This window comes from Aegilops tauschii, chromosome 5, assembly GCF_002575655.3.
Source record: "Aegilops tauschii subsp. strangulata cultivar AL8/78 chromosome 5, Aet v6.0, whole genome shotgun sequence".
NCBI classification, from domain to species: domain Eukaryota; kingdom Viridiplantae; phylum Streptophyta; class Magnoliopsida; order Poales; family Poaceae; genus Aegilops; species Aegilops tauschii.
The window spans coordinates 344,952,460-345,024,548 of NC_053039.3; the positions used below are offsets into that span (position 1 = coordinate 344,952,460).

The window sequence follows — 72,089 nt, forward strand, 5'->3', positions numbered from 1 at the left end:
TGGTCAGATTAGTACAATAGAACAACATTATCATCTTACAATTTCTACAATTAGATCGGCTAAAATCTTCTGGCTTACCACCCGGCCAACAGGCGACGCATCTAAAGATTAGTTCCTCCTCGAGCTAGTAAGTAGTGTGCCGCCTGCCGGCTAGCCGTGGCTCATCAACGGTGATTTCAACGCAACCTATGAGGCTCGGGACAAAGACAACCTTAACCTCAACCGCCGCATCAGGGGTAAGGTTTAGGACCGCGGTCGACACAGCTACACATCGAGAGATGAAATTCAAGAACCGTAGATTCACTTGGAGTAACAAGCGTGAGGTTCCCACACTCGTCACTATCAACAAGTTTTTCTGCAACATTGCCTGGGAAACCATCTTCCCCTCCTTCCTCCTCATGGCTACGTCGACATCCTGCTCGGATCACTGCGCGCTCCTGCTCCCTGCGCGGCACGCTAGGTTCAGATTCGAATGCTTCTGGCCTAATGTCAGTGTCATACACCGCATCCATTGCGGAAAAAAAACCTTTTCAGTTGGACGTAATTAAATGCATATGCAATTTACTGCCTACCTAATTAATTGTATTAATGGCTTGATTTACAATTGATTCGACGCTCAGTTTTCATATTATTTTTGCAATAATAGTTGCGTCCCAATGATGACTATGTACGCATTCCCCTTTTTTCCTTGAATACGCACGAGTGTGCGTACTATATATTAAAGAAGAAGAGCCAAGACGGCAGATACAACGCCTTTCGGCAACGTGCTACCCCGCAAGGATAGCACACACATCCACCATGACAACACCGACAACTAACCCGCCTTGCACATACTCAAGCCAAACAATGGCGAAGAGGACGGACACAGAACACACAGGCCGCGTCCCCCTGTATCAAACACCTCAACATACGACAAGACACCTAACCAAACTAGATCAATGCACTCTCCACCCATGGTGCCTAGAGGATCGGCAAGCGGACATCGGTAGCTAGCCTGACTCGAAGTAGACGTCGTCGAAGAGGTGTCGATGATGGAGTACATAGCGCCCCGAATGCTCCTGCCCACAGCAACAACCCACAGATGACAACTTGGCACCCCAAGACTCGCCGCCGAGGCGAGCGAGGCAACCCACCAGCTGCTCCTCCGGACGCACCCGAGCACCTAGGCAACGCCTCCAAGAAGGGGACGGCGCCGAGACATCGCCGATGACTGGCCCGGCAAACCGAGCCTAGGGTTTCCCCTGGTGTTAGAACAGGGGATGGACATGGCCATGACAACGCCCCGAAGGAGGAGACGGTGCCCACAAGCATCGTCGTTGCCCGCAACCGTAGCCGCGCCGGATTTCTCCTTGGTCGTGTCCATCAATTTCCGGAGCGGAACAAACTGGAAGGGGGGGCAAAGCTGCCACCTTGAGCCATCGCTGTGAAGAGGGGGGAGCCGGATGCCACCGCGCCGCCAACCGGCATGTCCACCACAGCCCCTAGTCAAGGAAGACCAGGGCCTGCATCCACCCGCCACAACCCTGCCGCCCGCACGGCCAGGGAGTGCAGCGCCTCGGCCCCGGGAAGAAGAGGGCGAGTCCACCATAGCCTGGGGCCGCCGCCCCAGCGTACCAGCACCAGAGCAAAGGCGACTGGAGCCCCGGCGCCACCTGCAGCCTAGGCGTCCAAATCTGGCCGGGTCAGACCAGGCCGACGCAGCGGCCACGCGCCAGCAAGCCGCGCTGGCAGCCCCCGCACGCTCCGCGCCGCTCCCGGCCCCAGACCTCCACCAAGCCGCGCAGCCCATGGCCGCCGCACCAGATCCGAGCCACGCCGCCAGAACCGACTGTCGCGCTGCCCCTACAACCATAGAAGCCGGCTCATCCCACCAAGTCCCGGGGCCACCGCCCCGGCGTCCACCCGCTGCCAGCCGGGCGCCACGTCCAGGGCCGCCGCACCGCGCCAGAAGGGGATCCCGTCGCGCGAGAGGGTCCGCCATGCGCGCGAGAGGAGAGGTCCCGCCGCCGCCGGCCGCCGCGCGGGCTTTGCCCGCCGACATAGCCCAGCGGCGGCGAGGGGAGAGGCTAGAATAGGGGATGGCGGCGGCGGCGCTAGGGTTCGCCCGAGCCGCCCCCCTAGGAGCGACCCGGGCGCGAGCAAATGTATACACCTCAATATTATTTTTGCATTAATGGTTGTGTCTCGACGACGACTACGTACGTATTATGCTCCCCATTGTCGTGGATTATGTTATTACGTAACAGCTTGCAAAGCGAAAGATGAACAATTTATTCGTCAGAGTAATGTGTCGCCTGTACTAATTCATTTTAAGCATTGCCTATAGCTTGACAGATTTTGAGCCTGTTTTAGTTGCGCGAGTTTTGTGTTTTATTGTTTTTTCATAGTTTTCCATCGGCTCTCTTCCGGATTTCTTAGTTTTTATTAGGGTTTTTTTATTTTCCTTTTTCATTCTTCAGTTTATGTTTCTTCATTCGATTCTCACCGATTTTCTTCTGATTTTTCTTTTTCTCCATATTTTTATTTTGTTACACAGATTTTTTCATATACATTGTACATTTTTGGTATACGTTAGAAATATTTTGCATACACATTTAATATTTTTAAATACATAATTAACATTTATTTGAATATATGTTTTGACGTTTGCTTGTTTTCATACGCATTGCAAAATTTTCGTATATATAAAAAAAATTATATGCATTTAACATTTTCCAAATATATGATTAACATTGTTTTCAAATATATGTTTTGGAACGGTTTTCCGAATACGTGTTAAAAAAATTTAAAAAATCAAATTTTAATATATATTTTATGTTATGAAAAATATTTAACTATGTGAACATTTTTACATTGTATTAAGATTTTTTAAATAGCACAAACATATTTTTTAAATGCGTTAAATGTTTTTAAATGTAGCGTATAGTTTTTTCATTGTAATTTAAAAAAAATCCCCAGAAATGCTTTTGAAACACATGAACATTCTTGGTATGTCACATGCATATATTTCTAATGGTACAACATTTTCGAAAAGTTGAGTGAACATAATCTTTTACACTGCAAGGATTTTTGTTTTGAAAACTTAACTAAATTTTTCCAAAATACACATATTTAGTATTTTTCAAAATATACAAAAGTAAAAAAGGAGAGTGACATCATCATGGCGCCAGCCTGATGGAATCTACTGGGCCAGGCCATTCCGAGCTCATGTAGGCAAGTCGAGCTACTGTCTCATGTGAAGCGAGACATAGCCGCACCCCACTCTAGCGCAAAGAAAAAAGAAAAGGAAAAGGGTGAGCACTTCTTTATGGCATTGCTGTTCAGTTTCCCACTGGAACAGGTGCAGAGAGGAGAGAAGTTGATCTTCTCGGGTCCATTTGCTGATTTTGTTGCTTTTTTTTAAAGTTCAGCAACCCTTATTAAACTATGATGATGTCTGTTACAATAGAAGGAGTAAGAAAAACAGGAGGTTTATCACGCCACAATTCAGTACATTTCCTTCTGTAAATTGCTCGGGCTAGCGCATGGGCCGCGGCATTGCTCTCCCTTGCACAATGCAAAATTGTTGCCCTGCCAAAAGAAGTCGTCGTCTCTCGACAATCATCAGTGATCACTGCACCCGAAGCTCGCTACCCCGCAGGCTGAAGTATTGCATTAACAATTCCCGTAGAATCACACTCCACCACCAACGAGAATATCACATTTGCTAATTTGCTGGGCCCATTTGCTAATTTTGCTACTCTTCTAGATAGGCCCAGCTACAAGGAAATAAGGCCCTGGCACTCGGGCCTTTCGGGAATACGTACTGAAGCAATACGCCAAGGCGTCGCTCGCTCGGCAAAGGCTTTGCCGGCTCTATGCCGACGGTCTCTCGCCACCGCGCCGTCGGCATACCCCCGGCTGCAATCTGCAATGCCCCCCCAAACCCTACATAGCCCGGCTTACCCCTCCACTTGCGCTTCCATCTTCTCCCACTCGCGCCGCCGCTCGTCTCCGCGTCCGAGCCTGCCGTTTAGGAAGCTCGCGCTCGTCTCCGCGTCCGAGCCTGCCGTTCAGGTCAGTTCGCCGCCATTTGCGCTGCTCGGAGCGGCAGATCTGCTCGTACTGCCGCAATGGTTCGGTTTCTGAGCTTTGACATCATGCATGTGTGTGCGGACTGCGGCGCAGGGAGGGTCGGCTCGGCGACGATGGCGGAAGACCGCAGCTGGATGTACACGGGCCGCCAGAGCAGGAAGAAGTTCACCCCCGAGTGGTTGGAGAATACGACCGAGTTCGTGGAGCGCGCCTTCCGCATCCTCCCGCCGGGGCGCCAGGCCGTGCTGTGCCCCTGCGCTCGCTGCCAGTTCAGGCTGTACAGACCGAAGGACGAGATTCAGCTGCATCTGTTCAAGAACGGGTTCGCGCCAGGGTACACGGTGTGGGTGTACCACGGCGAGAGCCACAACCCCCAGCCTGCTAAGCCTAAGCCGTCCGACGACCACCCCGAAGACAATGGCGGTCTCAACGGGAAGAAGGATGGCGCCGGTGGCGACGAGCCAGCGTCCAAGCCGCAGGTCTGCTTCTGAACATCTAAGGGGTTTCAGAAACTGTGGCTTAGACAGGGGAGGTTTCAGCAGCGGTTACTTACATTTGCAGGGGACCAAGAAGTGGGCGTGTGCAAGAGGCAAGCCACCAAAGAAGGATCAACTGTGGGCGCGGGCTGTGGCGCAGGGAGAGGGAGGCCCGGCGACGACGGCGGAAGACCGCAGCTGGATGTACACGGGCCGGCAGAGCAGGCAGTCCATCACCCCGGAGTGGGCGGAGAAGACGACCGAGTTCGTGGAGCGCGCCTTCCGCGGCGTGCCGCCGGAGTTCGGAATGCTGTGCCCCTGCGCGCGCTGCCGCAACCGCAACAGGCTGCCGAGGACCAAGTTCGACATGACGATGGATCTGGGCAGGAACGGCTTCATGCCAGGGTACACGGTGTGGGTGCACCACGGCGAGGGGCCCAACCCCCAGCCTGCCAAGCCGTCCGACGACCGCGGGAGGAAGGATGGTCGCGCCGGCGGTGGCGAGCAAGTGTCGAAGCCGCAGGTTTCGTTCTGAACATCTGAGAGTGGTTTCAGAGACTGTGGCTTAGGCAGGGGAGAGGTTTCAGAAGCTGTGAACACCCCTTGAGAAACATGTCCAGGTTACTGACATTGTGTACTTGCCGTTGCATTTGCAGGAGACTAAGGAGTGGGAGATTTCCCATCTTGAGGCGTATGCAAGAGGCCGTCTACCAAAGGGGACTAGTCAAATGGAGTGGAGCTACCAGAAATACCTGTGGGAGCAAAAGAAAGCCAAGCTGCAACAGCAACAGCAACAGAGTGAACCAAAGGCAAAGAGGCTGGTGAGTTTACCTGTCTTAGTGCCATTGCAGTGTCAATACTCGGTAGAAATCAACGGTGCTTGTCAGAAACATTATTTGATGTGTGCACCTTAACTAGAGGAGCGCAATGCTAGCCCTAATTTTCCGCAACGGTCGCCCAACTTCATGCTTTGCTCGCGCTGTATGCAATGGGCGGGCGGCCTATCTGCTTGAAACCTGAAATGCAACTTTGGGAAGAGCAGGTTGTTGCGTTGTTTCCTGTTAGTGAGACTCTGTTGCTAGCAAATTCAGTACTGCCGAATGCTGATACAAGTAGATGGTTTTAGAATGAGTGTACTAGACAATCTTCTTGAATAATGCTAGAGTAGTACAATATCCTGAAACATACAACACCTTCCCCATTTCATCTTTTCCTGAAACTGTTTTTAGCCTTCAATTCTTGCTGCCCTATTTCATCGTATTTGGATGTTGGTACAGCTATATGAATGTGATAGACCTTGGGATCGAGTAGGCTAGATCATCGGTGGTCCTACCTTCTGTTTCTCCAGACGCACTCGCGCCAGTGGCCATGGTGGAGGGGCAACGGCGTGAGCGCGAGTGTGCGTGGGTGGTGGCGGCGGTGGAGCTTCCCGTCGTATCGCGCTAACCCTAGATCGGTAGGGATGTAGGTGGGGTTCTGGACGCACGGTGAACCACCTATTTTCTGCGGCCGTCTCCCCCACCCCTTTATACAGCGCGGCGACAGGGGCCCACCAATCATGGTTTGGTTGGGCGCCCCCGATCAGGGCGCGGGTCAAGGGCCCGTCGAGCCGTTGGGCTCGATCGGGAGGAGATCAACCTAACATTCTCCCCCTTGATCTCAACTTTACTTTTAACCTTATACTTTCTAGTTTATTTGTTTCATCACATATTGGTACATAGAGCATGTTTCATCGTCACAGCTTAATCGCCGATAGAATCATACAGCTACAACATACGTTTTGTTCAGAAACAAATTCTGTTCCTTTTGGGCCTATCCAGGAATCATAAGACTTTCCCTTAAACCCATGCCGGCTAAGTGTTCCTTGAACACATTGGGTGGTAAGCCTTTCGTTAGCGGATCCGCAAGCATATCTTTTGTCCTCATATGCTCGAGACTTATAGTTTGATCCTGGATTTTATCTTTCACAACATAATACCTTATCTCTATTGTTTTGGCAGCATTACTCGACTTGTTGTTGTGAGCGTAAAATACTGCGGGCTGGTTGTCACAGTACATCTTTAGTGGTTTGTGAATACAATTTACCACTTTCAAGTCGGGTACAAATTTCTTTAGCCATATCGCCTGTCCCGCTTCGAAGCATGCTATGAATTCTGCATACATTATGGAAGATGCAACTATTGACTGTTTGGAGCTTTTCCACGAAATAGCTCCACCAGCGAGAGTGAATATGTATCCTAACGTGGATTTTCTATCATCTCCGTCCCCCGCAAAATCTGCGTCGGAATACCCTTTTATCTCTAGGGAATCATTTCTCATGTATATTAGCATGTAGTCCTTCGTGCCTTGTGCATAACGCAATGCTTTCTTTACCATCTTCCTGTGCTCTATGCCTGGATTCTCTTGATATCTACCGAGTACCCCGGCGATAAAAGCTAAGTCAGGGCGAGTGCACACTTGTGCATACTATAAGCTGCCAACTGCCGAAGCATATGGTACTGCTTTCATTTGATCAATCTCGTACTGGTTCTTGGGACATTGGAATTTCCCAAAACTATCGCCCTTAACTATAAGAGTAGGTGTGGCTTTACTCGCATGCATATTATACTTTTTAAGAACCTTTTCTAAATATGCTTTCTGCGATAGTCCTAAGACTCCATTGTTTCTATCTCGGTGAATTTCTATGCCCAAAACATATGATGCTTCACCAAGATCTGTTATGTCAAAATTCGAGGATAAGAACTTCTTTGTTTCTTGTAGTAGACTAACATCACTGCTAGCAAGCAGAATATCATCCACATACAAGATTAGGAAAATATATTTCCCATTTTTAAACTTTGCATAAATGCAGTTATCCTCAATATTTTCTTTAAATCCAAAACTTTTAATCGTTTGATTAAACTTTAGATACCACTGTCTAGAGGCTTGCTTTAATCCATAAATGGATTTCTTCAGGCGGCATCCCATATTTTCCTTGCCTTCCATGATAAAACCCTTGGGTTGTTTCATGTAGACATTTTCCTTTAAATCACCGTTCAGAAATGCCGTCTTAACATCCATTTGATGTAACTCTAAATCAAAATGTGCAACTAATGCCATTATGATTCTGAAGGAATCCTTACATGAGACTGGGAAAAAAGTCTCATTGTAGTCTATCCCTTCTCTTTGAGTAAATCCTTTTGCCATGAGTCGTGTTTTATACTTTTCTACATTCCCTTTAGAGTCATACTTAATTTTGTAGACCCATTTACAGCCTACTGTTTTGGCTCCTTTAGGAATTTACTCTAAGTCCCAAACATCTTTGGAACTCATCGATTTCATCTCGTCTTCCATTGCCTTCATCCACTTTGATGAATGAGGGCTTCTCATGGCTTCTTCATATGAGGTGGGATCTTTTTCCATATGAACCATTTCTGTGTTATAAACTTTAAAGTCAGTAGAAATAGCTGACTTTCTTGGTCTTGTAGACCTTCTAAGAGCCTCAGTTTCTGGCACATTCTATGCCTCAACTTCTGGCACTTCTTCTAAAATATGTTGCTGCACCTCCCTTTCATGCTCAACAACGGATTCAGTCGGCTCCTGACAGATAGGTTCCGGGTCTACTCCCATAGTTGTCATGGGTGGAGTTGCAACTGGTAGTGAGAAAAATGGCTCCTGAATCATCGGATTAGGTGCATGCACCCTCTTCTCTTCAAGATCAATTTTCCGAGCTACCAAGCCCCCCTCATCATTTCGTCCTCTAAGAAGACTGCATGTCTTGTTTCTACAAACTTTGTATATTTGTCTGGGCAGTAGAAACGAAACCCTTTGATCTGTTTGGATAGCCAATGAAGTGGCAACTCACTGTTTTGGGATCTAACTTTGCAATGTTTGGATTGAGCATTTTGGCCTCAGCAGGGCACCCCCACACCCTGAAGTGTTGTAGGGAGGGCACCCTTCCTGTCCATAGCTCGTACAGTGTTTTGGGCACCAACTTGCTTGGTACTCTATTGAGAATGTGAATGGCAGTTTTAAGCGCCTCCATCCATAATCCCAATGGCAAGTTGGAATAACTCATCATGCTGCGCACCATATCCATAAGTGTATGGTTGCGCCTTTCCATTACACATAAGGTGTATGGTCGATACTAGGAAAGCATAATAGCTACTCCATACTTTTCTCACAGAGTGGGACACATTAAATGCACATGGGTCATCATATCTTTCTCCTGTCATACAGGATAAGTCCTTTCACTACAGGAAACAGCTACTTTGCCGTCTGCCATGGCGGACGGCAAAGGCTCGAAAGGCGGACGGCAAAGACCTTTGCCGTCAGCCGCGGACGGCAAAAGGCTCCGGCAAAGAAGGCTACGGTAAACAGCTGCTTTGCCGTCTGCTTCCTGGCGGCAGACGGCAAAGTCTCTTTGCCGTCTGCGGCGGACGGCAAAAAGGGCGGACGGCAAAAATTGCGCTGTCAGTCCGTTAAGTGGCTAACGGCGGACCTTTGCCGTCCGCCGCAGACGGCAAAGAGCCTTTGGCCTTTTGCCGTCCGCCTTATGATGTCATCTACACGTCACTAGATGGCAGGTTCTTTGCCGTCTGCCACTGATGGCAAAGTACAGGCTCTTTGCCGTCTGCCACGGACGGCAAAGTCTTTGCCGTCTGCCACTGTAGGCAAACTGACCAAATGGGTCAGCTCCCAGGAAGCACAGTTGGCTGCCACGTGGCTTCTTTGCCGTCCGCGGCAGACGGCAAAGGCTCTTTGCCGTCGGTGGCAGACGGCAAAGAGCCTGCATATTGTCTGTTTTTTCTGTTTTTTATTAAATCCCACAATTTGCAGTACATATCACATATATAAGTTTCATATCCAGCACATATCCAACACATATCTAGCACATAAGTTTCATATCACATATCACATCAGTTTCATCCATACACATTGTTCATACATAAGAAAGTTCCATCCATACACATTGTTCCATCCATATATATATTACAATGCAAAGTGTCATGAAGATAGCAAGCTAGATACAATGCAAAGTTTCATCAAAGGAAAAGCAAGCACTCCATCATAGCAAGCTAGCTTCCATCAAGTGAATGAAATCTGCAAAATGGTAAATAAGAAAGTTAGAAATAGGTGACTAGAACAAGAAGAAGACTAGAACAAGAAGTATATGTCATTTATGAGCTAACTTAGGTGAAATGGATCATATATGAGCTAACTAAGTTGAAATGGGTTGTTTATGAGCTAACTTAGTTGAAATGGATCATTTATGAGCTAACTTAGTTGAAATGGGTCGTTTATGAGCTAACTAAGGTGAAGGGCATCGTTTTTGAGCTAAGTAAGGTGAAATGGGTCATTTTGGAGCTAACCTAGTTGAAATGGATCGTTTTTGAGCTAACTTAGTTGAAATGGATCGTTTTTGAGGTAACTAAGGTGAAATGGATCGTTTTTTAGCTCACTTAGGTCAAATGGATCGTTTTTTAGCTAACTTAGTTGAAATGGATCGTTTTTGAGCTAACTTTGTTGAAATGGATCATTTTTTAGCTAATTTAGTTGAAATGGATCGTTTTTTAGCTAACTTAGGTGAAATGGATCATTTAAGAGCTAATTTAGGTGAAATGGATCGTTTTTAGCTCACTTAGGTCAAATGGATCGTTTATGAGCTAAATTAGTTGAAATGGATCGTTTATGAGATAACCTAGGTAAGATGGGTCATTTTGGAGTTAACGTAGGTGAAATGGGCCATTTTAAAGCTAACGTAGGTAAAATGGATCATTTAGGAGCTAATCTAGGTAAAATGGGTCATTTTTTAGCTAACTTGGATGAACTGCATCATTTATAAGCTAACCTAGGTAAAATGGGTCATTTTGGAGGAAAATAAGCTAACTCTAGGTCATTATGGTAAGCATATTGGAGGAAATAAAGCTAAGTCTAGGTCTTTATGCATTTGTTAAGCAAAACACTAGAGAAACTTACCGTGATCAGGGAGGTGTAGGAGCGGGGTGGCTAGTGCCGCTACCTGGAGAAGGATCGTGCGATGCGTTTCTGGAGTTAAGCTGCAACAAAGATCATTTCCAATGTCTCGTTAGCATTACGACACTCAAATGTTGAGACTACCAACTAATGTCCATTCAAACTAAACTCACCGTGCTCCCAGGAGCAATCACTGGCATCGGCGGAGCGGGCTGACCGGACTTCTCGCACACAGACTGCACATTTGGTTTTCAGAACAGAGTCATACTGGTTAGTAATGAGACTCAAATGTTAAGACTAGCAAGTAATCTGCAGAAAAAACTTACCACAAGGAGCTCGTACATGGCCCTTGCCTGCATGTCATTCCGTGCCCTCTCCTCCTCCATCATCTTTCTCGTCCTCTCCTCCATCTCCCGCTGCCTCTCCGCCGCCTCCGCCAGAAGTTTCTCCGTTCTATCTCTCTCAGTCTGTATAGCAGCCTGCAACACCACTCACATGACCATTTGTAATCATTGATGGAAGCGCACACAATGTAATGGAGAAAGATAACTGAGTACGTATCACTAACCTTGATGGCGAGTTGCACTGGCCGTTCACGAGGCCTTATCTCAGGAGCGGAGCTCGACTGGCGCGCCTTGATCTCCGGGAGAGTGCTAGGACAACGGATAAGTCCATCTCCAATGGCTATGGAGCCATGGTACCTCCCGCCACCAGATATCATCACCAGCTCTGGATCAATGGGACCCTGGCTCGGGTTAAAGTCCTCCCCTTTCCTCGCCTTCCCCTCATCTCTATATCTCACGAGCTTGTTGTGGGAGGAGATGTTGGTGAAGTTGTTTGCATCATCGAGGTCAGACTGAGAGAAAGCCTTGACTTTCTTGTAAGAGCCAGTGTGGGCCATGGCATACAGGTCGTACACCTCTGGCACCTTATCCGCCTTATTGTGGCGTGCCTGAAAGAGAGAAACAATGAAAATTAGTAATTAAAGGTCTCAAGCTAGCATGATGAATGAATTGCATGAATCATGAAGCAAACCACATACCCAGTTGCGCCCGAACTGATATAAGTTGGAGCTGCCTTGATGGTGTGGCACACCTTCCATTTGGGCACGTTTGTCCTTGGCCTGGTTGTGGAGGGCTAGCCATTCTTGTGAGCACCACTCATCGACCAACACCTCCCAACAATCCATCCGATCCGCACACCATCTCGGAGGCGCCTAAGTTAGCAAATAGAAACTTGAGCGCTACGGCTAAGAATTACTAAATGAAGGAACTTAAGTAGAAGGCCTTAAGAATTACCTTCATGTACTGCTCCTTACTCAGGAACTTATCGCGGCACGCCGGCTTGGTCTTCTTGATACCACGCAAGGCGTAGTAGTCTCGAACAGCCTGCACCCGAGCCTCGTGCCGTAAATTCTGGAGTAGGCGCTTGCAGACGTTCTGGATAACATTTGCGCAGTCCTCCTCGTATCCCTCCTCACACCTGTAGAATGTCTGCAATCAAATGAGACAATATTGATTAGTACAATTAATAACTAGCTAGTTGAAGATTTTGAAATGTGTAAAGGAGAAATTACCCAGAACATCCTGATCACCATGTCTGCCCTCGTGTCGCACACGACACCGTCGATAATGACATCCGGCGGGGCCGGGGCAGCCACGTAGTGCTCCCAGCTCAACCCAAGCTCTGGAAGCCGACCCTCACCAGGCAACGTGACAAACCCCGGGAAGTTTTGCCGGCAAAGAACTCCAAGGACGGAGTTGGGCCGGCGGACACTATGATGGTGGTCCCAACCCCTGCAGCATGACAAGGCCAACGCATTAGTTATTTGAAGAAACGTGAATGCAGAAGGTACAAAAATATTAAATGCACTTACGTACCTCTCCCCATCAGGGAAGATCAACCACCTCTGCTCGCGGGTCGCCGGCACGGACGGGAGCCGTGTAGCACCACGCTGGTAGACGGTGCCACCCTCCTCCTCAAGATCAGTCGGCTCCCCGCCATCATCAGCATGGCCACTCGGCTCCTCGGGCTGATCCGGCCAGGTACCCCATCCGGACGTGTGCTCCTCCGGGGTCTCGTGGGCCGAACTCTCGTGGGCCGAAGGCCAGTTGATCTACTTTGTCAATTTTATTACGTCCATGCAACCTACACTCTAATAGGTAATGATAGGTCCTAATCCCACCCGAGTATGTTTAGATTGGGTTCATTTTCCCATGCTATGCCCCGGATCCTACGCAAAATTTCGGCAGCACCTCCCCGCTGTTCTCCTGATACACGTCTCTGCAATAAACAGAGAGGATGTGTACCCGGAGAACAACAGGGGAGGCACTGACGAAATTTATGCGTCGGATCCGGAGCAAAGCATATGGGAAAACGAACCCAATCTAAACATACTCGGGCTGTCCATGGATAGCGTTGGACAATTCGAAAGAATCAAGGTTATAAATATGCAAATGCATGCATATTTATAACTATGACGCTTTCGAATGGGAGACACATATTGGTTACGCATACTGATGATTCAAGACACATATATATCTAGCTATCAAGTTTTATCGGAATAGATCAAATAATTAATGGGGGAGGAGGACATGTCATTTGTGCTCACCCACGAACGAAGGGGCAGAGCTCGTCAAACGCACGGCGAGGTCGTCGAACACCAAACCTCGCAGCGATGAAACAACTGCACATTTAAAACTACCCGATCAACACAATTATATATGATGTTTTTCATAACAAAATCGAAAGATATATGACCTAACTAATAATTCACAAATATATGACCCCGTCGGCTTCTGGAAGGCCAAAGAACACCTTTTCGGGGTCGGGGTCTCGGGGTCGGGGTGTCGGGTCGGGGTGCCGTGTCGGTGTCGGGGTGTCGGGTCAGGCTCGGGGTCGGGGTGTCGGGGTCGGGGTCGAGGTCGGGGTCGGGGTCGGGGTCTCGGGGTCGGGGTGTCGGGGTGTCGGGGGTGTCGTGTCGGGGGTCGGGGTGTCGTGTCGGTCTCGGGGTGCCGTGTCGGGGTCGGGGTGTCGTGTCGGTCTCGGGGTGCCGTGTCGGGGTCGGGGTCTCGGGGTCGGGGTGTCGGGTCGGGGTGCCGGGTCGGGGTCGGGGTGCCGTGTCGGTGTCGGGGTCGGGGTGTCGGGTCAGGCTCGGGGTCGGGGTGTCGGGGTCGGGGTCGGGGTCGGGGTCTCGGGGTCGGGGTGTCGGGGGTGTCGTGTCGGGGGTCGGGGTGTCGTGTCGGTGTCGGGGGTCGGGGTGCCGGGTCGGGGTCGGGGTGCCGTGTCGATGTCGGGGTCGGGGTGTCGGGTCAGGCTCGGGGTCGGGGTGTCGGGGTCGGGGTCGGGGTCGGGTTCTCGGGGTCGGGGTGTCGGGGGTGTCGTGTCGGGGGTCGGGGTGTCGTGTAGGTGTCGGGGTGCCGTGTCGGTGTCGGGGTGCCGTGTCGGGGTCGGGGTGCTGTTTCGGGGTCGGGGCTTCGGGGTGTCTCCTCCTCCTCCTCCTCCTCTTCTTCTTCTTCTTCTTCTTCTTCTTCTTCTTCTTCTTCTTTCTCCTCCTCCTCCTCCTCCTCCTCTTCTTCTTCTTCTTCTTCTTCTTCTTCTTCTTCTTCTTCTTCTTCTTCTTCTTTCTCCTCCTCCTCCTCCTCCTCCTCTTCTTCTTCTTCTTCTTCTTCTTCTTCTTCTCCTTCTCCTCCTCCTCCTCCTCCTCCTCCTCCTCTTCTTCTTCTTCTTCTTCTTCTTCCCCCTTCTACTTAACCTAAACCTAAACTAACCTAAACTAAAAACCTAAACTAATTAAAACTAAACTATTTAAACTAATTAAACCTAAACTTAAACAGAAAAAAAACAAAAAAACAGAAAAAAAAAACAAAAAAACAGAAAAAAAGGGAGGAGGGGCTCACTGTGGGGGAGGGCCGGGGCGGGGCCGGCGACGGAGGGCCGGGGCGGGGCCGGCGACGGAGGGCCGGGGCGGGGCGGTGGAGGAGGCGGGGCGGCGGGGGCCCGGCCGGCGGGGGGCCGGGGCGGCGGGGGGGATGGGGGGCGGGGGGCCGGGGCGGGGCAGTGGAGGAGGCGGCGGGGGGCGCGGGGCGGCGGGGGGGCCGTGGCGGCGGTGGGGCGCGGGGCGGCGGTGGGGCGCGGGGCGGCGGCGGCGGCGGGGGGGTGGGAGGAGAAGGGCGAGGCGAGGACGAAGTGAGTAACGGGCGGGGGGTACCTGCCGTTAGGCAAGTGCCCTCTTTGCCGTCCGCCAGCCTTTGCCGTCCGCCTTTCTGCCTCTTTGCCGTCCGCCGTTAGGATTTTTTCAAACGAGCGGGGGGTGGGGGCCACCACACTCGGACGGCAAAGATTCTTTGCCGTCCGCTGGCAGACGGCAAAGAGCTGGCAGATGGCAAAGAGCTTCTTTGCCGTCAGCCTTTTCTTTGCCGTCTGTTTATGTGTAGCTGATGGCAAAGAGCTTCTTTGCCGTCAGCTAGCAGACGGCAAAGAGCTGGCAGATGGCAAATTAGCTGATTCCAATAGTGTTTGCCTACATTTCTCCCGCCATACAGGATTTGTGACATAATACTATGTCAACTTTACCCGGTTACGCAGGTATTTTCTCAGAATTTTCCCGCCATGCGGTTTTTATCATAATCATCTTTTCCCGTTATGCGGGTAATTCCCTGTAAGGGACATAAATGCCGGAATTGGCTCTTTTGACTGCATATTCAATCATCAAATTCAGAAATAAATCCGAATGCTCTTTAACACACATGCTTGATCCGACGTTGGTCAAATTAAACACGCATGTTGCTTGTTTCATTTCAAATCAGGTTGACTAAAAAAATATTTTTCATAGAGAGTACATGAAAGACATTCGTCAACCAAGACTCTCAATGATCTATCTCTTTTTCTTTTGAAGCCATTCTTTAGAGAGAACATACTCCCTCATGTTATGACCTTTCTTGGTCATCTTTCGGGTCACAAGTACCCAGCCATTCGCCTTCACGAATGAAAGCATGGAAAACTTTTAGTCTGAGAAAACATAGACAATAATCAACAATAATGGGCATAAAAATAACCCTACGTTGGTCTGGTTAAAAAAATGCACATTAAACTTTTGAAACTTTCTTTTATATATTCTAAATCACCGTTGTGGCAGAATTAGAATAAACATCATCCTTCTACATTAATTCCATATCACCGTTGGGCGGAAATGGAAATAATGCATACAATTCATAAACAATGTGATGATAGTATTTCTAATAAACAACTTTGCTAAGAATAAATCATCATCATCAACTTTATTGCAGCGGGAACAAGAAATATACATTTCTCTAGTTCAAGAGCATTTCTTGATCTTTATCCGTTCTCTGAAAATTGATCACTTTGATACAAAATTTATCCGAGATTTAAACTTCGAACATAAGACTCATAGAATTATAGCACTGTTATCATCAACGTTGGTCAGAAAATAACAATACCATATTTTAACTATCTGCATCTTATTTCACCCACAGGGGAAAAACATTGCTAAGAACATTTCTTCCAATTAAATTTTCCCGTTGGTTCCAATTTAATAGAATAATAAAACTTTTACTTTACAGTGGGAACTTTACAATATTCTATTCAAAAACAATTATGTACTCTTTTACTCTTTAAGCAATTTTAACCGATTGGTTCAAAAATGCATTAAATAAGTAACAATTTAATCTTTTACTTTGTTCTATTCACTTTTAAAAGAGCACTTTTATTTTTATTTGCAGCGGAAAAACATGAATAAAAAATTCATGAACTTTTTATTCTTTACAGAAACTTTTCTTTGACCGAATAAAAAATCACGAACTTTTTAATTTTCTTTATAAAATTCATGAGATTTTTTTTTCTGAAAATTTTCTATTTTCATTTTCAGAACTTTTTCTGTTTACTTTTTTATTTTCTAAAACAAAATTTCATTGGAAAAATTTGTATAGAAAAAACTATTGTAAATATGCCCAAAAAACTGGACAAATAAATAAAATAAAAAACGAGTAGCACAGCGCCAGCCTGCCCTCTTGCCCGGCCCACGGCCTGCAGCAGCACGCTCGCGCGGGCCGACCTGGCCTCAGCGCGGTCCAGCCGCCCAGCGGGCCTCGGCCTCGCGCCACCCAGCCAGCCCAAAAGGCCCGCGCGGCTCTAGGGTTTGCATCTAAGCCGTCCATCGCGATCCAACGGTCACCCGGACCTTTCGCCCGATCAAAACTCAGATCCCGGTCGCGCGATGGAACCCTAGCCTCATTTCCCCCCTCGCGCGCCGCTCCCTCCCTCTTCTCTGTTGCTCTCCTCGTCGGAGACAGCAGGGAGAGAGTGGGTCGCCACGGCCGCCGGCGACGGCGTCGCGCCACCGCGCCGCGTGGGGCCGCCCTCTCGTTTTCCCTTCCCTTTCCTCCTTCCTGTGACAGAAAGAGCGACAGAGAGGGGCGGCCAAGCCCTCTGCTTCCCTGCAGCCGGGTTGGGGCTCCGCCGGCGACGGCGTGAAGCCACCGCACCGCGCGAGCCGCGCGCGAGTCGGCCTTCCCTTTTCCATTCGTCCCATCCACCGAATCCAGTGGCAAAGAGAAGCGAGTGAGGCGCGACGGAGCCCTTCCCTGTGCGTCTGGTGACGATCCGTGGCGCCGTTGCCTCCCCTTTGCCGGTGACGCGCTTCCCTTAGCGGAAGCGCGCCGCCATCGAACGGCGTGGCTGCGGTGCCCCTTTTCCCTTTGCAGGGTGTGTTCTTCTTCCGAACGGCTCGGCTTGCCGATGCCCGTCCGGATCGAGAGGAACGGCGCGGCCTTGCGGCGGCGCTTACTTTTTTCGTTGAGGATTCGTTCTTTGCCCTGTAGATTAGGGTTCTTTGAGGAGGGGTTTACTTTTCCTGTGATTTCTTTGTACCGAAAATTTGAGCCAAAACCCGTCTGATACCATTGATAGACCTTGGGATCGAGTAGGCTAGATCATCGGTGGTCCTACCTTCTGTTTCTCCAGACGAACTCGCGCCAGTGGCCATGGTGGAGGGGCAACAGCATGAGGGCGAGTGTGCGTGGGTCGTGGCGGCGGTGGAGCTTCCCGTCGTATCGCGCTAACCCTAGATCGGTAGGGATGTAGGTGGGGTTCTGGACGCATGGTGAATCACCTATTTTCTGCGGCCGTCTCCCCCACCCCTTTATATAGCGCGGCGACAGGGGGCCACCAACCATGGTTTGGTTGGGCGCCCCCGATCAGGGCGCGGGTCAAGGGCCCGTCGAGCCGTTGGGCTCGGGAGGAGATCAACCTAACAGAATGTTCTCAAGGCATTCAACTTTAGGGACGATCCTCTTGCTTGAGCATATAGGATCAGCATGCAAGTACTAACATCAGGTCTTCTTGCAAAAATCTCACAATGGTTAGTTATTGATGAGTAGTAGTAGCACAGAGTACACATTATTGGCTTTTCTCTGACGTACAGTTGCACGAATTTCTGCACTTTTTTTAACTGATGAATATCTACACTTAATAGCATAAAACTATGTGATTCTTTCAGCTCACGTTTCACTTTCCATGCATATGCCGTAGCGCGCCTCTGGTTCGTCCACTGCTGATTCTTTTTAAAACTATGTGATGTGATTCTTTCAGCTCACGTTTGCTGAAGTGGAAGGGAGCAATGTCAGCCTCCCGGATCCTGAACTTGAAGATACAGCAACGGCAACAGCTGATGGTACTCCTGTAGCTAATCCGCCAACAGCTGATGATCCTGTAGCTAATCCGGCAACAACAGCCGACCCGCGTGGAGTTCAGATCCCAGCTGGACCGACGGCTCGTCCCAAGCGCAAGGCAGGGCCGCCCGGGTGGCATTCAGGTTCAGACTGGGTCCATTGACCCATGTAACGGCTACCTAGTTTAAATAGCCCCCTTTAGCTACTTATGTACTTGGCGGATAAGAAATGGGCGGCTAAGGCCGATCGTAAGCACTTGTTGTGTCGGTGGATTAATTAGCTAGTTAATCTTCTTCTAGATGGATTTCATCCCTGTGATTTCAATTTGTGAGCCATCTAGCGAGCAAGATCTATGTAGCTTACAGTTGGTATCAGAGGCATTGAGTTCTGGTGATCCCGTGGCACCACCACGATACCTGACTTTGAGATCGGTGGCGAGCGGTGGCCATGGAGGGTCTGTCGACCGAGTGGTGCGGTGTCTACGAGCTCCTCCACACTGACTTCACCAATGACCTGGATGAGAAACTTAAGGGCCAAGGTGAGATGCTCCTCAAATCCATGACAAAGTTTCTCGAGGTGAATACTGGTACGCTCGATGGCCTCATCACGGCAAGGGTTGATGGCATCCACGAGGAGATGGCCTTCGACCTCGAGCAGATCCACGTCGAGATGAGCAAGGAGAACCAGGGCAGGGTGGATGCTTCACCTGACCTCACGCAAAACTGGGAATGGACGCGATGATGCTGCCTCTAATTCCCTTGGCTCAGAATCTGACCACCCGGGGAAGCACCTAATACTTATGCCACTCCTCCGGTCAGAGATGCATGTAATACATATCGAAGTGATTACCTCAGAGAATTCGTGACTATCTAGTGCAAACAAGGATAGAAATGTGTGCAAAAACACACTCATCAATACTCACAAATGACTTTTCTTAAATACAAATTGATTGTTTTTTAATTACACTATGAATATTAAATGATTGGACTAAGTAGACGATGACTAATTTTGGACATTATTTAAACAAATGTGATTATTTAAATACACTATGAACGCTAAATGACTAAACAAATAATGCTTACGCATCTCCAGCAAAATCATTTATGTATTCTCCGGAAAATAAAAACACAATTAGACGGAAAATGAATGAAGGAGAAGAAAAATGATAAATAAGCAAAAAGAAAAAAAAAAAGGTCCAGTATAACACAAGAAGGCCTAGACATACAGCCCTGCCCAGTCAAACACGGGGTGACGGGCACAAACATGAGCCCACAAGCCACAAACAAATACACACACACACACACACAAAAGCAGTTGATCGTAGCGGTAAAATTTCACAGACGTGTGAGAATCAACCCAAATGTGATCCTAGCCCAAATCTTCCTACAACTTCATCTCGCATTTTCCTTTCCGTTTTTACGTACCTTCCTGTCGGGTAACTACATTTGCACCCTCCTGGCCTTATACGCCGACCATTCATTGTCAACGAGAGGGAGAGAAGACATCTACTTGCATGCAGTTGGTTGCCGCCCGTTGCAAGCAATAATTCAAAGCTCCAAGCTAATGTAAAGACCCCGCCCCAAGTCCACTCTCGCCGCCCGGAGATGCGCGCGTACAGCCACGCATGGCACGACATGGTAGATGGATTAGATCCGTAATGCGCTCCTCGGCAGCGCGCGAGCAGATGGACATGGACCAGACGACGGCGGGCCGGGTATCCCGACGCCGACGGAGCGGTGGACCGCTCATGCACCTCACCTACCTACACATACAGCACGTCTGTACGTACGTGCGCTCTGGGTGCGGGCAGGGCGCGCACGCAAGCACGCACGCGGCTAGCTACTTGCGTGGAGCGAGTCCGCGCTTGGACGTGGACGTGTCACGTACCAAGCTCGTCTCGTCTGCTCTACCTTGGGCAGTTGCGTTGTGTCGTCGTCATCTGACCGCGTTGCCGCGGCCGCGGCCGCGCCGCTGGAGCGGAGCGGGGGCGGCGCGGATGGACGGGTCCCTGTTCTTTGCTCGCTAGCTGCGGTATTTACATGGCGTCACGGCCGGAAAACGGCCGCTATGTGGCAGTCTGAAGGTGATTTTTCTTTTCTTTTTTTTGCGGGAATGAAGGTGATTTTTCTTGTAGATCTGCAGTTTCTATGCCCCTCTCCTTTGTAGTGTGTATAGGTTTTTTTAGGACCACGAGTAACAAAGTGTGTGCATAATTTCTGATCACAAGACCACGAGTAATAAAGTGTGTGCAAAATTTCTGATCACAAGAGAAGAATGAGGAAGCGGCGGCAGCCAGTTTTGCTGTGGCGGACTCTTGGTGAGCTGCCGCCGGTGTCTTGACGCTCCAAGTTGTCCCTACGTTATTTTATTGTAAGGCATAGTGATCAGAACTCAGAAGGGATTGTGACTGTTGTTCTTGGACATGCTATTGCAGAACAACATCTAGGACCACGAGTAACAAAGTGTGTACACAACTTCTGGTCCAATTTCCATCTGAGAGAGTCATCTTGGCTAGAGCCTCCAAAATTCAGTTGCTTATATCAAGAACCTCAAGTACCTGTAAGATTTATTTCCCCGGTTCTTGATTGCTAATTAAGCCATCTTGTTGCATACAAGAGTTTATATTATTTCTTGTTATCTTGCTCCTACGCACAGGAAGTTGAACAGCAAGAGCACCTATAATATTATATTAGAGTTACACCATCAGATGCCCATGCTTGCTATTACGTATGTTTGTCAGTCCTTTTTGCTTTCCCTCTAGTTGCAGCATCAAGTCTGGAGATAATTAAACACATGTGTCATGAGGGGAAATAGGTTAATGTTTCGCATGTTTGACCTGACCTAAATACTGAGATCATGATCACTATTTATATAAGGGGAATATATGCATCCACCATATCACCGAACATGTCTTGTGATAATCCACTCTATATGGCTTTACAATGGTGTCTATGTCAAAAAAAAAAAAAAAAAAACTGGTGGGTGTCCTCTTACTAAACAAAACGCATTTCTAAACAAAGATGTATTATGGGTTGTTTTGCCGACATAACATTCGAGACTCCAGAGTATGTACCTTAATTTTTTACCTTATTAAGTTCATGAAATTTCCATATATGCATGTGTTACTATTATAATTATTCCCACGAGCACATTCATCCATTTTTTGTCAGATTTAATACAAGTGCTCTGGTCTGGTTCTGGTCTGTTGGTTTGGAGGATTCTTGGAGGCTTGTTATCCCTAATTGTGCATGAAACATGTTGGGGACAAATGTACATGCCAACTTTTTGGGTACTAGGGAGTAGCAGCCAAATAATTATTAGGAAGTGGCATATACAAAGAAAATGCACACAGTTCTCCCTTACAAAGTTATTTGCAGGGAATGGGTGCGAGCAGCTCACGCAATAGATTTCTTACAAAGAAGGTGTTGTTCAATTAAGGTATCTGCCCGGTAAAAATTCACATCCTACACATCTATTCGATCTCTTTGTGGATATATGTATACAGTATCTTTTGGAAAATCCAAATTGCTAAATACTACCTCTGTACGCTTTTATAAAATGGTTTAGATCACTAAATTAGTGATCTATAACGTCTTATAAAAGTTTACGAAGGGAGTACTTGTCTTTTGATGAAATAATACAGGATGCCCTCGTATCCCGAGAAGACGTTAGATCATCAAAACTAGATCACACTACGACCTTAGTCACTTTATTGGACATATATGGCTCATGCAAATGCACTTGTATGCGAACAACTATATATTAGTTCATATAAATTTTACTTTCATGCTTTGTACCACCCTTTAATTTAGAAATATCACTATCATTCTATTGTCAAAATAGACGGGCGCGGCAACGCGCGCCGTCATGGTCTAGTATTAGTTTACGGAGGGAGTACTACAAGCTAAAGCCATGGCTGCCGTGTTAGGGCAACTCTAACCGATCACTTTATAACCGGTTAAAGGAGTAAAAAACTTATTTTATTTCTTTAGCTGGCACCTAACTGATCCCTTATCCGCTGTAAGAAAGTATAATTTTACTCATCTCCCTAATCCTCTCCCTAAATTTACTTCGTCAATTGGCGGTTGAGTAAAAGCCAAGCTGCTCCCTCGCGTCGGCCCCCGCACCTGCACTTTCGTCGGCGCGACCCCCCGCCGGCCCCGCCGCTGCCTCGTTGCCTCCCCTGCCCTCCACTGCCCTTATGCCCAGCATCCATCCCTTTCGGGCCCCATCCCCGTCCCCGTCGCCGAAATTAGGTGGACCGCCGCTGTCGTCGCCATTGTTGTTAATTCGTCGGATTGCTTCTTTTCTTCTTCTTTTTCTGTCGGTCACCGCATCTCACATTGATTGCACGCCGTTGTAGATCATTGCCTCTCGTTGCTGCCGGCATGTTTGGTCAGAACGACACCGGCCGCCGGTGCACCATCCGCATCGCAAGTGTTTGACGAATTGGCTAGCTGAGTTTTTTGATCGTTTCTTTGTGAACCGAACCGTTTGGATTGAACCAAGCCATTTGAATTGTAGATGAAAAGGTTGAGGGAGATGGCTTTGGAGGACTCATCATCATCCGAAGAGGAAGAAGACGACGATGATTGTGACACCGTTTTAGGCATGATTTTCAATGATGATGTTCCGCACCCCGAGAAGAGGATCACAATTTGGCCGCATGCACATCAACCGTGATAGAGTGGAGGGTCATGCGAATATCATGAGAGACTACTTTGCCACAAAGCCAACCTATCCGGAGAAGTACTTTCACCGGCGCTTTCGGATGCACACAAGTCTTTTCGAAGATTCACTAAAGCAGATATCGCTGTCTTTGGCCCGAAGTACTTGAGAGCACCAACCGAGGAAGACACCCAGAGGCTGATGATTGAGAGTGAAGTAAGAGGATGGCCAGGGATGCTTGGATCACTTGACTATATGCACTGGACATGGAAGAATTGTCCTGCAGGGTGGAAGGGTCAGTACAAAGGCCACTGCAACGATCAAACGGTCATTCTTGAGGCAGTTGCATCGAAGGATCTTTGGATACGGCATTCATTCTTTGGTTCGCCTGACTCTCACAATGACTTGAATGTGTTGTCGAGATCACCTTTGTTTTCTAGCCTTATTAAAGCTGAAGCTCCTACTTGTGACTACTCGGTTAAAGGGCACAACTACTCGATGGGTTACTACCTCGCGGATGGCATCTATCCACCATGGGCCACCTTGGTCAAAACAATTCCGCTTCCAAAAGGTAACAAAACATTCACTTTGCCCAATGTCAAGAAGCTGCTAGGAAAGATGTTGAGAGAGCCTTCGGTGTGCTTCTGAAGCACTTTGCAATTGTTCGTGGCCCTGCTGAATACTGGAACTCCAAGGTTCTATGGCGGATCATGTCTTGTTGCATCATATTGCATAACATGATCATTAAAGACGAGAGAGATATGGCCGGGAACTTTCGGTACATCACCAACGGGACTCCGGTTGAGCCAGAGTATGATATTAACAGAATCTTGGCACTCCTTGAGGAGCATTGCAAGATCGAGAACCGTCAAGTTCGTTCTCAGCTCCAACAAGATCTAGTTGAGCATCACTGGCAGCGTCTTAGCGAGTCCCAGTTGTTCTATCACATGCTACTTTGCTACATTTGAACTATTCGGCGCGTTTAAATCTAAATAATTCGGACTGTAAACTTTGGATTCAGCTTGTAAACCATATTGATGATTTTTGTGTGAACATTCATATTTATGTTTAGTTTCTATATGTGTGATAATATGTAGTTGCAGTTTGCGCTAGAATTGTAAAATTTAGAAAACCAAAAATTTAACGAATTCGTTATATGTGCTTCACTAAGTTTTTACTTCACTGGATACTCCACCTTTTCTTTTTAGGGATCGGTTACAGTTGCCCTTAGCTGCTTGTGCTACGTCGCTGCACGGCGACAGGTCTGGGACGGCATTTGGACCAAGAAAGAGATTGCACGCAAACTTGGCAGCCTTTTGGCGCGGCTGGGAAACGGAGTCGCCATTGGCTGGGCATTTGCCTCCTCGACCGGGGGAGGCCACGGCCTCGACAGGCCACGCGTCTGCCTTCATCTGGCGTAGCGCCGGTGACGAGCGCAAACTCCCTCTTGATCCATATGAACTCTCTGTTGCCCCTCGATCACACACGTCGGTCAGAGTCAGACACGACACTAGCCTAGTAGTGGCGCGCGAAGACGAGAAGGGAACCAAATCATTGCTGCCCTGCGGCTGCGGCCGGGTATGGGGCTAACTAAAGACAAGGAGGCGTGCAGCAGGGCACACAACCACGGACACTTGCAATGAGAGATATCTCGTCGTGTGGACATAATGCCTACACGCGCGCGCGATCGAAATAAGAATGTGATACAGTGCGACGGCGGATCCACATACTGAGGCCAAAACGGTAGCAGACGTGAGACGTGGACATATCATGCAGAGCAGTTCATCGTCGTCGTCATCATCATCATCTGCTGCTGCTGCTGCTTCATCATCGTCTTCTTCTTCAGAGAGAGAATAATCCCCGCAAGAAGAAGAAAAATCCCTAGATAGTTTAATCCGGCCATTGTATCAAGTCGCCCGAACGGCACTACCTGAGCTGTCAAAACAAATGGGTTGGCACAAGAGGAAGAGCTACACAACAGGGGGGTTCAGTTCAGCTCAGTGCACTGAACCTGAGGCGAGCGCGAATGGTGGGATCCATCACCCATGGCATGGCAATCGAAACAAGGTAACGTAGGTATCAGTATCACAAGCGACACGGCCCACCAAAGCAAACCCATGGACACGATATCTTGTCCTTTGCCGCGCTTTATGTGCTCATCGCTGTAGCACGGTTGCTGCTAAGGCGGCGACGTCTTTGTCACCCGCACATCGATGCGGATGTTTGTCACGGGATCTACAGTTTTACAGCGATGGAAAACTGAAGCTGCCCTGTTCTGGGGTCCAGGTGAAACTGAACCTCGCAATTTCCATGCTTAATTACTAACTAAGGTGCGGTCCTTGGCACAAATTATTGTGCTCGTCATGCAGGGTTAATGAAAGCTTGCTTGACTTTGTGTGAACCCACTTGTGTGTGTGGGAACCTTAAAACGCAATGGAACTGGACATGCGGTCTCTGTCACTGACACTCCCATGGCGATGCATGATGAATAATTCCAAGGACCATCCATGTACATGATTCCATGACAGCACATCCAAGTATCCAATCCAAGTTGGCCAATTTGCACCCCGGATATCTCGACCGGTGGCCGAAGCAAATCTTGGCGAAATGATCGGCGATGAAGCAGACCCGGCCTGGGGCCTGCATTCTCCCCAAAATTATTGCTACTTGCAAAGAAGCTGCATCGCGAAGCATGTACGATGAAAAGGATGCGCTAACAGTTATATATGCAAGCTGATGCCGACTTTTTCCCTAGGAAAATCAAACTTTCGAAGACGGTGATGCAAGCTAATTGTTGGTTGAAGGACTGCTAGTAATATGATAAATAAAGCAAAACCAGGGACCAAATCCAGTGTGCAACCGATCATCTTTATATCCAGTTTTTCAGGTCACATTCGTCCCAGATACAGTCAGCTGCAGTGCTACTAGTAGTATTTAATCTTCAGCGTCAGTCAAGTGCGGCACAAAACAAAGCCAAATTCAGCTAATTGCTTTGGCCACCTACCAATCAAAACCTAATGCTGGAGCATGGCACTAATCGTTCTCAACAAACAGCTGAGTTAAGACAGAATCATTTAAAATGTGAAGTTGTTGATCTGGTCATAGATCTCTCTGGATTTCAGATGCCGCACGGAAAGCGAAAGCAAAGCACTCAGCAAAACGCCAATGTAAATACTTAACAATATATAAGCACAACCATGTACTTACTCAACACGCACATTACATCAGGCATATGACCAAGGTATTTATTTATTAAACTCCAGTCTCCAACATGCACCCAATCATAGAGGCGATGTACAACAACAAAATACTTATAAACATGACATACGGTTCCACTGCTAGCAGCATACAGTCTTCAGCATAACTAGGTTTTGATCCGGCTACGAAACATAGCAGATGCAATCAATCCTTCATCTTGGCCACATGCACCACCAGTTCTTCGTCTTGGCCACATGCAAGGGACCTGGCAAATGGCAATAAACCCAAAGTTAAGACCATTTAAGAACAACAGTTGTATTTTCTACTCGATACTGCATTTAGGTCCCTGGAGTATTTTGCACAAAGAAAAGCATGCAAGAGAATGCAGTACGGATGGCTTACATTTGTGCTATCCGCAGACCACACAGACAAGAACCCTCAGTAACCACCAGCCGCCATGAAGAGCTCATCGAGGCTCCAGAGATCCCCACTGCTTGCCCCGTCCTGCATCGCACCATTCAGCAGAAGGCTGTCCATTGATCCGTCCGAGCTGCTCTCAACATAAGGCAACGAGTACTTCATCTCATGGTCAAAAGCAGGGATGTCTTGTGCAACATTTCCCTGAGGCAGCACGGCCACGCCAAAGTTGTTCCTCATTCTCTTTGGAGCTCCACCTTGCAGGTAAGCGGGCTCGCCGTATGCCGGCATGGCAGCAGCATTCGGGACGAAGACGGACGTGTAGTCCGGGGTCATGACCTCATCGTCCCACCCAAAGTCAGTAGAGCCAAATGAGTTGCTACTCTGGTCAGAGAGCATGTTCATCCCGAATGTCTCAGTGGGCACAAGAGGTTTCACCGGAAGAAGGGAATCCACACTTTCAGCTGGCTTCGCAGGAACTTTCTTGTCATTGAAGGCGAACATCGCGAACAAATCATTGTCTCCTCTGCTCAGATGATTGAAAGGCTCATCCTCGCAGGCCTTCGGAGGTGGAGCCAGCTTTGCTGATTTAGCGGCAGTTGGCTTCAGAGTAGACTTCTGAACAGTTGGAGCATCCTCAGGAAAATTGACCTTGGCCTTCTTGCCACGAATCTTGCGGGCTTCAGCATCATATGCCCTTGCTGCCTCCTCAGCAGTGTCGTATGTCCCGAGCCAAACCCGGACACCCTTGCTAGGGTCACGGATTTCAGCTGCCCATTTCCCCCAGGGACGCTGGCGGATCCCTCTGTACTGATTCTTCCGAACGCGCTTTACTTGTTTGGCAGCAGGTCCATCATGTTGAACAGCATCTACAATAAAGTTTTTATACTTAGTAATACATCCCAACAAGATAACTTGAATAGGAAACTGGTGGTACAACAATCCCATTAGCAATTGACTTGCCAAATAAATTCATTAAGAATTTTACAGTACCCTGATATCTGCTTATTTCTAACAAGTGATCACCCATACTAACAGAATATCTTTTACTCTAGTTGTGCAAGAAATGAATTCATATGTTTGATCTGAATCTGAAATTCTCCCTTATGTCTCATATACACACAGAAAAACAACACGTACTACAGATGACAATTGGTGAACAGCTAACCATCCAGGTTTTTAGCATAAATGCTTTCCAGTTGCACAATTCAACTCTAGGAATATGGAAAGTTAAATTGGACAATATTAACCGGTAATGAAATGGGTGAGACCATAATTGTGTTTCCTTCTGACAGAGTATGAGCATACTGTCTCTAAAAAAGTATGAGCATACTGTAGAAACATATTTCTTGTACATACATCAATTAACCTTGGGAACAACATGCCTATGGCGGACATATATAAGTAATAACAGAAAAGATGTTACTAGGAACAACATCATTGGGTTTATAGAACTAATTGGTTGATCTAGGAACTACGGTTAGCAAAAGAAAAGATATAGTAATTTCTCATGGCTATCATGTTTGAAGTTACATCCAGCAATATGATATCTATGATGTATGATTTTTTTTGCGGGATATAAAAAATAACATGCCGTTAAGAATATGTTTTCATTTATATCAGAATTAGGCTAGTGTGCTTCCTGGCGGGGGGGGGGGGGGGGGGGGGGGGTGGTGGGGTGGTGTTAAGTTGATATAATTTGAGGTCACAAGATTCTTTTATTTCAATGGATCAAAGAAACTTAAATAAGGTACAAAATTATTATTTTCAAGATCCCTAGAAGGGCAATAGGGCATAACATCTACTCCCTCCGTTCCTAAATATTTGTCTTTTAGAGATTTCAAATGGACTACCACATTCGGATGTATATAGACATGTTTTAGAGTGTAGATTCACTCATTTTGCTCCGTATGTAGTCACTTGTTAAAATCTCTAGAAAGACAAATATTTAGGAAGGGAGGGAGTAAATCTCAAGATGGCAATACATCAATCAGAACCTAACAAGAAAATGTAAAAATGAAGACAGTATTCTTTTTACCATAGATAGACATCTTACGAGAGCATCACCAGAGATAGGTTAATCCTAATAAAATCATAATACAAGGCTGAAGGTTACGAAACCAAACCCCATGATTAGTTATGGAGCCCCACAAATGCACTCAACAACCACAAAAACTCAACTACCTTCGAAGCTCATTAATCCCCTGCCTTACTATCCTAAAACAATTTAGGGTTTCTCGCAAAAATAAAACAATTCAGTGTTGAAAATAAATAGCAGGTTCTAAGAGAGAGTTTGTCTACCAAAATCCCCACTGACTAGGATATCACGCACTAGAATTAGCCAGATTTGGAGAAATAGTTAAGCGAAATTTACCCCTCACACCAAAGATTAAATCTAGTACTACTAAGCCCTGCCATCGGAAGTCGATTCGTTGGGCAGAGACTTGGTAGAACATCGTCTCTCCTCAACGGCGACGCAAGGCAGGCGGGGGCATCTTTTGCTCTCGTAATAATAAATAAAGTAAAGAAGAAGAGGAGGAAGGCAAGTTGAATGTGCCCCTCGTGTCTCACCTAGGCGGGCAGGGGCCGGGGGCGCGACCTCGGCCGCGGCGGCGAAGGCGAAACCCGCCGAGGCCGGCGGCGGTGGAACCTCCTCGACCACGGCGTCGTCGTCGCTGGAGTCCCGCTCGAAGTCGCGGAAGTCGGCCTCGAAGTCCTCCTCCTCGGCCGCCTTTTTCCGCAGGCCCGGCCACAGCGAGTCGGCCGTCACGCTGCGCTGCTGCTGCTTCTTCTTGGCTGCCGCCGCCTTGGCCGCCGCGGCGGCCGCCGACGGCGGGATGAAGCCCGCGAGGATGGCTCCGCCGCACATCGCGAGGCCGGATCAAGGCGAGGGTCTGGGCTTTGGATCGGCGCGGGGAGCGGAGCGGAGGGGAGAGCACGGGCGGCACAGTGAAGGAGTTGCGGGCGGAGTGGGGGAGGGAGGGAGGGAGGAGGGTGGTGAGATGGTACTAGTAGCTGGCGGACGGTGCTCCCTACTTATAACAGCCGTGTCAGCTGACGCGCTACCCGACAGCGACAATCGAAGCGGCTGGATCCCCTTTTTCACCCCGGGTAAACAATCAGTTGATCATCACCGTGCCTCTCTCTCTCTCTCTCTTTCGCGCCAAAGTGACTGACCGAGTGAGTGCACGTACTACTACTGCTAGTGGTAGCAGTATGTTCATGTGTGTAGTACTCGCGACTGGGCTGCGTGCGTGGTTGTGACACGGCAGAGTACGTACGTGCCTCCGAGTGAGTGATGATAAATAGTGCCACGAGGACCCAGCCCTACAATGTACAGTACAGTTTGTGGTTGGGGTCCGTTCCGGGAACGGGCTAGTGTCACGTATGATGAGTGAGGTCCGGCTGGAAATGAAGCTGTGTTTGGGCGATCCTCGTCCTAGCGCGTGCAAATGCGCTTTAGAGGGCCGTCAAAGCTGCTTTTGGAGCGAACCGGGCATGTGACCGAGCGAGGCTCCTGCTGCTCCTTGTGTTTTTTGTTGGGTGTGCCGAACGCGATGTGCTGCGCTGCGTCCGTCCATGGCGTCGATCCATAGCGTCACGCCTTCTTTCCGTTTTTTTGTCTCGAGGAAACGAGGGGACAAGCGAAAAAGCGCTTGCGTTACGAGCTTTTTTTGGGCGCGATAAGAAACGCGAGAGCGTGTGAGGTGTCACAAAGGTGTCTCTGTAGTGTACCGCGGCAACCTGTGGGCAGGCTCAAGGGTGGTTTTGCGGCACATAGTACGTCGTCGCTCCGGCTATCCGGCAGCTCTGACGCATTTAAATCGGCGTTCCGGCCGCCCTGCGTCCAACTGTGCACCATGTCGGCTATATTTAGTGTCTCGGCTTTTAGCCCGTATTTTTTTTCATCTGTAGTGTGCGTCACGATTCATGATACGCATTTGTTGTAAAATATCTCCGTGCAGTCAGGCCTCATCTGACTGAGCAAGCGATATGGACTTCGCCGCTCAGCCCACACCACGGGTCAAACGAAGATCTGCGCCGGAACTTAGCCACCCACGGCAAGAACAACATAGCTTCGGCTCTGGCGGAGAGCTGTGAAGAACTATTCAAGGCCAGCGCCATGAAAGACCACCGAACAGACCACTTGCCGTTGTTCATCGTCGCAACCGCAACTCCGTCATCGGGTCTTCGACTTCACAACATCAAACAAACCAAGGCAATCCCACATAATATACGCCTTCGACTACCAAAACCATTGTCGTGTCTACGCCAACACCCAACCTCGTCATGTTGTCAGAAAAGCCCCAACGCCAACACCACCACCTTCCATTAACCCCGATTGCCGATGCCCAGCTCCAAACACAAAGACCTTGAGAGGGGATACAACCCGTTGTTCTCATTGCGGCTCGGACGAACCTAGCCGTGATAAGCCCATTTTGCATTACTATTTCTTATTATAATTTATGTTATCAATTATATTTTTACACATTACTTCTCGGTTCTAATGCATCTTTTCTTCAATTTGCACGCAAAATCTCGGAAAAATACCGGACAAGATGAAATTATAAACAAAATGTACCAAAAAAAAAGAAATTTTGTCTGAAGCTCCAAAAATCCAAGAAAAATACCAGAAAATCTTTCGGAAGAGAAGAAGCCAGGATCCCAAAGGTGGGCCAGAGGGGGGCCATAGGGCTCCCAAGTGTCGTGGCCAGGCGGGCCCCTGCCCGCATGGGGGCCCATGTCCACCGCTTGTATTTTTCCTCTGATCTAAAACTACAATAAGGAATTTGCGGGATTTTTCCGCCGTCTCGACGAGATAGAGCACTTTTGACATCCAACGGGTTGATTCTGCCAAAGATTCATCCCTCCGGGAGGGTGAATTTGAAGACATTGTCTTCGCCAACACTTCGATCATCATTGGATCATCATCTCCATCAACATCTTCATCAGCACTGTCATCTCCTTCAACTGCCTGAACCCTGACTTTCTGAACTATGAAATTTTTGTCTCAGATACTTTGCAGAGTATAGTTTCTGGAGTTGATTCCTCCCTGTAGTTGATGCTTAGAAGTTCTATTGGTGAACGATTCATTTGTTCAGATTGTTATTCATATATTTAACCATGTGTTGTTATTAGTCAGTGACGTTCTTGAGGACATGGGATAAACATTAATGCTAGTAATCTTGTGAAGTTGAATCGAGTTCAATGTTTTGATATTATGTTGTGGTGTAATTATCTAGTAGTGATGTGTGAACATCGACTGCATATCACTTCACTTTTTAAGGGGTTAAAGGAGATCATTGTGTGATTACTTTGTTCATGGATGGGTGGCTGGAGTGACAGAAATTACAAAACCCTAAGTTTTTGAACTATTGTATGATGGGTTGTTGGAATCCCAAAGTTTATGGTTATGGTTAGATGTTTTCTTAATTATTATCTTGTATTTGTGGATTCTTGTATAGAGGGTATAATCATAGGTGTGTTGTTTGTTCTGTTGGGAATCGTTGCATGGAAAACCAAAAAATTCTACGCACACGCAATGATCTATCCATGGAGATGCATAGCAACGAGGGGGAGAGTGTGTCTACGTACCCTCATAGACCGTAATCGTAAGCATTTCACAACGCGGTTGATGTAGTCGAACTTCTTCTCACGTCAACCGATCAAGTACCGAACGCACGTCATCTCCGTGTTCTGCACACGTTCAGCTTGGTGACGTCGCTCGCCTTGTTGATCCAGCAAGTCGTCGAGGTAGTAGATGAGTTCCGTCAGCACGACGGCGTGGTGATGGTGATGGTGAAGTGATCCTCGCAGGGCTTCGCCTAAGCACTACAAAAATATGACCGGGGGTGTAAACGGTGGAGGGGGCGGCGCACACGGCTAACAATTGATCTGGTGTGTGCTAGGCGCCCCCCCCCCCCACATATATATAGGTGGGAGGGGGAGGCCAGGAGACGCCCCAAGTAGGACCGAGTCCTACTTGGGCTCTTCCCAAGCCGCGCCCCCTCCCCTCACATATATATCGGAGGGGGAAGGAAAGAGGGAGAGGGGGAAGGAAGGGGGAATCCTATTCCCTTTCTTTCCTTTCCTCCTTCCCCTTTCCTTCTCCACCTTGGCCGGCCCATATGGGGGGCGCACCAGCCCCTTTGTGGCTGGTGCGTTTTCCCCCTTGGCCCATAAGGCCCATATCTTTTGCCGGGGGTGCCCGGAACCCCTTCCGGTGATCCGATATGTACCTGGTACCCTCCGGAACACTTTCGGTGTCCGAATACCATCGTCCTATATATATCAAAAATTTACCTCTCAACCATTTCGAGACTCCTTGTCATGTCCGTGATCTCACCCGGGACTCCTAACAACATTCGGTCACCAAATCACATAACTCATATAATACTATATCGTCATCAAACGTTAAGCGTGCGGACCCTATGGGTTCGAGAACTATGTAGACATGACCGAGACACCTCTCCGGTCAATAACCAATAGCGGAACTTCGATGCCCATATTGGCTCCTACATATTCTACGAACATCTTTATCGGTCGAGCCGTTATGACAGCATACGTAATTCCCTTTGTCCATCGGTATGTTACTTGCCCGAGATTCGATCGTCGGCATCTTCATACCTAGTTCAATCTCGTTACCGGCAAGTCTCTTTACTCATTCCGTAATACATCACCTCATGACTAACTCCTTAGTCGTTTGCTTGCAAGCTTATGATGTGTATTACCGAGAGGGCTCGGAGATACCTCTCCGACACTCGGATTGGCAAATCCTAATCTTGATCTATGCCAACTCAACAAACACCTTTAGAGATACCTATAGAGCATCTTTATAATCACCCAGTTATGTTGTGACGTTTGATAGCACACAAGGTATTCCTCCGGTACCCGGGAGTTGCATAATCTCATAGTCGAAGGAATATGTAGTTGACATGAAGAAAGCAATAGCAATAAAACTGAACGATCATAATGCTAAGCTAACGGATGGGTCTTGTTCATCACATCATTCTCCTAATGATGTGATCCCGTTATCAAATGACAACTCATGTCCATGGTTTAGGAAACCTTAACCATCTTTGATCAACGAGCTAGTCTAGTAGAGGCTCAGTAGGGATACATTGTTTGTTTATGTATTCACACATGTATTAAGGTTTCCGATCAATACAATTCTAGCATGAATAATAAACCTTAATCATTAATAAGGAAATATAAAATAACAAATTTATTATTGCCTCTAGGGCATATTTCCTTTCATGTTCAAGTAAGAACAATACATTATCATAGATTCCACCACACAACAAAATATCAAAAGCAATGAGCAGTAACTGAACGAAGCTTGATGAAAGCAACTTGGTGAAACTCCCGCGTGTCCTTGAGAATGACTTGATTCCTATAAGTAAAACCATTGACAATTAAGGATTGGACTCTTGCTGCACCATTGCACTTTTTTTTACAATCTACTTTCTTGCGATTAATCTTGCTTTCAAACAAACCATCAAACTCTCTTTGGAGCTTTACAATTAACTCTTTCTAGTTTCCATCAACCAATTCCTTCTACACCTCGTTGGGTTTGACGCTCTTACTTTCCGAAAAGGCTATGATAGATCCCCTGCACTTGTGAATTATCAAGCTGCCATAGCCCGAGCTCCCTCTCCTCTTCCTTTCTCTAGCTGCCATCAGGCTAAGCTCATGCGGATGACGACGACGATCAGACAACTTCTCGTGCAGTGGCGTGTTGTCTCGGCGGGGGAGCTTGGCGCCTCCAATGCTTGTGCGGCTCCCTGCGTCCTTCGATGAGTGGCCACTCCTTCATCCCTGAATGGCAGCTCTGGTGGCCGCTCAGACGAAGGTGCAGTGCTTACTCTTTAGGGACGGTGTCCTAGTAGATCTGGCTAGCAACCCCCTTCCATGCTCACAGGGAGGCGCTCACCGTTTCCTCTATTGGCTTCCTATCGGTTGATGGTGGCCAGATTTGGTGGCGCCCAGACCGGAATCGTTAAGGTCTCCCACCGGGGTTCCTAGCGAAAAGGGGTAATGATAGCTTTCGCGCGATAGTGGTGTTGCTACTGCATATGTGTGTTTGGACTAGTGGAGGTGGAGGCCGGCTTTGGCCAATGGCGTGCAGGTGAATATTGGGGCCGAGCTTGGGGTGCACAAGGATACCATCCTTGGCCAGATTCAGACTCTCAATTTGGCTGCGGACATGTCTGGCCTAGCCGTTGAGGAGTGGCTTCAGCAGTACACTCTTGAGACCTCCCTTATGGAGATCTACTAGGACGAGGAGATCTTCTGCGAGAGCGAGACGCTAGAACTAGCTTCTGCACAAAGACGCCAACAATGCCTACTTCCATGGCATTGTGAATGGGGGGCATAAGTACTCTATCCCATGTCTTTGGGGGGGAGGGGTCCTCTTAGAGGAGGTTGGGGTTGTATCATCCCGCACATATATACTCCTTATATAAGGAGCTCTTCATGGAGGAACCCCGCTCTAGGGTTGCATTAGCTACGGATTGCTGGTCAGTCAAGACCAGGGTATCAACTGACAAGTATGCGGACCTCAGTCTCCCATTCTTGCTTGAAGAGGTAGGCAGGGCAATTAGGGAGATGAAATAAAATTTGGCTCCTTGTATGGATGGCCTACTGTTCACGTTCTTTGGGACGTTCCGGGAGCATATCCAAACGGTGAGTATGCCAATTTTCCAAGAATTCTACATTGGAACATTGGACATGTCTCGCCTGTATTTTGGTATGCTTACCCTGAACCCCAATCTAGTTGGGGTGACGGATATTCATCACTTTAGGCCAATCAAGGCGATCAATATTCTCCAATGCATCTATGCTAAGGTATGTGCGATGCTTTTCACCCCGGTCGGGGAACGCCTCACACGTATGTACTAGTTCACCTTCTTAATTAAGGGACGGCATATTCATGATCAAAACTTGGGGCTTCATGATATTGTTCATGAGATAAAGGTCCAGTGCTAGAAGAATGTGTGTTCCTTAAGGTGGATTTTCAGAAGGTGTACAATCGTGTGGACTGGTCCTTTCTCCAAGAAATCCTAGACCGTAGGAGGTTTGATGACAGTTGGTGTTGTTGGACCATGATGATGTTCATGGTGGGAGCACCACCATTAATATTAATGGGGAAGATGGGCCATTCTTTAGATCTTCGCGTGGGGTAAGGCAGAAGGATCATATCACTACAAAAAAAAGACACATCTGTGACATTTTGGGCTGAACGATTTTTTTTCTGTGATGCTTATGACACTTCTGTGACGATAATTGTGACAAAACCCAGTATCATCATAGATGTGGTGGGCTTCTACTTCTATGACAAAAAATCATGACAGAAAATGGGCTTTTCGTCCTGGCCGGGCCGGAGACGCAGCTGCATGACATTCTTTGGGCCGTCCATGACGAAAAAAACCATGGTAGAAGCGAGGGCGGGGAAAATATCGGGGAGTTCCCGGTTACGGTGGGTGGTCGGGGGCCGAGCGATGCACGTTTCTCTCGTACGTACGCGCGTGTGTGCGAGGCGTTGGGCTCTAACTGAACCCGAGCGAGGCGTTGGGCTCTAACTGAATCCGAGCGATTGCACTAGCTACGTTACTGAACCCGAGTGATTCCTTCGCTACTGCTGCTAACTGAAGCCGATCGATGCTGCCTCTAGATGAACAGTGAGCGTTGTTGGGGGGGGGGGTTGGATAAACAGTTCCTGGTGGGGGTGGATGAAGAGGACCCCATGGTGTTGCCACTGGATGAACATGACCCCGATCGAGCCGGTTGGGGGGGGGGGCTGGATGAACAGGACCCCGTGGAGGGCTGGATGAACAGGACCCCGTGGAGGGTTGGTTGAACAGTAGCCGGTGGAGGGCTGGTTGAACAGTAGCTGGTGGAGGGCTGGATGAACAGTAGCCCGTGGAGGGGTGGTTGAACAGGACCCCGTGGAGAGCGCTGGTTGAACAGTAGCCGGTGGAGGAGCACGCGGTGGAGGCTAGATGAACAGGAGCCCGTGGATGAACAGTCGCAGGTGGAGGCTAGATGAACAGGAGCCCGTGGATGAACAGTCGCAGGTGGAGGCTGAAGGAGGTCGGCGGTGGATGAACAGTAGCCCGTGGAGGCAGTCGACGGTGGAGATGAACAGTATCCCGTGTAGTCCCGTTTTGCGGTACGCCACACCCCTCCCGATGAACAGGACCCATGTTTCGACCGTAGCGCTCCAACACAAGTCCGTTTCCTCCGTTTTGCGGTACGCCACACCCCCTCCCGATCAACAGGACCCCGTTTCGACCGTAGGGCGGTACACCAGACCCCTCCCGATGAACAGGATCCCATTTCGACCGTGGCCGGTCGAACACAAGGCCGTTTCCTCCGTTCTGCGGTATGCCAGGCCTCGTTTCCATCGCTGTTCCGTCCTAGCCGGTTGGCTCCCGATGAACAACACGCGTTTCGTTGCCTCCAGATGAACACGACGCATTCTGTTGCCTCCCCATGAACACGACGACGACGCAGTTTCTCCCTTTCTACCCAGCCATGTACACGAGCCCTGGTCGTACGTATGCGCGAGTAGGCATTCGAGACACCGCCCGTATGTACGTACGTGGCCGTATTTACTTTCTTGCACCCTGGCTGTTGTACGTACGTGTACATGCTATGTGCGCCCTGCTACCTCTTGAGCATGCGTTAGTTTTTCCCTTGAAGAGAAAAGGGTGATGCAGCAAAGTAGCGTAAGTATTTCCCTCAGTTTTTGAGAACCAAGGTATCAATCCAGTAGGAGGCCACACTCAAGTCCCTTGCACCTACACAAACAAATAAGAACCTTGCAACCAACGCGATAAAGGGGTTGTCAGTCCCTTCACGGCCACTTGCAAAAGTGAGATCTGATAGAGATGATAAGATAATATTTTTGGTATTTTTATTATAATGAGTGAAAGTAAAGATTGCAAAATAAACAAAGATAAAAATAGCTAGCTGACGGGAGATTAATATGATGGAGAATAGACCCAGGGGCCATAGGTTTCACTAGTGGCTTCTCTCAAGAGCATAAGTATTACGGTGGGTAAACGAATTACTGTCGAGCAATTGATAGAATTGAGCATAGTTATGAGAATATCTAGGTATGATCATGTATATAGGCATCACGTGCGTGACAAGTAGGCCGACTCCTGCCTGCATCTACTACTATTACTCCACACATCGACCGCTATCCAGCATGCATCTAGAGTATTAAGTTCATAAGAACAGAGTAACGCTTTAAGCAAGATGACATGATGTAGAGGGATAAACTCATGCAATATGATATAAACCCCATATTTTTATCCTCGATGGCAACAATACAATATGTGTCGTTTCCCCTACTATCACTGGGATCGAGCACCGCAAGATTGAACCCAAAGCTAAACACTTCTCCCATTGCAAGAAAGATCAATCTAGTAGGCCAAACCAAACTGATAATTCGAAGAGACTTGCAAAGATAACCAATCATACATAAAAGAATTCAGAGGAGATTCAAATATTGTTCATAGATAATCTTGATCATAAACTCACAATTCATCGGATCTCGACAAACACACCGCAAAAGAAGAGTTACATCGAATAGATCTCCAAGAGAATCGAGGAGAACTTTGTATTGAGATCCAAAGAGAGAGAAGAAGCCATCTAGCTAATAACTATGGACCCGAAGGTCTATGGTAAACTGCTCACACATCATCGGAGAGGCTATGGTGTTGATGTAGAAGCCCTCCGTGATCAATGCCCCCTCCGGCGGAGCGCGGGAAAAGGCCCCAAGATGGGATCTCACGGGTACAGAAAGTTGCGGCGGTGGAAATAGGGTTTTGGCTCTGTATATGCTGTTTCTAGGGTATATGAGTATATATAGGCGAAAGAGGTCAGTCAGGAGAGCTACGAGAGGCCCATGAGGGTGGGGGCGTGCCCAGGGGGGCAGGCGCGCCTCCCTGCCTCGTGGCCTCCTCGTTGATTGCTTGACGTCCACTCTAAGTCCTCTGGATCACGTTTGTTCCGAAAATCACGTTCCCGAAGGTTTCATTCCATTTCGACTCCGTTTGATATCATTTTCCTTCGAAACACTGAAATAGGCAAAAAACAACAATTTGGGCAGGGCCTCCGGTTAATAGGTTAGTCCCAAAAATAATATAAAAGTGTATAATAAAGCCCATTGAACATCCAAAACAGAATATATAATAGCATGGAACAATCAAAAATTATAGATACGTTGGAGACGTATCACGCGCCTCTACTACGACACGTGCGCGCCTCTACATCGACCAGTATGTACGTACACGTTCAGGACCAGAATGACAATGCTACGTATGCTTCGACCAGGTGGGTCCCGACTGTTAGGCACTTCCTTGCGTGCGAAGATGTAACTGGTGGGTCCCAGCAGTCAGGGGGAAACATTTGTTTTTGTGAAATATGGTGGCCCGTCCGGTGGGTCCCTGCTGTCAGGTGGAGGAATCATTATTTTGCGCGTAATAAGGAGGCACTTCCTTGCTGCGGCCGTGGACCCACCTGTCAGGCTCTCCATGTACAGTACTCTTCCGATGGAAGTCGTTCATTGACCACATTGACCACGCTGTGCCGAGAGCACCAAGGCGGTGGACGACGGCGAGGCCTAGGAAGGGGACGAGGCGGAGCCGGGGAAGACGCGACAGTGGATGCCAACGCGGAGAGGAGTACGAGGGTTCATTGGTTCAGCTGCGGTGTGAGGCTGCCGTCGCCGCAGGGCCTGGCCAGCGGTGGGAGTACTAGGGGGCGGTGAGGCCTCCGCGGCAGTACAGCCGGCCACAGGACGCAGGAGCAGGCGGCACGACCGGCGCTGCTTTGGGCGGCTGGAGCAAGAAGACCAGAGGTTGAAGAAGCACTACGGCCGTTGGATGGACATCGTACGGTCACTGGAGCTAGAATCGTTCATATTGACTAAGTTGACAAAGCCCTCTGTCCCCGTCAACTTAGTTGGCCCACATGTCAGCCTCCCACTATGTTGGGTCCCAGCTAGTAGGGGAGTATTCATTTTTTTGTGCGTAATAAGGAGGCACTTCCTTGCGTGTGAAGATATAGCTGGTGGGTCCGACCTGTCCGCCGGGGAAACGTTTTTTTCGTGAAATACAGAGGCCCTTCCGGTGGGTCCCAGATGTCAGGTGAAGGAATCATTATTTTGTGTGTAATAAGGAGGCATTTCCTAGTGTGCGGCCGTGGACCCAGCTGTCAGCCTCTCATGTACAGTCCACGTCCGATGGATGTCGTTCGTTGACCACATTGACCACGGCGCGCCGAGAGCACCAGGGCGATGGACGACGACGATGCCTAGGAAGGGAACGACAGAGCCGGGGAAGACTCGGCAGTGGTTGCCCACGTGGTGGGGAGTACGAGGGTTTACTGGTCCGGCTGCCGTTGCCGGAAAATAACAGGAGGTGTGGGTGAGTAGAGGAATGGCCTGGCCAGCAATGGAGTAGGGTGGGGCGGTGCGGCCTGTGCGGCAGCACAGCCGGCCACGGGAGGCAGGAGCAGGCAGTCCCACCGGCGCTGGTTTGGGCGGCTGGAGCAAGAAGATCAGATATTGAAGAAGCAGCACGGCCGTTGGATTAACATCCTACGGTCACTGCTGCTAGAATCGTTTGTGGACTAAGTTGACAAAGCCTTTCGTACACGTCAACCTAGTAGACCCACAAGTCTGCCTTCAAATCTGTCCCAAACAACATACAGCCCGAAATTTCTAGCCAGATTCAAATTAATTTAAAAACTAAACATACCTTAATTTAAATCCAATGAAATTTTACCCGCACAAAAACAATGAAATTTAAAATATCAAAATCCGAAAGAAAAAAGTATTTTGGAACTAATTGCCTGTTTGCTGTATTTTTTCATTTTACAGCCCATTTAATATTACTTATAACCCATTTCTTATTACTTATAGCCCATTTTCTGGGCAAAATGCATCCCTCTTCGTCTTGAAAGATTTCTGGCCCAGCAGGGCATAGAAAAACAAGTAGGCCTACGTTGGTTATTCTGCAAAAAACAAAATAGCTGGGCTAGCCATTTTCAGAAAGGAAAAAAACAAACTGGGCTGGTCATGTGCTAGACGGGCCACAGCTCCCGAACAACCCAGTTGATACCCTTCTCCGTCCTGAAAAAACAAAATTACTGCGCGCCCTGCTGGGTCCCTACTGTCATCCTCCCCATGTACAGTCATCTCCTTATTCCTCTCGGTTGCTGACCATGTTGACAACACCGGAGGGCAGCGCCGCGGCGAGCGAACCAAGGCAGAGGACGATGGTGAGGCCTCGGACGGGAACAAACAAGAGCCGGGGAAGATGCGCAGAGTTTTAGGGTGCGATGTGGCAGCACAACTAGCCATGGGAGGCGGGAGCAGGTGGTCCCGCCGGCGCTGGTTTGGCTTTGGCGGCTGGAGGAAGAAGAGACTGAAGAAACACGACAGACGTTGAATGTCAATCCAATGGTCAAGGTTGGCACAATCGTTTGTTGACTAAGCTGACACCAAGTAGCACACTTTTTATATATAGGAAGAAAAGAAAAACTAGGCTCGTTCGCCTGATAACATTCCCGAAACTGCGACCGTTCGATCTTGCGTCGCAACTAAAACTGCGAGGAAAATGCGTTCGTCTGCCATCCTCCTCCCAGGGAACGTTCGCCACATAAGTGACTAGCACTCTTGGTTTTCAACCGAGAGGTATTGGGTTCGAGTCCCAGGAACTCTCAATTTTGTCCTCCTTCCTTCCTTGCAAAAAAAGAAAGAAAATCAAAGACTTGAGAAGGCGTACAGAACAAGCTAGTGTACCAGTAAAGAGACGTTGCTGAGTTTTAGAAAAAAGAGAGACGTGCTCCTGTAGCTGGTTCGAATCCAAGCCTAGACTATGACTATATATGGTGCTATGCTACTCTGCAAGTAATGAAACTGACATATCCAACGTTCGTTTCTCCTCTTCTCTACTTACTCTGCCTAGCATCAGAAGCTCTGGCCGCAGCAACCATGTCCGCTGGCTGCTCATCCACCTGCTCTTCAGCAGGCAACAACCAGATATGCGCCAAGTCGCCACCCGTACCATCGCATGTGGGTCTCATCACACCCCTGCCGGCACACGCACCGCAGCCGGTTGCTCATCGCAACCCGCTGCCGTTGGTGTGGTGCCACTACTGCAAATCACACAGAGTCATCCGTTGCGTCTCAACCACAATCCTCAACCTTGGCCGAGTCTTCTACAAATGCCCGAATCATGGGGTAATAATATGTTTAAGTGTTTTTCTGCTGCTTTCAATTGCTGATTTTTTTAATAGTTTGGTTGATGATCTTCCAATTTAATTCGTGCAGAAAAGGGAAGATTCGTGTGATTTGTATTTCTGGGAAGTTGCTGGTGTGGGGGAACGCAACTACGCTGATTATTTGGTTAGCCGAGGAATCCCAATACCAACAGGTTGGGGTGTTGGACAAGTAACTGAAGGAATGACAGAAGAGGAAGATGCAGAGCAGAAGGTTAAAGATGTAGTTCCTCTGATCATGGCCAGGCAACATTTGCTGAACGGCCTTGACAGCAATGAGGAGATGAAAGAGCTTGTGAAGATAATGGGCAAGATCGATGTGCTCTGTAGGATGATTGTGTCTTTATTTGAAGTGTATGTAGCACTCGTGATGTATTCAGTGGCTATGACATGAGCACTTTGCTGAAACTAGTAATGAATGAAACCTGTGTAGCAGGCTGGGCGTAGTGTTGAGAACATCTAATGATTTCTGTTAACAGAAATCGGGGGGTATCCCCTTTTGCTCATAAATAAATAAATAAATAGCATAGGCCCTTTTGGTAATAAATAAATAAATTAGCAGAGGCCCTGTCGGGTCAGCTTTGTTCCCATTCGAAGACGTCGAGCAAATTGCAGTCCAACAACAAACTATGTCATCAAATTCAAGTTTCACAGCCAAATATGAGTACAACTAAACAATAATGTCATCATGTTTTAGTCGTTATACAATCACCAAACACAAATGAACATACATAACAAGTGATGTTCTCATAGCAAAATACTAAACAACACGTTCATCAGGTTTCAGTTGTCATAGCAAACACAATTTCACATAGTAGATAAAAAATGTCTTCTAACAGGCAAATACGACAAAAGCAATCTAATCATCATCCATAGCAGTAGCGTCAACATCTTCGCCATGTGTATCAGTCTGAATCGTAATTCCCCAGAGTGTCATCTTCTTCGTCATCCTCAATGTCCTTGAACGTTGGCTTCTTCTTGATCAACTCTTCTATGTCCACATCACGACACGCAATCTTTTCGCCAACGTCATTGACGTGATTGTTCTCAAAGATATTAGGAACATCTGTGGAATCTTGTATATCAGGAGCAGTGTAAGCATCATCTTGTTGTGCAACTTCATTAAACGAATTCCTCTGCTCAAACCTTTGCAATACTCTCCAGTCATCGCTACGTGCAAATGTGTCTTCCAAGAAAAATATCTGTGTTGCTTGATTTGTCAGAATAAAAGGCTCATTGGTCTGGTACGCCACCTTGACATTGATGGATTTGAAATAATCATCAGCTCTGGGTTTTGTGATCCTGGAAAACAAGTTATACCAACGACATCACAACAAAACCACACACCGATGATCCTCGAAACTGGAGATATACTGCAACTGAACAATGTCTGTTATGTTAGCATATATTTCAGTTGTCTCTCTGTCATACGTATTCGTGCTCATGATGGCATTGTTTTGTGTCTTCCTGCCTTCGTCGCGTGCAAGGGTGTTATAACGCACATCTCCAACAACGCAAGATTCATAATGTCTTACCCGAGTATCAGGACCCATTGCTAGTGCGTAAAGGGCATCATCAACTGCCTACCCATCCTCCCACATCTTCTTAACCTATGGTTAGAAAATAGACAAGCTGATCATCTTATGTACTCAATATATTAAAAAAACTGACAATGCAATTCAAAAGCTTACATGGCTCTTGAACCATTTCGCAAATCCTACCATCACCAGTTTGTCAATGTTTCTTGGATTTTGTGGCAGTAACTCCTTTTTGTAGATGCTGCACAACATAGTGATCGCGTCAAACATCTAAATATATAAGAATGTGCTGCAAGTTTAGTAGATTACGATGCATAAGCTGCAGTACTTAGAACTTACTTGATATAAGGTAGTATCTCAGGACAGTTATTCAACACATACCAAACCATTTTGTCCAAATCTTTAGGTTTTTCCTCTTGTCGACTCTTGCCTGTAACTCGAACAGAATAATCGAAAACATTGAGCCCGGGATTGTCTTCACCCACCTCTTTGCTAAGCTGATCAGCTGTTTCAATGTATTTTGAGCAGAATGTCAACGCTTCTGAAGCAATGTAGGCCTCTGGAATGGAACCCTCGGGTCTAGCTCTGTTCCTAACATAGCCCTTGAAAGTGCCTAGCTACCTTTCAATAGGGTATATCCAGCCATACCGTACTGGACCTCTAAGTAGTGCCTCATCAGGTAGATGAACAGCCAAATGCACCATCACATCAAAGAAGGCTGGAGGATATATCTTCTCAAGGTCACATAGGATAGTTGGTATCTTGTCTCTAAGACGCTCCAAAGCATCTACCCTGATATTTCTACTGCAGAGTTCCCTGAAGAATTGTCCCAACTCTGCAACTGCTCTGTATAAGTCAGGGCGGCCCAATCCTCTAAGAATAACAAGTAAAACCCTTTGAAGTAGGACGTGGCAGTCATGAGTTTTCAACCCTTGTACCTTGTTTCCATCTGCACTGACTCTCCTTTCAGGGTTGGAAGCAAATCCATGTGGGAATCTCACACGTGACAGGACCTCGTAAAATTCTTTTCTTTTTACCTTGTCCAAGACGTACACAGCTGGTGCCATATCCCGTGGTTTACCTTCATCTTCCACCTGCAAATCCTTTCTGATACCCAGGTGTGTCAAATCAATCCTAGATTTTAAGGTATCTTTCGTCTTGCCTTCAATATTGAGAAGTGTGCCGATAATGCTGTCACATATATTTTTCTCCATGTGCATCACATCAAGATTATGTCGCAGACCCAAATCTTTCCAATACTCAAAGTCCCACAAAGTGGACCTGCGGGTAAACAATAATCTCTCTTCTGCCCCGCCACGCTTCCTTTTCCCGCTACCATTACCAGGATGGTTTCCTGGTGTAATATGCCTGACCTTCTCTAATTCCACTTGCAACTCATCGGCGGTGAGCCTCTTTGGTGCATCGCGGTTTTCATGCTTTGCATTAACACATGTCTTCGATATTTTGTAGGACGCGGCTTGTCCTTGGCAAGGAAACGACGGTGTCCAATGTAACAGATCTTGCTAAGTATTGCGTATGACAACGAATTCTTGTCACAGCGAGCACATGCATTGTAACCATGTGTCGTTCGCCCTGACATAGTGCCCAAAGCCGGATAACCATGGATGCACCAAATTATAACAACACGTAGAAAGAAATCAACTGGTGGGCTGCTATATAGGTCTCGAGTGAGAACACCCCTCCATAGCTGTCGAAGTTCCTCCACAAGAGGCTCCATGAATAAATCAAAATCCTTTCCAGGACTTTTTGGACCTGGGATGAGCAAGGCCATCATGTAGTTTGATTCTTTGGTGCAGACATTTGGAGGCATGTTGTAAGGGATAACAAGCACTGGCCACATGCTATATGTGGCGCTCTGGTGGCCAAATGGGTTAAATCCATCTGAAGCTAAGCCAACTTTAATGTTTCTCGGGTCAGTAGCAAACTTTTTGTGTTTCTGATTGAAGCTTTTCCAGACACTACCATGTGATGGATGGCTCATTACATTTTGATCTCTGTACTCCTGGTTCCTAGAATGCCACAGTACATCCTCTCTTGTTTCAGCATCATGAAACAACCTCTGCAATCTTGGTGTAATTGGAAAATGTCTCAGAACATTATGAGAAATCCTCTTCACAGCATCGCCATCTTTCCATATTGATGATTTGCATTTCGGGCATTCACTTAAGTTGGCATAATCCTTCTGGAACGGAACACAATTATTCTTACAAACATGGATCATATCATATCCAATTCCAACTACATGAAGGAAATTCTTCATTTTACTTTAGGTGTGTGGCAGCTCAGACGCATCTGGGAAAGCTTTGCGGAAAGCAGCCAACATCGCATCGAATGATTTGTTGGTCATCCGCTCAGATGTCTTCACCTGAAGAAAGGTGACCATAGCTGAGAATACTGACAGCTTATTTCCTGGGGTGACAGCCACGTTGCATTGTTCCAACATGCGGGCTGATACGTCTCCAATGCATCTATACTTTTTTATTGTTCCATGCTGTTTTATTATCAATCTTGGATGTTTTATAATCATTTAATAGTCATTTTATATCATTTTTTGGTACTAACCTATTGACATAGTGCCAAGTGCCAGTTGCTATTTTTCTATGTTTTTTACATCATAGGAAATCAATATCAGATGAAGTCCAAATGCCACGAAACTCCACGATGATTTTTTATGGGCCAAAAGGAAGGCAATGGGCCCTGGTTGCACCTGGGGGGTGCCCCGAGGGGGGCACAACCCACCAGGGCGCGCAAGGAGGCCAAGGCGCGCCCTTGTGGGTTGTGCCCACCTCGGGTGCCCCCCCGGACTGCCTCTTTGCTCTATAAATACCACAATATTCCAGAAACCCTAGAGGGAGCGTCGAAATATTCATCCAGCCGCTGCAGAGTCCAGAACCACCAGATCCAATCTAGACACCATCACGAAGGGGTTCACCACTTCCATTGGTGCCTCTCCGATGATGCGCGACTAGTCCTTTGTAGACCTTCGGGTCCGTAGTTAGTAGCTAGATGGCTTTCTCTCTCTCTCTCTCTCTCTCTGGATTCTCAATACAATGTCTCTTGGAGATCCATATGATGTAACTCTTTTGTGGTGTGTTTGTTGGGATCTGATGAACTTTGAGTTTATGATCAGTTATATCTTTTTATATCCATGAAAGTTATTTGAGTTTCTTTAATCTCTTATATGCATGATCTCTTATAGCCTCGTATTTATTCTCCGATATTTGGGTTTTGTTTGGCCACCTTGATCTATTTATCTTGCAATGGGAAGAGGTGCCCGGTAGTGGGTTCGATCTTACGGTGCTCGATCCTAGTGACAGAAGGGGAAACGACACACACGTATCGTTGCTACTAAGGATAAAAATACGAGATCTATATCTACCGCCATATAGATAAACGGATCTTGTCTACATCATGTCATCCTTCTTATTGCATTACTCTGTTTTTCCATGAACTTAATACACTAGATGCATGTTGTATAGTGGTCGATGTGTGGAGTAATAGTAGTAGATTCAGGCAGGAGTCGGTCTACTAATCTTGGACATGATGCCTATGTAATGATCATTGCCTGGATATCGTCATGATTATTTGAAGTTCTATCAATTGCCCAACAGTAATTTGTTTACCCACCGTTTGCTATTTTTCTCGAGAGAAGCCACTCGTGAAACCTACCGCCCCCGGGTCTTCTTTCTCATATATTTGTCTTGCGATCTACTTTTCCTTTGCATTTTTATTCAGATCTATTAAACCAAAAATACAACAATACCTTGCTGCACTTTATTTCCGATCTATTATTTCAATGTACTACAATTTATCTCACGTCTGCTTGCCAATTTCTGGCGCCGTTACCCGAAAGGGATTGACAACCCCTTTAACTCGTCGGGTTGCGAGGTGTTGTTATTTGTGTGCAGGCGTTGTTTATGTTGTGTTGCTTGGTTCTCCTACTGGTTCAATACCTTGGTTTCATAACTGAGGGAAATACTCTACCGTCGCTGTGCTACATCATCCCTCCCTCTCCAGGGAAATACCGACGTAGTTCTAGCTACCATCACGGGCCCACCATTTTTCTTCTACAGGTAAAGTTCACGAAATGCACGAGCATTTCGTAGCATTGTTTAAATGTTGGTCAAACTCAGTGGCTCCGCCCCCACCACCTCCTCCTCCTCTTCAACCTGAGCATCAGGCAGATCAAGATGGTGATCTGCTGCTTCCACATAGTCAGTAACATTGACGTTCACAGCTTCACCATGATGAACCCACCTCGTATATGTGACCGATATCCCATACAAGTGTAGATGATTTTGCACAGTTGACTGGGGTCTTGTAACTGAATTCATACAACTGCTACACGGGCAGAGCACATCTGATTTTGTACCACCGTACTCAGCTCTGATAAAGTTCATGAAGTTTTCAACACCCTCGACATATGCAGTGGAGAATCTTCGAGCAGAAGTTATCCAAGTCCTGTCCATCTGTTAGACATACAAATTAGTTCTTCTACTAGATATTACAGGAAAAACATATATGCTTTTTTATGAAGTCCAGAAAAAATACCTAGGTCGATGTCTAAAGCTATGGCAAGATATTTGGACGAGCAGATCTAAGTAACGAAATATATTTAAAGCTAATTTAGCAAACAGATTTCGGTGCTAAATTATGACAGGCTGTTTCAGCAGTCAATGAGGCCGAGCACACAACCATCAAACTATCAAAGTCCATCGCAGCAACAAAGATCGAGTATAAAATGCCGTAGAACTATTTCACCTAACAGATTGGCTACTAGACCATGGCAATCTACGTCACAATAAATATATGGCAGGATATTTTAGCAATTAATTGGGCTTGGCATGCCATCTCAGCTAAGCAGATTGAGTGCAGAACAGGGCAAGGAGCTTCTTAAGAAGAGCATATTGACTGTAAAGTACTTCGGCAAACAATGAGATTAACAGTGTCTATCAGCTAACATTCAGCGCTACACCGACATGCACGGGGCCTCAATCTAGAATGCGCGTACCATGGGAGAAGCTGACCACCGTGCATCTCCACACGAACATCACCAGCGGTGGCGGTGCTGACCGCCGTGCGCCTCCACAAGAACGTCGCCAGCGGTGGCGGCGCGACTCGAGGATGGCAGTCTACGAGAGCGTACTGTGGGAGCGAGAGGATCGCCGTGCGTCCCCTCGACGAACCGTGGCGCCGATGTATCGGCGCGGCGGGGAGGGCGGCTTTGGCGGAGCGAATGGAGTGGAGGGGGACGGGAGGAGGGGGGTTTGGGGAATATTATTGGCTAGTTGGCCAAAGGGCGGTTGAATTTGGGATTTGGGGGGAACTTTTTTGGGGGGGGGGGGTATTTTCGCGCGGTGGGCGGGGGGAGTTTGGCGCATGGTCGGTTTCTCCAAGTGCAGTCCCACGTGTCAGTGAAGAGGCAAGCCGAAGCGCGTTCCGTTTGCGTGAGCCGTGTGCAGGACCGAACGTGTGCGGGGTGCAATGCGACCACGACAGGGGTGCTGTGAGTGTACCCCCTTTTTCCTTTTAAACTAGGTGCTTCACCCCCCCAAAAAAACTTGGTGCTTCGCGCGATCCATCGATACTACTACTAGTAATCCGATAATCCCGACTAAAATGGCGTGGCCGGGTCTTTTCCCGTGATATGCTGGGAGGTTGGCTTAGTTGGTTTTTTTGGACGAGTAATGCTACACCTACGTAATCCCAGTTACGTAATTAACGTAATGTGAAACGTGTGAGCTATTGATTGTAGATTGGGGGGAGGGAGGGGCCCACCACCATGAAAATCAGGGAGGAGAGAGAGAGAGGCAATTTACGTTAACCCTTTCGTAGGTTCCCGTAGATGTAGAAAGATGTGAAATGCGTGAATGTGTAGTGGACGTACTATTGGAGTGCCTAAGATAAAATTGTGTATGTAGACCCTATGTGTTTATTTACTTCGCATGTTAGCTTTGTCTCGGTTCAATAAAAAGTAGAGTTGGTGATGATGCATGGTGTGCCTGCCATCCTGCAATATAGGCCGTCCGATCTATATCTAACAGATGGGAAGGAAACTATGACAATTTACCTGCACTCCTCTCCACATTTGCAGATAAGGCCTTCCCTCATTCATCCTTTTCTCCCACAAGATCTTGATGTTCCGTGCAACGCACGGGCATCTTGCTAGTACTCCTACAATATACTATATTATTGTGAAAGTTCATATACACCGGCCGAGATTAATGCAAACACGACAGATTTTCATTACATTTCAAACTTTTATAGGACAGAAAAATAAAAGAAACCCGACCCTAAACCTATTCTACGGCGGCGACCGACGTCCTCCATCTGCGATCTCCATGTACGGGGGCGGGGTTCAAGACGAAGGTGCGGTCTCCGGCGAGGAAGAGTAGAACACGGGAGACGGACCGGCCAATTGGCACACCATGCCCTACCGCCTCCCATGCCCTACTCATCCTCGAAGGAGTCCCCGACCTCGGCGGTGCCGGACGTTGGACGGCGGCAAGTAGGCCGCGTGGCTGACGGTGCTCCCGTCGTCGGTCGCCATCATGGCCACCGCTTGTGCGGTCGTGTCCACATCCGGCTACGCCGCTATTGCATCGCGAGCGGCGACTTGAGTGAGGGCGACGACCTCGAGCTTCATCCCCGAAGACAAAGCTCTCCCGCAGAGCGTTCACGCTCGCGGTCATGGCGGATATGGTGCCAGGTAGCAGGACGATGCGCTATGGTGTGGAGGTTAGCTGGGCATTGCCGCTTTAAGTAGCGCATTTCGGTGAGGCCAAAGCGTCCGGGCGCGTCATTAAGTCGCTAGAGTTTGTTCCTCGGGCACCGAGCCTCTTAACGACGGCATACGGACGGACGGCATGAATGCGGGCAGCTGGCGCCGGCTGGGAACGCAGCACGCGACTGCGCGAGGGACGAGGGTTTTTGGTGTGTGATACGTCTCCAACGTATCTATAATTTTTGATTGTTCCATGCTAATATATATTCTGTTTTGGATGTTTTATGGGCTTTATTATACACTTTTATATTATTTTTGGGACTAATCTATTAACCGGAGGCCCAGCCCAAATTGTTGTTTTTTTTTGCCTATTTCAGTGTTTCGCAGAAAAGGAATATCAAACGGAGTCCAAACGGAATGAAACCTTCGGGAACATAATTTTGGAACAAACGTGATCCAAAGGACTTGGAGTGGACGTCAAGAAACGAATGAGGAAGCCACGAGGCAGGGGGCGCGCCTACCCCCCTGGGCGCGCCCTCCACCCTCGTGGGCCCCTCGTAGCTCCACCGACCTAGTTCTTCCTCCTATATATACCTATGTACCCCCAAACCATCAGACACGGAGCCAAAACCCTATTTCCACCGCCGCAACCTTCTGTACCCGTGAGATCCCATCTTGGGGCCTTTTTCGGCGCTCTGCCGGAGGGGGCATTGATCACGGAGGGCTTCTACATCAACACCATAGCCTCTCCGATGATGTGTGAGTAGTTTACCTCAGACCTTCGGGTCCATAGTTATTAGCTAGATGGCTTCTTCTCTCTCTTTGGATCTCAATACAAAGTTCTCCTCGATTCTCTTGGAGATCTATTTGATATAACTCTTCGTTTGCGGTGTGTTTGTCGAGATCCGATGAATTGTGGCTTTATGATCAAGATTATCTATGAGCAATATTTGAATCTCCTCTGAATTCTTTTATGTATGATTGGTTATCTTTGAAAGTCTCTTCGAATTATCAGTTTGGTCTGGCCGACTAGATTGATCTTTCTTGCAATGGGAGAAGTGCTTAGCTTTGGGTTCAATCTTGCGGTGCTCGATCCCAGTGACAGTAGGGGAAACGACATGTATTGTATTGTTGCCATCGAGGATAAAAAGATGGGGTTTATATCATATTGCATGAGTTTATCCCTCTACATCATGTCATCTTGCTTAAAGCGTTACTCTGTTCTTGTGAACATAATACTCTAGATGCATGCTGGATAGCGGTTGATGTGTGGAGTAATAGTAGTAGATGCAGGCAGGAGTCGGTCTACTTGTCACGGACGTGATGCCTATATACATGATCATACCTAGATATTCTCATAACTATGCTCAATTCTATGAATTGCTCGACAGTAATTTGTTTACCCACCGTAATACTTATGCTCTTGAGAGAAGCCACTAGTGAAACCTATGGCCCCCGGGTCTATTCTCCGACATATTAATCTCCCGTCAGCTAGCTATTTTTATCTTTGTTTATTTTGTAATCTTTACTTTCACTCTTTATCATAAAAATACCAAAAAAATTATCTTATCATCTCTATCAGATCTCACTTTTGCAAGTGGCCGTGAAGGGACTGACAACCCCTTTATCGCGTTGGTTGCAAGGTTCTTATTTGTTTGTGTAGGTGCAAGGGACTTGAGCGTGGCCTCCTACTGGATTGATACCTTGGTTCTCAAAAACTGAGGGAAATACTTGCGCTACTTTGCTGCATCACCCTTTCCTCTTCAAGGGAAAAACCAACACATGCTCAAGAGGTAGCAAGAAGGATTTCTGGCGCCGTTGCCGGGGATTCTACGCACAAGTCAAGACATACCAAGTACCCATCACAAACTCTTATCCCTCGCATTACATTATTTGCCATTTGCCTCTCGTTTCCCTCTCCCCCACTTCACCCTTGCCGTTTTATTCGCCCTCTTTTTCCGTTCGCCTCTTTTTTTCGCTTGCCTCTTGTTTGCTTGTTTGTCACGATGGCTCAACACAATACTAAATTGTGTGACTTTACCAATACCAAAAACAATGATTTTCTTAGCACTCCAATTGCTCCTCTTACCGATGTTGAATCTTGTGAAATTAATGCTGCTTTGCTGAATCTTGTAATGAAAGATCAATTCGGCGGCCTTCCTAGTGAAGATGCCGCTACCCATCTAAATAGCTTTGTTGATTTGTGTGATATGCAAAAGAAGAAAGATGTGGACAATGATATCGTTAAATTAAAGCTATTTCCTTTTTCGCTTAGAGATCGTGCTAAAACTTGGTTTTCATCTTTGCCTAAAAATAGTATTGATTCTTGGAATAAGTGCAAAGATGCTTTTATCTCTAAGTATTTTCCTCCTGCTAAAATCATCTCCTTTAGGAACGATATTATGAATTTTGAGCAACTTGATCATGAACATGTTGCACAAGCCTGGGGGAGGATGAAACTAATGATACGTAATTGCCCTACTCATGGTTTGAATTTGTGGATGATTATACAAATTTTTTTATGCCGGATTGAATTTTGCTTCTAGAAATCTTTTAGATTCGGCCGTGGGAGGCACTTTTATGGAAATCACGTTAGGAGAAGCTACTAAACTCCTAGATAATATTATGGTTAATTATTCTCAATGGCACACCGATATATCTACTAGTAAAAAGGTTCATGCGATTGAAGAAATTAATGTCTTGAGTGGAAAGATGGATGAACTTATGAAATTATTTGCTAATAAAAGTGTTTCTTCTGATCCCAATGATATGCCTTTGTCTACTTTGATTGAGAATAATAATGAATCTATGGATGTGAACTTTGTTGGTAGGAACAATTTTGGTAACAATGCTTATAGAGGAAATTTTAATCCTAGGTCGTATCCTAGTAACTTCTCTAATAATTATGGTAATTCCTACAACAACTTTTATGGAAATTTTAATAAGATGCCCTCTGATTTTGAGACTAGTGTTAAAGAATTTATGATTGCCCAAAAGAATTTCAATGCTTTGCTTGAAGAAAAATTGCCTAAGATTGATGAATCGACTTGGAACGTGGATAGAATTTCTCTTGATGTTGATTCTTTGAAACTTAGATCTACTCCACCTAAGCATGATATCAATGAGTCTCTCAAAGCGAGGAGAATTTCCATTGATGAGTGCAAAGAAAGAACCGCTAGGATGCATGCTAAGGAAGATTGCTTTGTAAAAGCGTGTTCTTCTAGTTTTTATGAGAATAAAGATGAAGATCTAAAAGTTATTGATGTGTCTCCTATTAACTCTTTTTTTTGCAATATGAATCTTGATAATGATAGGACTGGAGATGAGTCAACTTTAGTTAGAAGGCGTCCCAAAAATTCAGAGTTTTTAGATCTTGATGCAAAAATTGGTAAAAGTGGGATTGAAGAGGTCAAAACTTTAGATATCAATGAACCCACTATTTTGGATTTCAAGGAATTTAATTATGATAATTTCTCTTTGATAGATTGTATTTCCTTGTTGCAATCCGTGCAAAATTCTCCTCATGCTTATAGTCAAAATAAAGCTTTTACCAAACATATCGTTGATGCTTTAATGCAATCTTATGAAGAAAAACTTGAGTTGGAAGTTTCTATCCCTAGAAAACTTTATGATGAGTGGGAACCTACTATTACTAGAAGAACGCCCGTGCGTTGCAACGGGGCCACATTAACTTTAAAACTTCAATATCAATTATGTTAATATTACATTTAATATTCTCATACATATTATGTGACATTGACGACCTTTTTTACCATCAAATTCTCACACACGCACCCTCTCCCTCCCTCTTCCTCACTCTCTCCCCCTCTCCCTCACTCGAGAGGTGGGACGAAAATAAACCCGGAACGGAGACTACCAACTAAGACATTAGGAGTGGAGATCATTTTGTTGATAAGAATAAATAGAAAATGGTGTTAAAAAGGAGAAACAGATTAGAATACAATGAAAAACCAAATGGATGATGTAAAAGGGGATTCGCCCTGCCCCCCGGGCCTTGCCACCGAACCGGCTCAGCGGTCTAGTCCCTGCGCGGTCGTCTTCTCCTGTTCCCCGAGCCGCATCGCTACAGAGCCGGGCTCCCGCCCGACCACCTCGCTGGCATCGAAGGGGAATGGATAAGGGTGACGCCCTTCCTTCCCTGCCCCCATGGCCTCACTCCTCCTCGACGCCCCCTCCCAAATCCACTTCTCCTCCTCGCTCGCTCGATCCCGTCGATCTGGACGAAGTCAGACGCCACGGCCACCATGACCGACCCCATCCACATGGCCACTGCCCCCCCTGCGGGCTAGGAGCTTGTCGAGGAGCTCCGAACGCCTTTGCTAATTTGTCTGCGCCAACGAGATCAAGTCCAGCACCCCCGTATCGACGTCGCTGCCGTCTTCCTCAACCTTGGGCACCGCGACATTGCCGTTCGATCCGCACCGCCCCGAGCTCCCATGTCTTCCCCTAGGGCGCCATTGACACCGCCATGATCTCCTCTTGCCTTTCCCCTGTTTCCCCTCTCGTTTTCTCTCGTTAGGTATTTCGCCGTGGCCGAGAACCGCCGTCCGCCATGGCCATTGCAGGGGTAGCCACCGAGCTCTTCGGATTGACCCCGTAGCACATGCCCACTCCTATGCACGCCCATGCCCGAGCCTGCCGCTCCTCTTCCGCGCCTGCGGGGCCACTCCCTCTCCATGCCCACGCCCGTGCTACACCGCGTCGGTCGGGCCCGCCGTTGTCGTCGCCCTCGCCGCAGCCACCGCACCACGTACCCCGCGCGACACACACCCTGGCCGTGCGCCACACTCTCGCTGGCTGCGCTCGCCCCGTATGCTGCCGCCTATCCCTTCGCTCGCCCCGTTGTCGCGCCCCTTCCTCGCGCCGCCTCTAGTCGTGGCCATCTTCTGCCGGCCGCCCCCTCAGCCACGCCGGCCGCATCTCTGCCCTCCACCGTCGGCCGCTCGCCTCGCCTGCTGCGTGTTGCTTCCTGCTGCTATTCGCTGCTCTACCGCTGGTACGCTGCTGCGCCATGCCCTCGACACCGCCGTGGACAAATGTGGCGGAGGGGTTGTTAATGGAGTAGAAGAAGGAGGTGGCGGAGAAGGTGTGGAGAGGCAGGAGGTCTGGGGCGGTGTCACCTGGCTGTGGTGGAGGTGTTTATGCGAGAAGGAGCCGGAGTGGAAGGAGAGGTCACAATTGGAAAGAATCGCAAAAAAAATCATAACCCGGAGATCTCAGTTAAAAAATGCTAATATCGATGGAGGGGTGATTTCCTTCAATAGGTGGAAAACATAGGAAATATTGGTTGTTATCAAGGAAAGGTAAAATTTTAGGAAAGTTAGGATTTTTGAACTGATTTCTATGCAAATGGGTTTTATTGTTTGGTGACGTGATATCAGTACCTGCCCGTTTGTGACGTGTCTGATTAGGAAAGTTTGCAAATGTTAAGAAACTATTTATTGGGAGGAAAGTTGTGACGTGTCTGTTATTTGTTTCCTAAAACAAATTTCACTAATAAGAGAAATCGATTGATTTAGATAAGTTAGGAAAGTTAGATTAAAATGTATTATTTGTTTCCTGAAAATCCGTTATTTGTTTCCTAAGACAAATTGAACCAATAAAAGGAATCGATTGATTTGCATAATTTAAGGAAGTTAGATTAAAATGTATTATTTGTTTCCTGAAAATCTGTTGTTTGTTTCCTAAGAAAAATTGAACCAATAAAAGGAATCGGTTGATTTGCATAATTTAAAGAAGTTAGATCCGTGATTTGTTATACGTTAGGAAAGTTTTGGTTGTAATAAAGAGTGGAGAGAAAAATAAACCGATGGACCAGGGTGGGAGGGGGTGGTGGGAGGAGAGACGAAAAAAAAACAGCGAAAATAAACCGCGGACCAGGGTGGGAGGGGGTGGTGGGTGGAGAGACGAAAAAACCCAGCAAAAATAAACTGCGGAGACGATTCACCAACTCGTCCATTAGGAGTAGAGAAAATTAAAATTAAGGATCATGAATGCTATGCTTTATGTGATTTGGGTGCTAGTGTTTCCACGATCCCAAAAACTTTGTGTGATTTGCTAGGTTTCCGTGAATTTGATGATTGTTCTTTAAACTTGCATCTTGCGGATTCCACTATTAAGAAACCTATGGGAAGAATTAATGATGTTCTTATTGTTGCAAATAGGAACTATGTGCCCGTAGATTTCATTGTTCTTGATATAGATTGCAATCCTTCATGTCCTATTATTCTTGGTAGACCTTTCCTTAGAACGATTGGTGCAATTATTGATATGAAGGAAGGAAATATTAGATTCCAATTTCCGTTAAGGAAAGGCATGGAACACTTTCTTAGGAAGAAAATAAAATTACCTTATGAATCTATTATTAGAGCCACTTATGGATTGCCTACCAAAGATGGCAATAGCTAGATCTATCCTTGTTTTTATGCCTAGCTAGGGGCGTTAAACGATAGCGCTTGTTGGGAGGCAACCCAATTTTATTTTAGTTTTTTGCTTTTTGCTTCTGTTTAGGAATAAATCTTTGATCTAGCCTCTGGTTAGATTTGTTTTTGTGTTTTAATTAGTGTTTGTGCCAAGTTAAACCTATAGGATCTTCTTGGATAATAATTATTTGATCTTGCTGAAAATTCCAGAAACTTTCTGTTCACGAAAACAATTTTCAAAAATTACCAGAACGCGATACAATACTGATTTTAATTGCAGAAGATCAATAAACAAATATTTTAGGTCGTCCTATTTTGGCAGAATTTTTAGAGTTCCAGAAGTTTGCATTAGTTACAGATTACTACAGACTGTTCTGTTTTTGACAGATTCTGTTTTTCGTGTGTTGTTTGGTTATTTTGATGAGTCTATGGCAAGTAAAAGAGTTTATAAACCATAGAGAAGTTGGAATACAGTAAGTTTAACACCAATATAAATAAATAATGAGTTCAATACAGTACCTTGAAGTGGTGTTTTCTTTTCTTTCGCGAACGGAGCTCACGAGATTTTCTGTTAAGTTTTGTGTTGTGAAGTTTTCAAGTTTTGGGTAAAGATTTGATGGATTATGGAACAAGGAGTGGCAAGAGCCTAAGCTTGGGGATTCCCAAGGCACCCCAAGGTAAATCTAAGGACACCAAAAAGCCAAAGCTTGGGGATGCCCCGGAAGGCATCCCCTCTTTCGTCTTCGTCCATCGGTAACTTTACTTGGAGCTATATTTTTATTCACCACATGATAAGTGTTTTGCTTGGAGCGTCTTGTATGATTTGAGTCTTTGTTTTTAGTTTACCACAATCTTCCTCGCTGAACACACTTTTGAGAGAGACACACCTGATTCGGAATTTATTAGAATACTCTATGTGCTTCACTTATATCTTTTGAGCTATATAGTTTTTGCTCTAGTGCTTCACTTATATCTTTTAGAGCACGGCAGTGGCTTGTTTTATAGAAACTATTGTTCTCTCATGCTTCACTTACATCATTTTGAGAGTCCTACAAAACAACATGGTAATTTTCTTTAATTGTGAAATTAGTCCTAATATGATAGGCATCCAAGATTAGTAAGAACTTTCTTATAAGTGTGTTGAATACTAAGAGAAGTTCAATACTTGATAATTGTTTTGAGATATAAAGATGGTGATATTAGAGTCATGCTAGTTGAGTGGTCATGAATTTGAGAAATACTTGTGTTAAAGTTTGTGATTCCCGTAGCATGCACGTATGGTGAACCGTTATGCGATGAAGTCAGAGCATGATTTATTTACTGATTGTCTTCCTTATGAGTGGCGGTCGGGGACGAGCGATGGTCTTTTCCTACCAATATATCCCCCTAGAGCATGCGCGTAATACTTTGTTCTGATAACTAATAGATTTTTGCAACAAGTATATGAGTTCTTTATGACTAATGTTGAGTCCATGGATTATATGCACTCTTATCCTTCCACCATTGCTAGCCTCTCTAATACCACACACTTTTCGCCGGTATCATACACCCACCATATACCTTCCTCAAAACAGCCACCATACCTACCTATCATGGCATTTCCATAGCCGTTCCGAGACATATTGCCATGCAACTTACCACCGTTCATTATCTTCATACATGTCACTCTTGATCCATTGCATATCCCGGTACACCGCCGGAGGCATTCATATAGAGTCATATTTTGTTCTAAGTATTGAGTTGTAAGTAAATAAAAGTGTGATGATCATCATTATTAGAGCATTGTCCCAAGTGAGGAAAGGATGATGGATACTATGATTCCCCCACAAGTCGGGATGAGACTCCGGACTAAAAAGGGGGGGGGGCAAAAAAAGAGAGAGAGAAAAGGCCCAAACAAAGAGAGAGAGAGAGAGAGAGAGAGAGCAAAGAGAGAAGGGACAATGCTACTATCCTTTTTTCCACACTTGTGCTTCAAAGTAGCACCATGATCTTTATGTAGAGAGTCTCTTGTTTTGTCACTTTCATATACAAGTGGGAATTTTTCATTATAGAACTTGGCTTGTATATTCCAATGATGGGCTTCCTCAAATTGCCCTAGGTCTTCGTGAGCAAGCAAGTTGGATGCACACCCACTTAGTTTTCATTATTTAGCTTTCATACACTTATAGCTCTAGTGCTTCCGTTGCATGGCAATCCCTACTCACTCACATTGATATCTATTAATGGGCATCTCCATAGCCCGTTGATACGCCTAGTTGATGTGAGACTATCTTCCCCTTTTGTCTTCTCCACAACCACCATTCTATTCCACCTATAGTGCTATATCCATGGCTCACGCTCATGTATTGCGTGAAGATTGAAAAAGTTTGAGAACACCAAAAGTATGAAACAATTGCTTGGCTTGTCATCGGGGTAGTGCATGATTTAAATATTTTGTGTGGTGAAGATAGAGCATAGCCAGACTATATGATTTTGCAGGGATAACTTTCTTTGGCCATGTTATTTTGAGAAGACATGATTGCTTTATTAGCATGCTTGAAGTATTATTACTTTTATGTCAATATTAAACTTTTATCTTGAATCTTTCGGATCTGAATATTCATACCACAAATAAGACAATTACATTGAAAATTATGCCAAGTAGCATTCCACATCAAAAATTCTGTTTTTATCATTTACCTACTCGAGGACGAGCAGGAATTAAGCTTGGGGATGCTTGATACGTCTCCAACGTATCTATAATTTTTGATTGTTCCATGCTAATATATATTCTGTTTTGGATGTTTTATGGGCTTTATTATACACTTTTATATTATTTTTGGGACTAACCTATTAACCGGAGGCCCAACCCAAATTGCTGTTTTTTGCCTATTTCAGTGTTTCGCAGAAAAGGAATATCAAACGGAGTCCAAACGGAATGAAAACTTCGGGAACGTGATTTTTGGAACAAACGTGATCCAGAGGACTTGGAGTGGACATCAAGAAACGAACGAGGAAGCCACGAGGCAGGGGGCGCGCCCTCCACCCTCGTGGGGCCCTCGTAGCTCCACCGACCTACTTCTTCCTCCTATATATACCTACGTACCCCGAAACCATCAGACACGGAGCCAAAACCCTATTTCCACCACCGCAACCTTCTGTACCCGTGAGATCCCATCTTGGGGCCTTTTTCGGCGCTCTGCCGGAGGGGGCATTGATCACGGAGGGCTTCTACATCAACACCATAGCCTCTCCGATGATGTGTGAGTAGTTTACCTCAGACCTTCGGGTCCATAGTTATTAGCTAGATGGCTTCTTCTCTCTCTTTGGATCTCAATACAAAGTTCTCCTCGATTCTCTTGGAGATCTATTTGATATAACTCTTTGTTTGCGGTGTGTTTGTCGAGATCCGATGAATTGTGGCTTTATGATCAAGATTATCTATGAACAATATTTGAATATCCTCTGGATTCTTTTATGTATGATTGGTTATCTTTGCAAGTCTCTTTGAATTATCGGTTTGGTTTGGCCTACTAGATTGATCTTTCTTGCAATGGGAGAAGTGCTTAGCTTTGGGTTCAATCTTGCGGTGCTCGATCCCAGTGACAGTAGGGGAAACGACACGTATTGTATTGTTGCCATCGAGGATAAAAAGATGGGGTTTATATCATATTGCATGAGTTTATCCCTCTACACCATGTCATCTTGCTTAAAGCGTTACTCTGTTCTTGTGAACTTAATACTCTAGATGCATGCTGGATAGCGGTCGATGTGTGGAGTAATAGTAGTAGATGCAGGCAGGAGTCGGTCTACTTGTCACGGACGTGATGCCTATATACATGATCATACCTAGATATTCTCATAACTATGCTCAATTCTATGAATTGCTCGACAGTAATTCGTTTACCCACCGTAATACTTATGCTATCTTGAGAGAAGCCACTAGTGAAACCTATGGCCCCGGGGTCTATTTTCCATCATATTAATCTTCCGTCAACAAGCTATTTCTATCTTTATTTAATTACTTTGCAATCTTTACTTTTACTCTTTATCATAAAAATACCAAAAATATTATCTTATCATCTCTATCAGATCTCACTCTCGTAAGTGACCGTGAAGGGATTGACAACCCCTTTATCGCGTTGTTGCAAGGTTCTTATTTGTTTGTGTAGGTGCGTGGGACTCGAGCATAGTCTCCTACTGGATTGATACCTTGGTTCTCAAAAACTGAGGGAAATACTTACGCTACTTTACTGCATCACCCTTTCCTCTTCAAGGGAAAACCAACGCAGTGCTCAAGAGGTAGCAGTGTGCCAGGGTAGTCAACTGCGGTCGTGGCAACATTGGAGATGCCCTTTGCTCACATGCGACCCCACATGTCATTGAAAAAGCAAGACGGCCCGGCATGGTCTCAGGTCCTGGGGATGCAGTTGGCCGCGCTACACCACTTCGCGGACTTGTCGCAGCGTGCGCGCACTTCGGCGCCCAGTGCATCCTCGACGAGTCGGGTGTTGATCTGCTGGTCGTGCCACAGCGCTAATGCCACCCTCGGTACACTGAAACCGACCGTGCCCAATGATGATGAGCGTGTCGCTCACCGCGGTCGCCCTGTCCAGAGGCGGTGCTGGAGCTGCGCCACGTTGCTGGCCCCCACGACCCACATGAACGGTTGCCGGTGGCAAGGAGGTCGTGGACCAGCTCCTCCATTGGACTAGTCTGCGCCACGTCGTCCCGACAGGTGTGCCCCACATGTCGGTTTTCCTGTTTTCCCGGCCATATTCGAGCGTCTGTGCTCCACGTTGCGCATTAGGCGCAGAACAGGTGGTTTTTGTGCCCTGGTTCAAATGTGGTACAGTACCAAGTTATTACCCTAGCCCCAAGTGTGGTGGTTTTGGGTACGGTACCACCCTTTTCCTTTTCAAGTAGTGAAGCGTAACACTTGATTAAGTAGCCGGATGGTATGCTAAATGTAGGTGTTCGACTGTTTGAAAGAATAATAGAGGTGTGTCCGGTCCGTGCCCGCATTTAGGGGTCCAACTTACCATGTTCCGGCAGTAGTAACTATACTAGTCCCTGCGTACTCCCTCTGTTTTTATTTACTCCGCATTTTAGCTTTGCTCAAAGTCCATTAATGTCCAAAACAGAATATATTATAGCATGGAACAATCAAAAATTATAGATACATTGGAGATGTATCAGTATTACCTCCATAGAGAGGGCCCGAACCTGGGTAAACATCATGTCCCCTGTCTCCTGTTACCATCGACGTTAGATGCACAGTTCGGGACCCCCACCCCGAGATCCGCCGGTTTTGACACCGACAGCTCTCGTGCAGGCGAAACCGGATGTCGTGGATGTGAACCGGGCGGCGGAGGCTCAACTCGACGCGGAGCGCGCGATGCCGCTACCATCGAGGCCCTCCTGCAGGCGAAACCGGACGTCCTGGACTTGAACCGGGCAGCGGAGGCTCAACTCAACGCGGAGCGCATGGATGCCGCTGCCATCGAGGCCCTCCTGCAGGAGGAACCAGACGTCCTGGACTTGAACCAGGTGGCGGAGGCTCATCTCGACGCGGAGCGTGCGGATGCCGCTGCCATTGAGGCCCTCCTGCATGCAGAACCGGGCGTCCTCGACTTGAACCAGGCGGTGCTCTCGTCCGTGCAGAGCACCCGCATGCTCTGTGTGAACGAGTAGCTGGAGGCCGAGGACAACCACGGTGCGGAGACACACGTCGACAGCTACGGCTGGTTCGAGCCGGCAACCAAAGACGACGAGGACGTCCCGTTCCGCGAGCAGTGATAGTTTTTCTTTATGTTGTTGTTTTAGGGATCTTTTGCTGTGTAAAAACATATATTGTTATGCAAGTCGCCTGACTTTTATCATTTGGGCCAGTCTACCATTTCAGGCGGTTGGATGAATATCCTACGTCTCCTAACCCTTCTTCCTCACCTCTTCTTCTTCCCCAACAGACCACCGCACGGGCCGTACGGGTCCACCCCAACATGCGCTTGGATAAACATAATGTATGAATGAAAATTATCTGTCAGCGGTAGCATGAGTCAGTGACGGTGCGTTCCTTTGGTTGGGTTTGCGGCGTGCAGAAGCGACGGTGTGAGGGTGCGGTGCGACCGCGGCGTGCAGGAGCGACCTGTGTGAGGGTGCTGTGCATTCGCGACAGCCATGCGCAAGTGTACCTCCTTTTAATTTTGAAAACTTTAGGCAAGCTTGGCAAAAATGTGTGGTGAAGTATGGCAATGCAAGGCCTAGATCCAAACAGGATAAGTACGTACGTACTAGGAGTACTAGTGTTAAAAAATAAATACGGGGTTTTCCTTCACGGGATTAATCGATACAAATCCTTGTTTGACGTGTCAATTAACGCGTATTTTTCTCTCCAAAGCCCAGACAGCTAACCATCTCACTCCTCATCGCTTGATTAATGTAGTGCCATGCAAACAAACCTTCTCACTTCCGCATGCATGCAAGGGTATATTAATGTCCTTGGTTGCTAGTATGAGGCAAACCCCATCAATTTTGCCTCGATTAGTGTTAGTGGCCTTTTGCAAATTGTAATCTTGATATACTGGCCTTGTGTACAAAAAATGGAGATAGTAACTATTTGACTTCCTTCCCCATTGCGGTGACGTCGACGATATCTCGAACGTTGTGGTTTGGCGAAGTGCTTTCGACGGAGAACACCATTGAGGGAGACCACGGTAAGTCGTTCGCAAGTGCCGCCTGCAAGCCGAGACAACCGCCTTATTTTCATCCAGGAAGTCCGTTGAACCAAAGGACGCGTAAATGTACTAGTACTACTAGTACACAATAGCGTCGTCCGTCTAGCTTAGTGCGGTGAGGTGGTTTCTCGAAGAAGACGATGGAGAAGCAGAGTCAGCGAAGAGTGAAATGATGGTTGCTTCGTGTGTGCTTTGTGATTTGACGCCTCGCTGCTTTGTGATCTGTGATAGAAGGGACAGGGGTAGACTCTGTGCTCTATACTGTACATGCGTCCAAGCACGGGAGAAAGAGGAGAGACGTTGCATTTTTCTATTCCTTCGATCAATCAATCAGGGAGCTTCGCTTCCATCTTTTTGGCTTTGGCAGCACCGTCCACAATGGTTCCCATCGATGACAAAAGCTATTTTCACATTTGGCTACACATTGTGGATGGCCTTAACCGTACCACTTGGTTTTGCTCCTGTGTGCTATCTATACAAATCTCAATTATATTGATCTAAAAAATTATAAAATCAAGATTAGTAAAAAGGAGGTGATTTTGCCGCATGGATGGCGGGGGAGGTTTCTTATTTTTAGAGGATGTTGGCCTGACGGTTTGCTAACATGCGGTCCCACGTGTCAGTGCTTTACCAAGCCGATACGCGTCCCACATGAGGCAGAACAACGGCAGAAGCAACACGTGGTTAACTTGAAGAAGATGAGGGACAAGCGGATTCAGCAACGAGTGAAATGATGGTTGCTTCGTCCCTCCAACTTCTTTTTTTTACTAGCATTATTATTACTTCATCCCTCCAACTTAACTGCGGGAAAGGTGCAACTTTGTGATTTGACGCCTCATTGTTCATTACTATGCCGGCGCCATGACTGGGGTGCTTCACCCCTGCTGCTCTGCACTGTATTTCGGTATGGCACGTGGACCCGGTAGCTTGATGTCCCACATGTCAGCGAAAGGGACTAGAAAATTTATGAAAGCGAGCGCTCCACTCTTACGACGGAGGAGTACATGACACGGCGGCCGAGTGAACTGTCACTCGTACTGTATAGTACTATAGTTTTGCTATTTCGCACGATCCATCGATACAAACCCGATTAAATAGGAAAGGGCGGGATTTTTCCCGCGCGGTAGATGATACTGGCCATACATTTCAAAGGCAATTTTAATGTATGCAAACTGAATAATTAAGTAACAATATGATATCTAGTAAAACTAAAAACACATGATTTATTGTGTTAGAGTGTAGTAGTAGTGCTGTATTGCATAGTTGTTAGATGTAACATGCGAGAACATGTAGAGATGTAGTTTTGGAGGGCCTACAGAGAGAAAGCATAATACGGTCACCGAACTTCAGAATACGCTCATTACGGTCACTATATACGTTCTGCGGTGATTATACGGTCACTTGCTCACCGTTCAGCATCGGATTGCACTCTGTTGACCAGCCAAATAGTCTGCGTGACACCATGTTGACTAGTTAAATTGACCACGTTCCTTATGGGTCCCACCTGTCAGTTCACATAGGAAAAAGGTCAGATAAACACAAATTTACGCAGTGCGACAACACTCACACCCGTGCGTGTGAATCACCTGGTTATGTATGTGTCTGTCAGGGCCTGATGTGTGCGCATGCATGTGTAGGTTGAGCACTTGAGTGTGAGAGTGTGTGTTGTTCGTGTGGTGTGTGCATGCATCCGTGCGTGTGAGTGTTCCGTGCGTGCGTGGCTGCGTGTGTACGTGTGAGTGTTGCGTGCGTACGTGGATGCATGTGTTCGTGTGAGTGTTGCGTGCATGCAGTTCGTGTGCATGCGTGCGTGTGTGTATAATGTTGGGGATCGTTGCAGAAATTAAAAAAATTCTACGCATCACCAAGATCAATCTATGGAGAGACTAGCAACGAGAGAGAGGGGAGTGCATCTTCATACCCTTGAAGATCGCGAGGCGGAAGCGTTACAAGAATGCGGATGAAGGAGTCGTACTCGTAGTGATTCAGATCGCGGTTGATTCCGATCTAAGCGCCGAACGACGGTGCCTCCGCGTTCAACACATGTACAGCCCGGGGACGTCTCCTCCTTCTTGATCCAGCAAGGGGGGAGGAGAAGTTGAGGAAGAGCTCCGGCAGCACGACGGCATGGTGGTGGTGGAGCTCGTGGTTCTCCGGCAGAGCTTCGCTAAGCGCTACGGAGGAGGAGAAGGTGTAGGAAGGGGGAGGGCCGCGCCAGGAGAAGGGGTGTGGTTGCCCTCCCACCCCCCACTATTTATAGGGGGAAGGGGAGAGGGGGCCGGCCCCCTAGATCCATCTAGAGGGGGGGCAGCGGCCCCCTTAGGGTTTCCAACTAGGGGGCGCCCGCCCCCCCCCCCCCCCCGGGGGGGGGGGGGGCAGCGGCCCCCTAGGGTTTCCAACCCTCGGCGCCTTGGGCCCTTGGGGGGAGCACACCAGCCCACTAAGGGGCTGGTTCCCACCCAAGTACAACCCATTAGGTCCTTCGGGGCAGGTGGACCCTCCCGGTGGACCCCCGGAACCCCTTCGGTGGTCCCGGCACAATACCGATAAACCCCGAAACCTTTCGGGTGACTGGAACTGGACTTCCCATATATAAATCTTCACCTCCGGACCATTCCGGAACTCCTCGTGACGTCCGGGATCTCATCCGGGACTACGAACAACTTTTGGTAACCACATACAATTCCCATTACAACTCTAGCGTCACCGAACCTTAAGTGTGTAGACCCTACGGGTTCGGGAACTATGCAGACATGACCGAGACATCTCTCCGGCCAATAACCAACAGCGGGATCTGGATACCCATGTTGGCTCCCACATGTTCCACGATGATCTCATCGGATGAACCCCGATGTCAAGGATTCAATCAATCCCGTATACGATTCCCTTTGTCTACCGGTATAGCACTTGCCCGAGATTCGATCGTCGGTATACCGATACCTTGTTCAATCTCGTTACGGCAAGTCTCTTTACTCGTTACGTAACACATCATCCCGTGACCAACCCCTTACTCACATTGAGCTCATTACGATGATGTCTTATCGAGTGGGCCCAGAGATACCTCTCCGTCATACGGAGTGACAAATCCCAGTCTCGATTCGTGCCAACCCAACAGATACTTTCGGGGATACCCGTAGTGTACCTTTATAGCCACCCAGTTACGTTGTGACGTTTGGCACACCCGAAGTACCGTTACGGTATCCGGGAGTTGCACAATCTCATGGTCTAAGGAAAAGATACTTGACATTAGAAAAGCTTTAGCAGACGAACTACACGATCTTGTGCTATGCTTAGGATTGGGTCTTGTCCATCACATCATTATCCTAATGATGTGATCCCGTTATCAATGACATCATATGTCCATGGTTAGGAAACCGTAACCTTCTATTGATCAAAGAGCTAGTCAACTAGAGGCTCACTAGGGACATGTTGTGGTCTATGTATTCACACATGTATTACGATTTCCGGATAACACAATTATAGCATGAACAATAGACAATTATCATGAACAAGGAAATATAATAATAACCATTTTATTATTGCCTCTAGGGCATATTTCTAACAGTCTCCCACTTGCACTAGAGTCAATAACCTAGTTATATTGTGATGAATCAAACACCCATAGAGTTCTGGTGTTGATCATGCTTTGCACGTGGAAGAGGTTTAGTCAACGGATCTGCGACATTCAGGTCCGTATGCACTTTACAAATCTCTATGTCTCCATCTTGAACATTTTCACGAATGGAGTTGAAGCGACGCTTGATGTGCCTGGTCTTCTTGTGAAACCTGGGCTCCTTGGCAAGGGCAATAGCTCCAGTGTTGTCACAAAAGAGAGTCATCGGGCTCGACGCATTGGGAATAACTCCTAGGTCAGTAATGGACTCCTTCATCCAGATTGCTTCATGTGCTGCCTCCGAGGCTGCCATGTACTCTGCTTCACATGTAGATCCCGCCATGACGCTTTGCTTGCAACTGCACCAGCTGACTGCCCCACCATTCAAAATATACACGTATCCGGTTTGTGACTTGGAGTCATCCAAATCTGTGTTGAAACTAACATCGACGTAACCCTTTATGACGAGCTCTTCGTCACCTGCATAAACGAGAAACATATCCTTAGTCCTTTTCAGGTACTTCAGGATATTCTTGACCGCTGTCCAGTGTTCCATGCCGGGATTACTTTGGTACCTTCCAACCAAACTTACGGCAAGGTTTACATCAGGTCTGGTACACAGCATGGCATACATAATAGACCCTATGGCCGAGGCATAGGAGATGACACTCATCTTTTCTCTATCTTCTGCCGTGGTCGGGCATTGAGCCGTGCTCAATCTCACACCTTGCAATACAGGCAAGAACCCCTTCTTGGACTGATCCATATTGAACTTCTTCAATATCTTGTCAAGGTACGTGCTTTGTGAAAGACCAATGAGGCGTCTCGATCTATCTCTATAGATCTTGATGCCTAATATGTAAGCAGCTTCTCCAAGGTTCTTTATTGAAAAACACTTATTCAAGTAGGCCTTTATGCTTTCCAAGAGTTCTATATCCTTTCCCATCAATAGCATGTCATCCACATATAATATGAGAAATGCTACAGAGCTCCCACTCACTTTCTTGTAAACACATGCCTCTCCATAAATCTGCGTAAACCCAAACGCTTTGATCATCTCATCAAAATGAATGTTCCAACTCCGAGATGCTTGCACCAGCCCATAGATTGAGCGTTGGAGCTTGCACACCTTGTCAGCATTCTTAGGATCGACAAAACCTTCTGGCTGCATCATATACAATTCTTCCTTAAGGAAACCATTAAGGAATGCCGTTTTGACGTCCATTTACCATATCTCATAATCATAGAACGCGGCAATTGCTAACATGATTCGGATGGACTTCAGCTTCGCTACGGGTGAGAAAGTCTCATCGTAGTCAACCCCTTGAACTTGTCGATAACCCTTAGCGACAAGCCGAGCCTTATAGATGGTCACATTACCATCCGCGTCTGTCTTCTTCTTAAAGATCCATTTATTTTCTATGGCTCGCCGATCATCGGGCAAGTCAGTCAAAGTCCATACTTCGTTTTCATACCTGGATCCTATCTCGGATTTCATGGCTTCAAGGCATTTGTCGGAATCCGGGCCCGGCATCGCTTCTTCATAGTTCGAAGATTCAGCATTTTCTAACAACATGATTTCTAGGACAGGGTTACTGTACCACTCTGGTGCGGAACGTGTCCTTGTGGACCTACGAAGTTCAGTAGTAACTTGATCCGAAGTTCCTTGATCATCATCATTAACTTCCTCTCTAGTTGGTGCAGGCACCGCAGAAACATTTTTCTGCCCTGCGCTACTCTCCGGTTCGAGAGGCGGTACTTCATCAAGTTCCACTTTCCTCCCACTTACTTCTTTCGAGAGAAACTCTTTCTCTAGAAAGGATCCATTCTTGGCAACAAAGATCTTGCCTTCGGATCTGAGGTAGAAGGTATACCCAATAATTTCCTTAGGGTATCCTATGAAGACGCATTTTTCCGACTTGGGTTCGAGCTTTTCAGGTTGAAGTTTCTTGACATAAGCATCGCATCCCCAAACTTTAAGAAACGACAGCTTAGGTTTCTTCCCAAACCATAATTCATACGGTGTCGTCTCAACGGATTTCGACGGAGCCCTATTTAAAGTGAATGCGGCAGTCTCTAAAGCATAACCCCAAAATGATAGCGGTAGATCGGTAAGAGACATCATAGATCGCACCATATCCAATAGAGTGCGATTACGATGTTCGGACACACCATTACGCTGAGGTGTTCCAGGCGGCGTGAGTTGTGAAACAATTCCACATTTCCTTAAGTGCGTGCCAAATTCGTGACTCAAATATTCTCCCCCACGATCTGATCGTAAGAACTTGATTTTCCTGCCACGTTGATTCTCAACCTCACTCTGAAATTCCTTGAACTTTTCAAAGGTCTCAGACGTGTGTTTCATTAAGTAGACATACCCATATCTACTTAAGTCATCAGTGAGGTTGAGAACATAACGATAACCACCGCGAGCCTCAACGCTCATTGGACCGCACACATCAGTATGTATGATTTCCAATAAGTTGGTTGCTCGCTCCATTGTTCTGGAGAACGGAGTCTTGGTCATTTTGCCCATGAGGCATGGTTCCCACGTGTCAAATGATTCATAATCAAGAGACTCCAAAAGTCCATCTGCATGGAGTTTCTTCATGCATTTGACACCAATGTGACCAAGGTGGCGGTGCCACAAGTATGTGGGACTATCATTATCAACCTTACATCTTTTGGCATTCACACTATGAATATGTGTAACATCACGTTCAAGATTAAATAAGAATAAACCATTGACTAGCGGGGCATGACCATAAAACATGTCTCTCATATAAATAGAACAACCATTATTCTCAGATTTAAATGAGTAGCCATCTCGCATTAAATGAGATCCAGATACAATGTTCATGCTCAAAGCTGGCACTAAATAACATTTATTGAGGTTTAAAACTAATCCCGTAGGTAAATGTAGAGGTAGCGTGCCGACGGCGATCACATCGACCTTGGGACCATTCCCGACGCGCATCGTCACCTCGTCCTTCGCCAGTCTCCGCTTATTCCGCAGCTCCTGTTTTGAGTTACAAATATGAGCAACCGCACCGGTATCAAATACCCAGGAGCTACTACGAGTGCTGGTTAGGTACACATCAATAACATGTATATCACATATACCTTTGGTATTGCTGGCCTTCTTATCCGCTAAGTACTTGGGGCAGTTCCGCTTCCAGTGACCGTTTCCCTTGCAATAAAAGCACTCAGTCTCAGGCTTGGGTCCATGCTTTGGCTTCTTCCCGGCAACTGGCTTACCGGGCGCGGCAACTCCCTTGCCGTCCTTCTTGAAGTTCTTCTTACCCTTGCCTTTCTTGAACTTAGTGGTTTTATTCACCATCAACACTTGATGTTCCTTTTTGATCTCCACCTCCGCTGATTTCCGCATTGAATATACCTCAGGAATGGTCTTTTCCATCCCCTGCATATTGAAGTTCATCACAAAGCTCTTGTATCTAGGTGGGAGCGACTGAAGGATTCTGTCAACGACCGCATCATCTGGGAGATTAACTCCAAGCTGAGATAAGCGGTTGTGCAACCCAGACATTTTGAGTATGTGCTCGCTGACAGAACTATTCTCCTCCATCTTACAACTGTAGAACTTGTCAGAGACTTCATACCTCTCGACCCGGGCATGAGCTTGGAAAACCATTTTCAGCTCTTGGAACATCTCAAATGCTCCGTGCTGCTCAAAACGCTTTTGGAGCCCTGGTTCTAAGCTGTAAAGCATGCCGCACTGAACCAGGGAGTAATCATCACTACGCGACTGCCAGACGTTCATAACGTCTTGAGTTGCTGGGAAAACAGGTGCATCACCTAGCGGTGCTTCAAGGACATATGCTTTCTTGGCAGATATGAGGATAATCCTCAGGTTACAGACCCAGTCCGTGTAGTTGCTACCATCGTCTTTCAGCTTGGTTTTCTCTAGGAACGCGTTGAAGTTGAGGGCAACATTAGCGTGGACCATTTGATCTACAAGACATATTGCAAAGTTTTAGACTATGTTCATGATAATTAAGTTAACCTAATCAAATTATTTAATGAACTCCCACTCAGATAGACATCCCTCTAGTCATCTAAGTGATACATGATCCGAGTCAACTAGGCCGTGTCCGATCATCACGTGAGACGGACTAGTCATCATCAGTGAATATCTTCATGTTGATCGTATCTTCTATACGACTCATGTTCGACCTTTTGGTCTTCCGTGTTCCGAGGCCATGTCTGTACATGCTAGGCTCGTCAAGTCAACCTAAGTGTATTGCGTGTGTAAATCTGGCTGACACCCGTTGTATGCGAACGTTAGAACCTATCACACCCGATCATCACGTGGTGCTTCGGAACAACGAACCTTAGCAACGGTGCAGAGTTAGGGGGAACACAATTCTTGATATTTTAATGAGGGATCATCTTATTTATGCTACCGTCGTTCTAAGCAAATAAGATGTAAAAACATGATAAACATCACATGCAATCAAATAGTGACATGATATGGCCAATATCATTTTGCTCCTTTTGATCTCCATCTTTGGGGCGCCATGATCATCATCGTCACCGCCATGACACCATGATCTCCATCATCGTGTCTTCATGAAGTTGTCTCGCCAACTATTACTTCTACTACTATGGCTAACGGTTTAGCAATAAAGTAAAGTAATTACATGACGTTTATGTTGACACGCAGGTCATAAATAAATTAAGACAACTCCTATGGCTCCTGCCGGTTGTCATACTCATCGACATGCAAGTCGTGATTCCTATTACAAGAACATGATCAATCTCATACATCACATATATCATTCATCACATCCTTTTGGCCATATCACATCACACAGCATATGCTGCAAAAACAAGTTAGACGTCCTCTAATTGTTGTTGCAAATTTTTACGTGGCTGCAATAGGTTTCTTAGCAAGAACGTTTCTTACCTACGCCAAAACCACAATGTGATATGCCAATTTCTATTTACCCTTCATAAGGACCCTTTTTATCGAATCCGATCCGACTAAAGTGGGAGAGACAGACACCCGCTAGCCACCTTATGCAACTAGTGCATGTCAATCGGTGGAACCTGTCTCACGTAAGCGTACGTGTAAGGTCGGTCCAGGCCGCTTCATCCCACGATGCCGCCGAATCAAGATAAGACTAGTAACGGCAAGTAAATTGAAAAAATCAACGTCCACAACAACTTGTGTTTTACTCGTGCATAGAAACTACGCATAAACCTGGCTCTGATACCACTGTTGGGGATCGTTGCAGAAA

The 72,089-nt window shown here is 46.9% G+C and overlaps 2 protein-coding genes across 3 annotated transcripts; one reads left to right on the top strand and one right to left on the bottom strand.

Annotated features, from left to right (window-relative positions):
- The first annotated feature begins 3,700 nt into the window (after positions 1–3,700).
- LOC109780765 (uncharacterized) lies at positions 3,701–18,545 on the top strand. Of its 2 annotated transcripts, none has more exons than XM_073500368.1 (5): positions 3,701–4,056; positions 4,168–4,553; positions 4,636–5,073; positions 5,207–5,371; positions 18,114–18,545. In XM_073500368.1, exons 2-5 carry the CDS (start codon positions 4,188–4,190, stop codon positions 18,354–18,356), a joined length of 1,212 nt encoding a protein of 403 aa, XP_073356469.1. In that variant the 5' UTR covers positions 3,701–4,056; positions 4,168–4,187; the 3' UTR covers positions 18,357–18,545. The 2 variants fall into 2 exon arrangements, with proteins under 2 accessions (XP_073356469.1, XP_073356470.1); XM_073500369.1 differs by lacking the exon at positions 18,114–18,545 and adding an exon at positions 6,551–6,973 and having other exon boundaries at positions 3,705–4,056.
- A 7,484-nt stretch (positions 18,546–26,029) lies between these two features.
- On the bottom strand, positions 26,030–29,641 carry LOC109780763 (ethylene-responsive transcription factor 1). The gene is made up of 3 exons (XM_020339344.4): positions 29,048–29,641; positions 26,462–27,345; positions 26,030–26,324 (listed from the first exon to the last, which is right to left on the bottom strand). Exons 1-2 carry the CDS (start codon positions 29,343–29,345, stop codon positions 26,498–26,500), a joined length of 1,146 nt encoding a protein of 381 aa, XP_020194933.1. The 5' UTR covers positions 29,346–29,641; the 3' UTR covers positions 26,030–26,324; positions 26,462–26,497.
- Positions 29,642–72,089: the final 42,448 nt, after the last annotated feature.

Coding starts and splice junctions, on each gene's coding strand:
- LOC109780765 (XM_073500368.1), top strand. CDS start 4,188: ATGGCGGAAGACCGCAGCTGGATGTACACGGGCCGCCAGAGCAGGAAG. Junction 4,554..4,635: donor AGCCAGCGTCCAAGCCGCAG/GTCTGCTTCTGA, acceptor TTACATTTGCAG/GGGACCAAGAAGTGGGCGTG. Junction 5,372..18,113: donor AACCAAAGGCAAAGAGGCTG/GTGAGTTTACCT, acceptor TGATTCTTTCAG/CTCACGTTTGCTGAAGTGGA.
- LOC109780763 (XM_020339344.4), bottom strand. CDS start 29,345: ATGTGCGGCGGAGCCATCCTCGCGGGCTTCATCCCGCCGTCGGCGGCC. Junction 27,346..29,047: donor CCCGGCCCCTGCCCGCCTAG/GTGAGACACGAG, acceptor ACTTTATTGTAG/ATGCTGTTCAACATGATGGA.